We start from the raw sequence: 67,665 nt of genomic DNA on the forward strand, positions 1-67,665 counted from the left end.
ACTGAGGGAAAGGGGGAGGGGGAAATAATTGCTTAATGGATGTAGAGTCTCCTTCTGAGGTAATGAAAATGTTCTGGAACTAGACAGAGGCAATAACTTGCACAATTTTATGAATGCACTACATGCCACTGAACAGTTGATTTTATGTTGTGTGAATTTCACCTCAATTTAAAAAAATCAAATGTAAAAGTTGTAGCACATTGGCCCAGAGTAGGGATAACTGTCCGTTCTCTTTCCAGAGGACCTGTGACGAACAGCCTCCAGTGTCCTCCCAGCCCCCACCCCTTGGCAATGCCGTTCCAATAAGAATTAATTCACTCTTTCCATTAAAACAGCTGCAGTGGCTTCCCTGGTGGCACAGTGGTTAAGAATCCACCTGCCAGGGCTTCCCTGGTGGCGCAGTGGTTGAGAGTCCGCCTGCCGATGCAGGGGACACAGGTTCGTGACCCGGTCTGGGAAGATCCCACATGCCGCGGAGCGGCTGGGCCCGTGAGCCATGGCCGCTGAGCCTGCGCATCTGGAGCCTGTGCTCCACAACGGGAGAGGCCACAACAGTGAGAGGCCCGCGTACCGCAAAAAAAAAAAAAAAAAAAAAAAGATTAAGGAAGAAATATGATCCATAAAAGGAACAGGAAATTGTGAATCAAAATAGCAGCACTAGTCACCATCACCAAAAGGGGAAAACAACCCAAGAGTCCATCACAGATGAAGGGATAAATAAATGTGGTGTGTAAACGACGGAATAGTATTCAGCCTTGAAAAGGAAGGAAGCTCTGACACTTGCTACAACGTGGAGGAACCTCTTAGACATCATAGTAAGTGAAAGAAGCCAGACACTAAACAACAAAAACTGTATGATCCCACTCGCAGGAGGTGGGTTCCTAGAGTAGTCAAGTAAAAAATGGAGACAGAAGGAGAATAGTGGTTGTTAGGGCCTGGGGGGGTGGGATGCAGAGTTGTTTAATGGGGACAGTTTCTGTTTGGGTTGATAAAAGGTTTTGGAAGTAGTGACAAGTGCACATTATGAATGTCATTAATGCCACTGGGTCGCGGCCCCGCCTCGGTGTCTCAGAACCCCCCCACACTGTGTCCCCACCAGGTGCACGGGAGGGTCCAGGGCTTCACTGACAACCGCTCAGCGCCTGGGAAACTGAGGAGTGGAGTGCAGAGGGCGAAGGGAAGCAGAGACGCCCCGCACAAGGGCTGCAACCTGCCTGGACTCGGCTTCACCCCACGGCCGAGGAGTGACCTGCCCCCTTCCCTGCGCGCCCCCCCGCCCCCGCGCTGGCTGCCCTCCCCCCACCGCGCCTCCCCAGCCGCCCCAGCGCATCCCCGCCCCCCCTCCCGCGGCCCCCCCCGGGTTATTAATGCCCAGGCCGGGCGCAGGGCCGCGGCGCATTCCCAGCTGGCGGCCGGGCAGGTGGCGGCGGCGACAGGGGTCTGGGCGCGGAGAGAGGCTCTCCCGGCGGGACAGGCGGGCGGGCTCCCCTCCACCACGCGCCGCTGGGAGCCCGCACGCCCCTCGGCGCTCCCGTCCGGGACGGAACCCTCGGGAAGGTTCCCGGAGACGCGTGGCGGCAAGGAGGACGTCCCGAGCGCGACCCCGGGGCTCGGCGCACAGACCTGATGGCCCAGTGACTGAGGTGGGCATGGGCGCTGAGAGGGTGCGGGGCGGGGGCCGGGACCTGGTGCGCGGGGCGCCCTCCCCGCCGGCCCGCACTGTGCCAGGTAGGATCGCAAGGCCACTGAGCCCTCCTCGCGCCTCGGGGAGGGTGTGCAGCGCTTCGGGTGGCGAGCGATGAGGTGCGCGCCGCGGTCTCGGCGAGGGCTTCGCGTCCCTCCCGGGGGCGCCCTCGGCTCGGTTCGCTGCAGCCCCTGGGGGAGGGCTCCGGAACCCTGACCCCCGGGGGGCGGCCGCCGGGGAGGGAGCCTCCGGCCAGTAGGAAGGCCCCCAGCTGCCCTCGCCAGCCTCGAGGCTGGGCCGGGTCCCGCGGAGAGGGGGTCTGGGGCGGCATCTCTGCACCCAGGTTCCCTTCTGCACGGAGGGCTCAGACTACGTCGGGTGGACGCCCCGAGTTTATCTGTGTTAGTGTGAACGCTGGACCTGTAGAGGGGAAAAACCTGGAGCCAGTGTTTTCCCTGGATGTGGGGAGATGGGGCGACAGAGGGGCCTCTCCTCTCAGTTCGAGTATTTCCAGTTTTAGGTCTTTTTTTCTTATGACGGCAATTTTCACACAGCAAGGGTCATAGGCGTGCAACTCCGTTAGTTTTTACACGTGTCTACACCTGTGTAACCACCACCACTTGAGGACACAGCACAAGTCCATCCCTCAGAGTGCTCTCCAGCGCCCCCTACCAGTTGACACCCCGGCAACAGCTATCATAGAGATTTTGCCTGCTCCAGAACTTCAGGTAAATGGAATCACAGTGTACTCTTTGTGTCTGTTTTTTTGTTTTGTTTTGTTTTTCTCAACGTAGCATATTTGAGTTTCATCAAGTTGTTGACTGTAGGGTAATTCCATCTTCTTCATCATCTCAGAGCATTTTTATGGAGGGGTCACAGTTTCTTTATCCACACTACTATTCATGGACAGTTGGGTGGTTTCCAGCTCCTGCCTGCTGTGAACATTCTCACTCTTGCTTTTTGTGGACATTTGCACTCATTTCTCTTGGACACAAACCTAAGAGTGGAACTGCTGGATGAGAGGACATGCATGTGTCCAACTTTACTTTTTTTTTTTGATGGTGCCAGATTGTTTTCCACAGGGGCTGCACCATTCTATGGCCCCTCCAGCAGTTCGGGAGTCTGGTTCCTCCACATCCTCCCAGCACTTGGGATCTGCCTTTTTGATTCCAGCCATCCTGGTGGGGGTGCAGAGGTTTTTACCCTAATCTCCTGGATGACTAATGATGTTGAGCATCCTTTCATGTGCTTCTTAGCCATTTGGACATCCTCTTTTGAGAATTTCCTATTCAAATCTTGTCTTTTTTTTTTTTTTTCCAAATGAGTCATTAGTCTTTATTGATTTGTAGTTCTTTCATATATTTTGATTACTAGTTCTTTGTCTGATATATGTCTTCTTTTTTTTTTTTTGTGGTACGCGGGCATCTCACTGTTGTGGCCTTTCCCGTTGTGGAGCACAGGCTCCGGACAGGCAGGCTCAGCAGCCATGGCTCACGGGCCCAGCCGCTCCGCGGCATGTGGGATCTTCCCGGACCGGGGCACGAACCTGTGTCCCCTGCATCGGCAGGCGGACTCTCAACCACTGTACCACCAGGGAAGCCCTGATATATGTCTTCTGATAATCGTTTCCTAGTCCATGGTTTACATTTTTTACTCTCTCAGTGAAGTTCTTAATTGTAATGAAATCCACTTGATGGGTCTTTTATTGCAAGTGTTTCTTGCTCTTTTTTTTTTTTTTTTCGAGAAATCTTTGCCTACCCAAGGTCATGCAGATATTCTCCTTTCTTCCAGAACTTGATTAATTAACTGATTTACTCTGTTACATACAGGTGCACAGTCCATCTTGAATTATTTTCACGTGTGGTGGGAGGTAGGCATTAAGGCTCATTTTCCCCACGTAGATAAAGAGAGATTACAAGGGCTTTCCCCTCTTTACCAAACATATTTTCCTATTTGAACTTTAAAGTCAGCAGGTACTACTTTTGCAATCCGGACAAAATTTTTTTTTTTAAACATACAGGAGAAATAAATTGGGAGAAAGGACGCAGGGGTCAGCACGGTCACCCTGCCCTTCACAGATGAGGAAGTGAGGAGGCCTAGGGAGGACTCCTGGTTCCATCCACTGCTGACCCCACCCCTGCAGTCTGCCTGCTGCGCTCTGGTTTTCAGAAAAGTCCAGCCAGCCCAGAGGCCTTTGGACTTGCATTGAGGCCCAGGGTGGGGGTGCTGCTGGGGCACGCACGGGGAGCAGCTGGTCTAGGTGGTCCCCCTACATAGCTGGGGAAGCGAGGCAGAGTGTTAGAATGAAGAGTCCCCAAGGGGGTGTTGCAGTTGGCGAACCCCATCCCTCTGCAGGCCTCCCTAGCCCAGTGGGAACTGTGTCCTCTCACGGCCTCCTGGGAGTGGGAGGGGGTGCCTGACCTGCATCTTTAATGGGCATCCTCTCCCACAGGACGAGCTTGTCATCCACAGATGCCCCTTCTCTGCCTAAAGGAGCGGCAGGCCCCAGCCCCAAGCCCAGTGTGAGGCAGCAGAGACGGTGCTGAGTCCAGAGCCGTTGAGCAGGTTCCCTGTGCTGGCTACGACAGGCAGCACCATGCCCGAGCCGCCTGGCGCCCCCAATGCCTCTCTCAACAGCTCGTGGGCCAGCCCAGCGGAGCCCAGCTCCCTGGAGGACCTGGTGGCCACGGGCACCATTGGGGTGGTGCTCTCGGCCATGGGCGTGGTTGGCGTGGTGGGCAACTTGTACACGCTGGCTGTCATGTGCCGCTTCCTGCACACCTCGGCCTCCATGTACGTCTACGTCATCAACCTGGCGCTGGCGGACTTGCTCTACCTGCTCAGCATCCCCTTCATCGTGGCCACCTACGTCACCAAGGCGTGGCACTTCGGCGACGTGGGCTGCCGTGTCCTCTTCAGCCTGGACTTCCTGACCATGCACGCCAGCATCTTCACCCTGACCCTCATGAGCAGTGAGCGCTACACTGCCGTGGTGAGGCCACTGGACATGGTGCAGCGTTCCAAGGGCTACCGCAAGGTCCTGGCGCTGGGCACGTGGCTGCTGGCGCTGTTGCTGGCACTGCCCATGATGCTGGCCATCCGGCTGGTCCGCAGGGGCCACAAGAGCCTCTGCCTGCCGGCCTGGGGCCAGCGCGCCCACCGCACCTACCTGACACTGCTCTTCGGGACCAGCATCGTGGGGCCCGGCGTGGTCATCGGGCTGCTCTACGTCCGCCTGGCCCGGGCCTACTGGCAGTCGCAGCGGGCTTCCTTCACGCAGACGCGGCGGCTACCCAACCCCAGGGTGCTCTACCTCATCCTGGGAATCGTGCTGCTCTTCTGGGCCTGCTTCCTGCCCTTCTGGCTGTGGCAGCTCCTCACCCAGTACCGCGGGACCCCGCCGCTCACGCCCCGCTCCGCCCGCATCGTCAACTACCTGACCACCTGCCTCACCTACAGCAACAGCTGCGTAAACCCGTTCCTCTACACGCTGCTCACTAAGAACTACCGCGACTACCGCCAGCGCTCGCTCCAAGGCAGGGGCGCCCACCGGCCCGGGGGTACCCACAGCTTCCCGCAGGCCCGCACCGGCTGCCAGCGCAGCTCAGGCCACTCACTGTCCTCCAGCAGCCAGCAGGCCAGCGAGACCATCGCGCTGTCCCAGGCCGCCCCTAGGGGGCTCTGCACCTGAGCGTCCCCAGCCTCCACGTGGGCGCTGGAGTGGGGGTGGGGAGTGGCCCCCAGAGCCCAGGTCACTCCTGGACTCCCCCACTGCCTGCCTCCCTTCCTCAGTCCTCTTCCAGAAAGTTCCCTGCTCTCCCTCCCCCATCACTCACTTCAGCTCCATCAGCCCAGCCACCTTCCCGTAATGCCCCCCTGCCCCGTCCATCTGTGAGGGTCTGTAGGAGGCTCAGGCCCAGGACCAGCTTCTGAAGACGGTGGTGAGTGGAGTCTTCACTGCCCCCAGCAGACGTGAGCGCCTACATGACGCGTGGCAGGGCACACACTAGCAGGCGACAGCGTGTAGGCACACAGGCTGCCTGCATGGGACCCTCCTCCTGGCTGGTGCATGGCCCTCTCCCCATCCCTCCCGGCTCCCATGTGGCTCCATCCCTCACAGCTTCAGCACCTGGAACAATAAACTCTGAGCTCTTCGAGCCTTGTCCTGCCGCAGCAGTGTGGGTGGGATGTCAACGGAGGCAGGACCCCTAGGACGTCCCCCCGCACTTGGATGAGCCTGTCCACCTGGCTGGGGAGGAGACACGTCCAGCCATTCAGCCTTCCTGACATGGTGGGCGGGCGCCATCAGGCCTGAGCCGGGCCCTGGATGTGGGGCCTGAGACCCTGGGGCAGGGCAGGGAGCCACCAGCCTCAAGCTGCTCAGGGAGGAGGGGCAGCTGGGGCATCACTCCAGGGCAGGAACTCGGCACCTAAACTGAAACCATGAGCCAGAATTCCTCTTCCTTCAGCAGCTCACCTGCCTCTCCCTCCCCAGACCTGGGGGGGGGGTGGGGGTCAGGTGGGGGGTGGATCATACAACACACGTAGGGGTTTATCTCATGCCTCTTGTGTGCAGCATCCCAGCTGGGCCTCCTGTGGACGTCAAGGCCACTGGACCCCGCCTGCAGAGAGCCCGCCCACAGGGAGAGATGTTGGACCTCTCCCCACCCCTACCCAACCATCCAGCGGCCTGTACACTCCACACTGTGGCCCCAGCTCACATCCCACAGCTGGGCCTCACCTTGGCTACACATCAGACTCACCACCGGCCAGGCCCTCCTGGACCCCTTTCAAGACCCTAACAGGATCCTAATGTGTGGGCAGGTGGAGATCTACACCCCCCTCCCCACTGGCCCCTAAGTATGGGGTCCGAGGCCACCAGTGCAACTTGGGACCCCAAATGTTTTTGGAAGTAAACAGCCCAAAGTTCGTACCTTGATCAAGACCCTGGGTCTCTGCTTCCCAAATCCTGATTCCAGGATGTGTTGAGAAGCCCCCAAACTTAGAAAACTGAGACCCCCAGAAATGGCCCTGTGGCCCCCATTCATCTGTATGTGTGAAGGTGCTCTGTGTGCTGTTTCTCGGAGTGATGCTGAAAAAGTTACATTTTTGGCTCCAAACTTAAGACCTGAGTACCCTGGTTAATGCTCCCAGGTGGGCTGGGCGAGCCTCCACCGCCAGGCCTGGGACAGCGGCCGGGGCTGTCCTCCCATCTTCCGCTTGGAAGTGCCCAGCCTCTGGGGAGCCTCATGATGACACCCTGAGTGTTTCAGAGTGTTTAAAAATGTTAGGCAGGCTCTCACGCCTGTGTACCCACACACACAGCCACAAGGAGACTCCTGCTGGCCTACTGTGGCTTGGCCGACCTCCCTGGGTCCACCACCCACAGCCTCTCCCTCTCCCCTCACCCCGGGCCCCCGGGACCAACCAGTAAGGGACGGGTGATTTATGGAGGCCTAGTCTGGCTCAAGACCCGCAGTTACCAGCCCATCAGGAATGGTGCCCAGCCCTTGGCAAGCTGGACAGCAGAGGGTCCTGGGGTGAGGGGCCAACCGGGGCATGTCTAGAACCGGCTCTAGCAGGTGAGGGCTCCTGTTCAAATGCTACAGCTTTACTGGGGACAGTCTCACACCATCAAACTCACCCGCTTAAAGTGCAAGTAATGATTTTCAGTGAAAAGACAAGAGTTGTGCAACCATCCTCACAATCCAGTCTCAAGACGTCTGTCAGGCAGGGAGCTCCAGAGAAACTGACCAGTGAGGACAGACATAAATAATGGAAGCTTCTATGAAGGAACTGGTTCAGCGATTAAGGGGCTGGCACGTCTGAGGTCCATCGATGGGATGGTGGGCTGGAAACTCAGGCAGGAGAAGATGCTGCAGCCTTGGGGTAGAATTCTTTCTTTCCCGGAAACCTCCAGTTTTGCTGGAAGGCCTCCCACCGCGTGGAGGAGCCTCACCCACCACATTCCGGGAACAGACGCCCGGCTGCACAGCTTGGGCAGAGCTGAATATGCCCCGTTGGATGAACACGTGTCGGTTTGGGGCATTTGAGCTGCTGCCACATTTTCTCCAAATGAACAGGGCCGCCGTGGACGCCCGTGTGCGCGTCTGTGTGGAGGCGTTGCTGCTCTGGAACCTCTGGACTGTTCCCGGAGGACTGTGCATCTGCCGCTCCTTCCAGCTGCCCTGCGTGAGGGCTCCTGTCCTCATGTCCTCCTGGCCTCTCCGTCCTGCCCACGCTGCCCTCCCTCGGGGCAGGCACTGTTTTATGACGAAAGAGCAGCTGTTCTGGGTAAACTCGGATTAAGAACGGGCAGCTCCGATGGTGACCGTCTCTCAGAGTCACGCGCCTGTGGGGCCAGGGCCATAGGCCTTGCTCAGATGGGCAGGGGCGGGGAGGGCAGTGCTGCCCGCAGGCTGTGGGGGGCAGGGTCACCCCCCTTCCCATCCTCATCACCTTGGCCTCCAACGGGAGTGAGTGCAGGCTTCCTCACCTCCAGTTCTGTCCCAGCCACCTGGGGCTTCCCCACCTGGCAACATGTACTGAGGGAGGGGCAGCCGGCAGGGCCCCTCGAGACAAAGGGACATCCTCACGGCCATGTTCACTCTGGATCGTCTTGCTTCTATAGGTCATCGGAACCCTTTCGGCCAGCTTCCCCTGTCCCCAGAAAGGCACTGACCAGGTCACCACCACCCCCTGTGACCTGGGGAAGGCACCGACCAGGCCTCCCGTCCCCTGTCTCCAGGAAGGCACTGACCAGGCGTGTCCACAGGTCTGGCTGCTCTCACATCCTGCTGGGAGGCTGGGGCTGCTCCGCATGCTGACTCTTTTCCAACAGTTCAAAGGCAGGGAGGAGGGCTCAGAACCCGGGGTTCACTCTGCAGATTCCCTCATGGTATCCGACGCTTAAGGCCACAGGGCTTTGCTGGAGATCTGGCAGTGTGGATGCCGTGGGGGGCAGGTCATCGGGAACAGAGCCAGGGAAGCCCCGGGTGGATGTTCACCCCCGGGCGCTGGGGCCCTTTGACCTTAACTCCCACACTCCCCAACACAGTTGGAGCCTGAGATGCTCTTGGGCCTGTGGTGAGGGGCCTGGTCCTGCAGGGCCCCCCTGGGGTGGGCACAGGTGCTGTCGGCACCAGCGTGGGCTGCTCCGCTGCCTGCATCCCGTCCCTTCCCTGCCTGCCCCAGAATCTCAGGCCCCCACAGGTGCCAGCGTGGGCGTGGGCCTCTGCCTGGGCATCCTTCTCCCATTGTCAGGGCCCCCAGTCCCCCAACAGCCTGCACTGGACGCCCTGGATGATAGCATCTGCTCATCCTGAGCAGGGGACCACCAGAGCTGTGCACAGAGCTACTTTACACATAACCAGGGAGGGAGGGGGACACAGGCCACCACTCGAGAAAATCGTGACAGTATCCCTGTCCACTCTGCAAGCATCAGCTCCAGACCGAGCTCCTGAAACCTGGAGGCCTCACCTGGGGCTACCGCCTTCCTGGCCTGAGGAGTCAGTCGGGGGAGTGGAGAAGGGAGGAGGAAGGAGAAAAGGGGAGGGATGGGGGGGAGAAAGGAGGGGGAGGGGTGGGAAATGACGGGAGGACCAGGAAGAGCAGCCGGCGCTCCTGCTACAGCCCTGGATGCCAGGAGCTGAGTGCGCCTTCTGTCTGAGTCCAGCCCTGGCCTCCAAGGCAGTGGTGGCCAGTAGTGGGGACGGGAGGGCTGTCGGCTGTCTGACGGATGAGCACTCGGGCTGAGGGTCACTCAGTGTGATGGACGAGGTCTCGACATTTCAATGCCATCCACCCAACACCCAGACTTGCAGGTGAAGAGGCAAAATGCCAAGGCCAGACTCAGCCCACGGTGCTCCTTACGGCTTTCTTTTGAGGCACTGTTGCCCTCACTTCAGTCCCGACCACTGCCCCAGGGCCACCCCCACACTGCACTGGGGGAACCAATTTCTTTTCATAGACGGCTACTGGGATCCCTTTGTGAGATGCTGTGCTCAGATGGAAGGTTTTTGTGAATTTGGACTTGGTTCCAGGGTGGGGGGTCTCCCTTGAAGCTGGGTTAATGGAGTGCGGGCTGGGCAGGGAGGCCTTTGCTGGGGGTGGGGCATGAAGCTCCTCTGGAAGACCTTGGGCACAGAGCCATGGGGACTGGGTGCCCAGCTGCATCGGGAGGGAGCATGTCCCTGGCCCCAACCCCACCCCCTGCACCCTCTTGCCTGAGTTTCTCCAGCCCATTCCCTTCGGTTCCTATAGCAAAAACAAGGAGTGGGGACAGGGGTCGTGCAGGCTGTGGGGCCTGTGACCAGGCGGCCAGCACCCAGTGGAGAATGAATGAATGAATGGACAAACTGTCCCTCCACCAGGGACCCGCTGACCCCTCTTATTCTGTCTACCGTCTTCCTGGAGGTGGTGGAGGGGGTTGGTGGAAGGTGGGGAAGGAGCCAGAGGCGGGTGAGTTCACAGCCGAGTTCACAGCCAAGCTCACAGAAGGCGCAGGGATCCAGAAGCCTAGTGGCGGAGGATCAGATGATGGATGATGGACTTACCAGGTGCAGCGCATTCCTGCTTCGCAGGCCACTCAGTTTCCAAGAGGCTCAGGCTTGGCCGGGATTTGGCTGCTGACCTGTGGGTTTTTACAGGCCCAGGAGAGTGGCCTGGCCCAGTCCAGAGACCTGTGCCTTGAGCCCCTCCCTGCCACCTTCTGTGGGTCCCCAGGGGTGGAGGCAGGGAGAGCCCAGTTCCACAAGGAGATGCACCAGCGCACAGAGTGCGTGTCACCAGGCTGCATGCCCAGGGCTGCTGCACTTTGTGTAAATTACTCATCAACAAAGATACACACACAGTCCAAAGTTTCCTCTACTAGTTTTTCCAGGAAGTCATTCTTTGGGAATTGAGTTGCACCTACAACCAGTAGACACATCACTTTTACCTGCCTAGGGAGCTCTCTGCTCTTGTAGACTGTCCTCACCAAATGGAGCTCTGGGGGGCAGTGCCTGGGGCCATGGGTGACACAGTGACAGTGGGCCTGCCTGGTAGGGTGGCCTAGTTCAGGGGTGCAGAGACCTGAACTCTTACCTGGTTCCACACCTGAACACGCCCAGCTGACTGGTCTTCCTGATCCAGGTCACCTGGAGGGCCAGCCTTCTTGCTCTGGAGAAAGCCCTCAGCTCATCGGCACCTTCACTCACACACCCAGCATGCAAGAGAAAGGAGGGGGCTCAGTCAGCAGAAGGTGGGAGCCCCCCATCCCAGGCAGGGGGTGGGGATGACCAGAATCCAGCCTGGGTCCCATACATCTGCAAACCACCAAACCGGGAATCTGAGAGCCACAGGGCCCACTTGCAAGAGCAGGGTTTTTTCCATTGGAATTCCAGACAGATGACGCTCTGAGCAGGAAGCCCGAGAGGCTGCCAATGGCCAGCAGCCAGGTGCTCCAGACTCCTGCCTTTTCCAGGCCGGCCGAGGGCCCAGCCCCACACAGGGGGTGGGGGCCAGTTCTCCTGGGACCCCGTGAGGGCCCAGAGGAGAGCCCCATCCCCTGAGCTGCCCAGAGCGGGCTCCCAGGCTGGATGGCTCTGTCCTGCCACCTTTCCCCTCCTGGAGCTGTGGAGACCAAGGCCTGCAGGCCTGAGTGGTGAGCAGGGTCAGAGCCAGGAGGCAGCTGGGGCGGTAGGCGGACTGGGGACTCCGGGCCAGTGTTCCAGCCCCTCTCTGCCCTTCTTCCATGTGCAAATTCCCTGGCCCTCAGGTGGCCCCCTTGGCGAGCTCACCACTGGGTCATCTTTTATACAAAATTCTCTTATTCCTGTTTCACAGCTGAGGAACCAGGCCACATGGGACCCGGGACCCGCAGGAGCTGGGAGCATCCACCTGCCTTTGCCCTTTGTGGCTCGAGGTATCCCGCAGCGTGATTGAAAGCCCAGAGCCTGGTCTCACCCCAAAACTATGTGTCAGTGTGAAATACCGAGGCTGCCCGGGTTCAGAGTTGGCTGCCCTGCACCAAGATTACTCCCCAGGGCCGGGGCGAGTCAGGGCTGGGACTGGGTTCTGATGGGGCGGGGGGGACCTCCATTTCTGCCCTCAGCCTCCCAGCGCCCCCACCCCTCTCCTCGTCCTGGTCCCTCCCCCCAGCCCACGGTGGCTGGGCAGAGCTGGGATGGACCCTGTGTGCCCCACAGTGCGCCAGGCTGGGCAGCAGGCAGCTGGAAGCCAGGAGCCTTCTCCACCAGAGATGTGGCCGGGAGGTGGTCCTGGTGCACGAGTGATTACAGGGAGGGGGGAGGTGTGCAGGATCAACGTGAGCCCACGTGCCCACCTGTGATGGGTGCAGGAAGGCTGCCTGAGCTGGCAGCGAGGTTGGGGTGCTAGCTGGGGTCTCGTGGGCAGGTCCTGACCTGGCTGAGGGGTCTGGATTCCCCCTCTGAGGGGTGTGTGCCTGATGCCATGCCCCAGGAGGCAAGACCCACACACCCTGGATGTGAGGCCTCAGCGAGGGCTCCAAGGGGCCAGCGGGGCGTGGAGGGCAGGGGTCCCCAGGGAACAGCAACTCCACCCCCGCCCTGCATTGGCCTCATAAAGACACGGGCACAGGAGAGCACCCACTGCGTGGCCCCCACCTCACTGCCACGTCCACCTCACCCCACGAGCCCTGCTAAGCCCCTTGCAGCCCCTAAAGGTAAGGGCAGGGGGAGGGGGAGATTTGGCTACATGGGGTGGGCAGGGAGAGCTTGTGGGGGGCTGGGGACTCTGGGAGGGGGCAGCAGGTATAAGCACGTGGCCCACTTTTTCCTGGGGAGGACGTCTTGGTCCAGGACCCACCCTGGGTGTACAGAGAACCTGGACGGTGCCCACCCACCTCCCCCCTTCTCTCCCCTCCCTCCTCCTGTCACTGGAATTTTCCGGGAATGGGGCCTTTCCTAAGAGACCCTCCCAAGCTGTCTGTTCTTTAGCAAGGGGCATGGGAGGAGACAGGTGAATGCCCCCAGGCCTGGGAAACCCAGGGACAACTGGTGGGGACAGGGGGCTCAAGCTGGGCACCTGGCCAGGTGTGCGCTGCAGCAAGATTCCAAGCCTCCACCTCGTGTGTTCACTGGGATGGGGGGTGGTAGCCATGACCCACATGCTGCAGGGTGGGAGAGGTGCCCTGCATTGGGGCAGGCAAGGCCCAGCCCTCCCAGAGCCCCCACTGGGCTTCTCGGGAATGGGGGCTCACCTGCACCCCCAGCTCCATTGGGATCTGCTTGGCCTCAAGGGTGCTGAGATGGAAGGAACATAGAGGTGATGCCAAGAATCCTGGCTCTCTGGGCACCGATGCTGAAAAGAAATACGGAGACAGAGTTTTGGAGGAACGGGAAAGATAGCTTTTCTTATTCTTTGCCTGGCAAAGGGGGAACACAGCAGGCTAGCGCCTTGAGAACTGTGCCTCCCTTTTCCTGGGAAGGGAGAGAGTTTTATATTCCAGGGCTCATGGTCTATGGATAGGTGATAAGTCTCAAAGCAATGAAGGTCTTGTATTTTTTTTTTTTTTCTTCTGCAAATTTTCAGCCAAAAGCTGGCGTCAGGCAGCTCAGCGACCCAGTCTGGTGTCCCCGAAGTTGTCACTGTGACCTTCCTTTTGAGATGCAGAATCCTACAAGGAAGTGTAGGGGAGAAGGACGCCAGGTGCAGAGTATAATTCCTATGGAATCAGAAAGTAATTAGCTTTGTGAAGGACAAGTCTAGCCACAAGTGTTAGTAGTAACAGCTAAAGAATAACTGAGATTGCTTAACTCTTTCAGGCCTGTTTGGCTGGTACGTGCCCAAGGCCGTTTACTCATTTCTATTTTTTTATTTTTTTTAATTTTTTGCTGCAACAAAGGTGGGGCCTCAGATCTGCAGAGGACAGAGCACAGCCATCAGTGCTGGTCCAGAGCCTCCCCTGCCACTCTGCAGGGCATGGTGTGCTGGCCAGCAGGGGAGGTTCAGGCCCCCGAGGGTGAACAGGGGTACAGAGGGGCTACTAGGGGCCGAGTTAGTAGACAGGAGCCTGCAGGGCCCATTCCTGGGGCAGAATGGGGGCGTTAAACTCAAGATCAAGATAAGAAACTGGTATTAATGTGTCAGTACATCCAAGGAGACCCCGAGATGGGTTGGATGTGGACTTAGGATGTTTCCCTCTTCCCTGGGGCCACCGGGAGCCTCAGGCCTGAAGTTCGATTGACATCTGGGTCACTGGTGTTCTCCCGTGCTTGGCCTCAATCTGCTTTGTCATTTTGTCTGTCTTACTGCTTTGTACTTTGTCAACACTTCTCAGATTGTACACACGCTGGGGGATAAACTCTTGCTGCTCCCACCTGCCCCCACCTGCCTCCCCCCGACACACCCCGGCTAAGCACTGCCAGGCCCCTGAGTTTGGTGTGACTGGCTTGGTTTCTGGAATACGCTGCATCATTCAGGACTCACATTGCTGGGGTCTTGGGGCCTTGGCCCCCAGTCTCAGGGATAAGCAGAAGTGTCCCCAAACTCTTCCTCCCTGTGAAAACCTCTAGAAGGTGTGAGAGGCTCTGAGACGCTGTGACTTCAGAAGGCAAATGAGCCAGTACCCGGCGGCCGGGGCAGAGATGCCGCCAATTAGGGGGCTGGTGGCTGGGACCACTTCCCTGGACTGCATGAGAAATACCTGCGCCCGAGGCCCCACAGCACAAGCCCAAGAGATGCCCGGGAGTCAGTGCTGCCTGGGGGCTGAGGGCTGGTGGGGACCGGGGCAGCTCGGTCCCCAGTTCTCTTGTGAAGACCATGTTGGAGGAGAGAACACGGACGCGAAGTGGCTCCAGGATTAGAAGATCAGGACTGAGAAGCAGCATGGATCCCATTCGAGGTGGCTCCAGTTGTAACTCGAAGGGGAACAAACAGGCTGGTGTTCTGCTCTGGGGCCAGCCCTGAGACAGGCTGGGCAGCTGCGGAGATTTCTATAAACAGCAACCTCCATGCCGTCCCGCCAGCGGCATCTCTGTGGCCCCTGCGACAACCACCCGAAGCCACGGCGCCCTGCTCTGCGGCCCCTGCCCACCGGCCCCGCCCTAATCACGGGGATGCCACAGCCACATCCTTCCCGCCTTCTCACGCTCACGCCCGGTCCCGCTGTCTGTCGCTGCCGAGCACCTTCCGAGCCTCCCGGAACCCCAAGGCAAGGCGAGAGGTCAGCCACACCTGCCCACCCGGTGAGAAAGCAGAGGCCCTGCACAGCGGAGGTGCCCAGCCTCAAGGTGGACACAGGGACCCCACCCTCCCTGCACTGGCCGAGCCCAACTCCCACACAAATGGTGGGGCCACACCTGCCCTGCATGCCCTCCCTGGACGCCCTCCCTGGCACGTTGTGATCTTCTGCCATTTCCTCCTGCGCGGGGCAGGTGAGGTAACTCGCAGCTGGCTCGGACCCCGTCCCACTGGGTCAGCTCCTGACCTGATGTTTCAGCTTCCGCTCTCACGGAGGCTCAGCCGTGCTCAGACCTGGCCCTGGCGGCCAGCTCACCAGGAGAGACAGAGCGGCAACCCCTTCTTTCCAGCAGTGAGACCAATGCTCGTGTTCTTTGATTCAGACTAAACACTTTTATTAGGAAATAAATCACTCAGCAGAGGATGTGCCAGGAACGTCCTCTTCTCCCTGGAACACACCACATCTGCTCTCAGTCAGGACCGTCCCGTAGGACGGAGATGCCCATGCGGCCCCAGGTGAGCGCTTCTGGAGGTCACCGGCATGGGCTACGCATCTTCTCTTATTTTAAAAGAAGGACATTCTTTTTTTTTTTTTTTTTTGCCACGCAGAGTGACTTGTGGGATCTTAGTTCCCCGACCAGGGATTGAACCCATGACCTCAGCAGTGAAAGTGCAGAATCCTAACCACTGGACCGCCAGGGAATTTCTAAAAAGAAGGACATTCTTGCTTTTGCCCAAATATCTTTATTTCTTTGTCCAAGTACCTCTGTGATGATTATGAACAGGAAAAGTAGCAAAGAATGTCAATTAAAACCAATAACTTACTTATTTCCAAAGCACTTTAACCACAACTAAACCATCAGACCCCCCCGCTCCTTAGATGTAGTGAGTGGCCAAGTGGGCTGTGGAATACCCGAGAACGTCTGCCCATCCTCACGCCGAGGGTAAGGCGTCATTCAGATAACGTGAAGGTTACGGAACAAAGTGAGGCCTGCACGGGGCTTTCCTGTCGGAATTCGCATCTCAACCTGAGACCAGAGCAACAAACCTTTGAAAAGCCAAGACAGGAGAAGCCAGAGGACAACCTGGATGGGAGGGGGTAGCTTTTCCTGCACAGGACTGAGGCCGGCTGGTCCAGCCTAGAGACAGTGTCCCCAGAGCATCGCCAACCCTAAGGTCAGCCCTGCCCGCCACCCAGAGCGTGGGCTTCATCCTTCCCAGATCTGCCCAAAGTCCTTTAAAAACAGGAACCACGATCCAGGCCATCATGTGGGTGGTGGCCCTGCCTTTCTGGAAACTGCAACCATGACCCAAAAGGGAGCAGATCCCAAGCCACTGTCTGCACGTGGAAGCTCGGCCCCTACAGCCCTGAGACACGCATATCATCACCACGGTGCAGAAGGGACACCCGGCAAACCAAGGGGCGGACCCAGGGGTCCTGGCTTCCAGACCCTCATGGAGCCTCCTCAGGTGCCACGCAAATGGCTCATCCCAGGGTCCAGGAATGCTGCCCCTTTCTGTATGAGCCCAAGCAGCCCTGTGACTGCAGAGTGTGGGGAGCATGTGGGGCTGCGGTGGCCGTGTCCACAGGTCCATGCTGGGTGGGCGAAGGGGAAAGTGTTGAGGCTCCTGGGTCAGGGTGGCCGGGAGAGTCCTGCTCCCAGAGCCATTTCTGGGGATCCCTTTGCACTCACAGCGGGTGATCAGCTGTTCTCCCAGAAGATGCCCAAACCCCAGGCCAGTTGCTTTGTGGGGCGGCCCTGGGACCTTGCCCGACCCTGGCAGAAGCCAACTGATGGACATGCTGCCCTTATCTTGGGGCCGCGCTACCCAGGCTTCCCCCATGACCAGTTTATTTACTATTCCTGGCTCCCCTGTTACTTTTATGTAAAACGCATGGACAGCTCCAGGACGAGAAGAGGGTTGCTAAGACCTGAACCTGAGCAGACGGACCCTCAGCTTGGCAGAAGGCCCCAGGCGAGCTGCGGATGGCCACGCTGGGAACACCCTCGGACCTTGTGTCAGGGACCCTGTCTGGTGATGGGGCAGAGCCCAGCCTGGCATGAACATGGTGCCAGGGTGACTCTCAGTGGCCAGCAGTGTTGGGGGCTCTGCCCAGAGTCGCCAGAACATCAGATGTTCGCCTCCACCCAGAATCCAGCAGTATCAGCCCTCCAGCTGCTGTTCCCAGAGCCGCCTGCCCCCAGAACCTTCTCCAAGGTGCCATAATGCTGATTCTGGTTCCCCGAGTGGAGGCTGCTGGCCCCACTCAGCTTCATCCACACTTAAGTCAGTCTCCAGTGGCCGGGTAATGACACTCTGTCTGCTGACAAACGGGGATTCCACCCCGGGCACGGGATCCCTTCCTGAGAAAAGGAGGGCATGTTGGCCCTGCCAGCTCCCGGGCCCCACATCAGCATAGCAAAGCCAACGCTGATGCCTGTGAGGGGAAACTGGTTCCCTCCATTTACTCACAGTTGAAAAATGATCAAATGTTAGCAAATCAAAATTCAGGATGATTCGTAAGGCACCTTGTTCAGTGGAAATGGGCTGAGCGAGAGGGAAGGGGTGTGTGGCCAGCATGGCTGCTTCCCTGCAGGGCTGCTGGACAGGCCTCCCGGGGCTATGTGAATGTTGGGTCCGCGATGCCATGGTCAGGGTCGCAGGTGAAGGCGATGGTGATGGCGTAGCGGGTGCCCCAGTGAACCTTCTCCACCCGGTGCAGGTTCTCAGACCCCGAGGTGAAGAAGGACACCCGACCTAGGAGAGAGGAGAGCAGAGCATGACTTCAAGGCCATATGTGTGGCCGGGCCTCAGAGGACCTGTGTTTAGGCCAATGCAGCAACACGACCAACCGGGCAGGCTGGAGAAACAGCTGATGCAGGAAGGCGGGGGTTGGAGACAAACCAGCAGGAGAGCCCTCGCACAGGACGAAGGGCACCCCAAGCACCCAGCCCAGCCTCCGCGGGCTCTTTGTGGGGCAACCTGGACTTGGGGTGAGGCCCTGCTGCCACCCCCAGGGGCCTCTACAAGCCATGTGACCTCCTCAGGCCCACCTTATGATCTTCTTTCTTTTTTTTTTTTTTTATGATCTTATTTCTAATCACACATGAAACAAAACCAAACCCTGCGAGGTGATGACAATGTTTTGGCAACGGATCAGGGAAGGCGTGTCGAGACAGACACCCAGCGCCTGTAGCTCCCTCCAGGGCAGCTAAAGACAGGACTCGGGAGGCGGCTTCCGAGCGTCCTGGAGCAGGGGTCCTCCACCCACCTGTGTTCAGAGAACCCCGTGTTTATGGGCTTCCATATTTAACTGGTCTCATACACCCACCATAGATTTTTTAGGACAAACGAGTTGACCGTTACAGAATCGTGTGGGAGGAGCCCCGGGATCCTGTAGGCGCCGCGTCACCGCCACACGGCCCTGCCCCAAATGTCCCATGACAACTTCATTTCTCTTCAAAAGGTCACTGCCAGGAACTCAACTGCTAAATCTTTGAGAGAGGAGAAAAGTCTACCCCAGAGTCTGCTGCTTTCTGGTTGTAAACAGAGAACCGTGCTCTGCCCGGAAACAAGGGAGCAAAAGAAATCGTGTGACACACGGAAACCTCTGCATGGGGGCCCGGGGACACCAAGAACTCAGACCCTCCTCTGCACCAGCCAGGCCGCCCCTGACCTGAAGGAAACACTCTTTCCCAGAGCAATCTGGAGTCACGCCACTTTCTGAGGCTCACGTTGCTAAAGGACGTTTTGTCCTCAGTCTTTCCACTTTTAGTCACACCTGAGACCTCAGACACGTAGCCAGGCCCGTCTGCCCATCCACGCCATCTGTGCACGCCTCTGTCGCCACCCCACTGCAGACACAGTTATCAAATGTCGCCGACTTACAGCAAGAGTGGGGGTCTCTGGGCGCCCCCCCCACACCCCAGCATTTCTGCACACTTTGCAAACAGAGGCACCAAAGAACAGAGAAGAAAAGGACTGAGGAAAAGTGAAGCTCCTCGTGGCCTGTGGGACAATAGGAAACCGTCCACCATTCATGTTGGAGCCTCGGAGAGAGGAGGGGTTCATACTGGGGCAGGAAAAGGCGATCTGAAGAAATAATGACCAACACTTTCCCTAATGTGACGAAACTTTGACTTTTAATCCAATAAGCTTAGCAGGATAAATACTCCAAGTGGGATAAATACAAACAACTCCACACTGAGGCACATCATAGTCAAACTGATGAAACCAGAGATTAGAGAACATCCTGGAGGTGGCAGAGCAAAGAGGCAGCTACTATGGGGCAGTGACAGCGGTGACAGCAACAGGGGAGCCAGAGGAAAGGGATGATGCTTTTAAAGAAAAAGGAAAAAAACCCACCAATCCAGAATTTCACATCCAGTGAAAATATCTTTTAGAAAAAAGGGTGAAATAAGGACATTTTCAGAAAAACCATCACCAGCAGACCTGCACTCCAAGAAATGCTGAGGCGGAAGGGGAATGTACCTGTTGGAAACCTGGATGCACAGGAGGGGACGGAGGGCTCTGGAAAGTAAGTGGGAAAACTGAAAACATTCAGCATATTTTCCTGTTAATTTCCATAAGAGAGAATGAACTCTTCTAGGGAAAATGATAACCTCTTTGGCACAGCCTGTCAGAGCAGCTGCATCACGCTCCCCGCCAAACGCCAGGCTCCCGGTGACGTCTGTGCGGATGGGACAGAGTTAGTGACTCTCGTCCTGTTGACCCGGAACGGCAATCTGCTGACCCAACCCAACGTCAACGTGATAGCTTGTTGAGGAAAGGCCCGCAAGGGCTCACAATCTTGCCTAAGACCTTCTTTCCTTTTTAATGCACCAGTAGTTAAGCCCCACACCTATTCTGACAGCTCCCAAGTCCAGAGTGATCAACACAATGACGGGCACGACACAAACACCAGGAAGAACCCGAGGGCAGGCCGCCAGTCATCAGAACCAGGAGGACACTGTTGGCATGAAATCACCACCCGCGCAGTGACCAGCAGGCCAGCGCTGGTAACTCACCCCACAAGGCGTAACACTCACACGGAGGCGACGGCCCACCCAACCCCAGAAACGTGAAACTTTCGGCATTCATGAACAGTGCTTTCTGGCTTTTTATTTTCTTCAGTAAACAGCTATTAGATTATCACCCACTTCTTTAAAGCAGGATTTAGCTCGGCAACTTAGTAACCAAAAATACAGTCATCTCCGTTTTTGGAACCCACCTGCATTTCTCCTCTTAGTCCACAAGCATTCCTGGACACCTCCCAGAAGCACGTGACATGTGACCCCCAGCCTTAGCACCAGCAGCTTCTCTGGCTCTTGGTCCATTAAAGCCTTGGAGCTGCAGGGCGTTCTGAGCCCCTCCTGCCCACTGACCTGCGCCTGGGTCTGCCCCCCTCCAGCACTCACCCCCTGAGGGAAGAGAGCCAGTCCTGAGCTGTTTAACTTCCTTTCTACACCTCCTGATGTCCAAGCCACTTCTGCGTGGATTCAGCGCTACTGCAAGGAGCATTTGGACTCAGTGGCTTGCAGGACCGCCTCATGGCTGACGGGAACATTCTAAACCAACACAGGTGGACAGCCTCATTGGTTTGAGCTGCCTGCTGCCAGGCGGAAGCGGACACAGCTACACACCCAGTAAGCAGGGTGACGCAGTGGGGTCGGGTGAGCCACGGCAGCAGGTGAGTGGTGCTGCACAGTCGAGGTGCCCAGGCCGGAGCCAAATGGCCTGGCTCTGTCTCTGAGTCTCATCTGGGGCTGGGCCGGGGCCTGGGCTGCCCCTCAGGAAGCCCCTGGGGGATCCCCGCCCCTCCCCACCCCAAAACCTGGGGAGGAGAGGGGACGCTTCCTCGCTCCACACATGCTCACTGAGCAGCACTGAGTGTCCGAGCTGGGCTGGGGGCAGCGGGAGCTCTGGGACCACCAGGTCGGGTGTGGTTTACCAACATTAGGTGAGGATCACTGCCTCATCCGTCTGTCTTAAGCTTCTGAGTCACTACAGGGGATGGAGTGGGGGCTGGCTCTGGGAACTCACTCCGCAGTGACTCAGTGACCGTGGCCACGCCCACTTCCTCCTCTGACGAATGTGCTCCATGGACACACTGGACACACCGTAAACGCTGCATCCCGGGAAACGCCCGCCCATGAGTCCTACCTGCTCTCGGCTCCACCGTCTTGTTGGCCCCCTCCTCCATGAACACAAACCGCCCACCACCGAAGTCATCCAGGTAGTCGGAGAGGTACAGCAGCGATGTGTAGTCGAAGGAGCCGTAGGTCACCTGCGGGGCAGAGCGTGAGGGCGTGTCACCGTCTGCTTGTGGGAGGACACGCTCCTCAGGGAGGGACAGACCCAGGCCTCGCTCTGCCTCCCAACTACAGAAAACCCTCTGCTGAGCACAGGCGTGCGGTCCTGCCTGGTTCCCGCACAGTCAGAGGCGCAGCCCACGCCAAGAAGCCCACACGCGTGAGCCCCAGGGCCGCCACGCCACCCACCCACCCACCAATAGGACCCTCCCGCGTCAGCACAGGGAGCAAAGGTGGTGCTTCCGCTCCTTCTCCAGATGTGGGCACCCCAAGCTTTCTTTTAAATTGTGGTAGAATACACAAACCATACAATTGACCACTTTACCCATCGTTGAGTGCACAGCTCAGGGGCACTAAGCACATTCACACTGCTGTGCACCCACCCCCACCGACCATCGCCAGAACTCTTCAACCTCCCAAACTGAAACTCTGTTCCCATTAAACACTAACTCCCCACCACCACCACCCAGTGCCCACGCTACACTGTCTGTCCTTTCCTGTCTGGTCCTCTTTGCGTGGACATTCTTTTGGAAGATGGCATGGGCGGTGGAAAGCAGGGGATGGGGGGTGAAATCTGTGCTCTGGGCTCATAGGAGCGTGGACCCTCTGGGCCTGGATATAATGTAAACAGGAGGCACTATCATTTGTTTCCCAAGGACCCCTTGAAGTCCGGGACGGGAGGTGGCCGGATAGTTGTCCCATCTGTGGATCTTCAGGACTTACTATAGGTAAGGGGTGCCACATGAAGAGCTTGATTTCAATGTGAGATAGAGGAGTTTGCTGTCTGTAATATGTGAAGCAGGTGTTGTTTCCAAGGACATAAGAACTCATACAAATTAGCACCTACTTATTAGAGGGAATCAGTGAGATAGGCTATTTTTTTTTTTCCACGCAAAGATAGTGACTTGCATGTACAAGGAATTTTAATCACATGATAACAGCTCCCAGCCTGAGGAATCATTCAATTAGTAAGACTGGGATAAGAGATAAGGAAGAATGAAAGAGTCCGAGGACAGCAGCCCAAAGTCATCCTACCAGTGCCCTATCGCACAGCCCAAGGCTCCTGTGTTTAGGAATAGATTCTTAAATGATTTTACTGACGCCTGTAGGCACCATGGGAGCGGTACACAGAAGCCCCAGGTCAATATCCATAACACATTTGATCAAGGCTCAAAAAGTCCAAAAGCCCCGCTCCCCCTGCAACCAGCTAGACCACCATCACCGTGACAGTGGTCATCTCCTGAGAGAGGGTGGGCTGACCAGGAGGGAGAGGCAGCAAGCCTGCCAAGGTGACTGAGTCCCTGTCACCTTCTCATGAACTCAGTACCATGCCATCTGTGGGACTGGACTTTCTACACAGACCTGAGCTCCCTCCACCTCCCCCACCAAGACCCCACTTAGGGGCCCCTTATCCAGCATCAGGGCACCAAACAAACATCAAAGTGACCTAAACCTGAGAACAGCCCAGGGCAGTGCTTCTGAATCGCTTCAGCAGTGAACCTCATGTCCACTACCTGTATAAAACATAAAAGAGACCCGGGGGCGGGGGGTGTCCAGGAGCCTGACCCTCTCCTACCCACCCAGCTCAGATTCTGCAAAAGAACCACCCCAAACCCACATGAACACAGTGACCTGGGAAGGAGGCAGGTAATGGCAGGTGATGGGATGGCAGAGGCCAGCGGGGCCTGAGCTGTCCTGAGCTAGAGGCTGGAGAGCTTCAAGGGAAGGAGCAGATGCATGGGGTCCCCTTGTGCGAGTACGTCTTTTTGCTGTGTCCATGCGTGAGTGACCCCTTGGCTGTTATAGCCACCCTGGTCCTGTAGACCCTGTCCCAAGGTCTCCTGGCTCTGAGATGTCTGAGGCTACCCCACTGGTCACTGTTGACTCGTTTTCTCTGCCTGAAGAATTTCTTCCTTATCTTTCTTCCTTTGAAGCTGGATCACCAAACCAGGCTACATTCAGTGTTGTCTTTCCTGAACCCACACTTCCTGGTACATGGAGGGCTGCTCTTCCTTCGTTGCAGGGAAATTCTCCGGACTCCGTCCCACGCATGAGGCTCCTTGCTGTGCGAACCTGTCTGTCCTCCACACACGTCGTCTTTGCCCTCAACCCCATAAAACCCTGTTTTTCCCTCTGCAATATCTACGATGATCTTATACTGAAGGTCTCGGTCCTGGTCCCCTAATGAAATAATGCACCTGGGCAATGGTTATCAATGGGTCAATGGCTGCTAGAGCCATGAAGTGAGGGTGGACAGGAGGCTTGATCGTGGATGGATCAGACCGAACCCACTGATCAACCTTAAGCCCATGGGAAGAGAACGAGCAGACACTGTACTCCCCCTTAGGGTGAAGCCCACACTTCCAACCCGAGTTCCATCGAGCCCTCCAAGCTGCACTGGCTCAGACAAGCCACTGGCCACATAAAGCTACTTCAATTTAAGTTAATTTAATTAAATACTGGGTTCCTCAATCTCACTAACCACACTTACGTGCTCCCCTCCTCCACTGAGCTCAGACAGTCGAGATGAAATAAACACATGCGTATCTGACTGAACTTCAGGCAGAAGCCCAACCTGCGAGCTTCTGCCCAAACCCTCTGCTTACTTTTCACTTCGCTTCCTGTGTTCCAGGGTCAAGCAACACAGAGATTATCTGGGTCACCTGAGCACACCCGCGGCTGGGGTGACCGCCAACAGCCCTCAGACGTTTCCGTGGCCAACCGTCCCCTGGCGCCACGCTGCGTGTGCTGGCTGAGTGGGGCGGGGCAGTGGCTGCAATGCAGGCGGGAGAGGGCTTCAGCTGTGGCTGACCAGGACCGCAGATTGATTAGGCGCCACTGTGTCTAGGGAACAGCAAGAGATCAAGAAAGGGGAATTTGCAGAATCTGGAGTGGTCGAGAAATCTTCCCAAGGAAAGGTGAAAAGTGGGAAGAAGGGGGCCTCCTGGGCAGGGTGCGGGACGCAGGCCCGAGGAGAGACCACACGACAGAAAGGCCAGGTCAGTCAAGGCCGGGTCAGGTTATATCCGACGAAGCTCACAGCTCAGGTGGAGACAGCTCTGCGTGTGGGAACAAGTAGCAAAGGATGGTCCCCATCAGGCCCTCACTGTTCTGTAATGTGCTTGTCACAGTCTTCTGTCACCTCATCACGCGAGAAACAAATCTTATCTCCTCGACCTCATCAGTGAGAGAGGAAACTTCTAAAACCCTGACCACGTGAACAGACAGCACCCAGCTTGGGCCGTGGTGGACAAGCCCCAGGTTCGCTCACCTTGTCCACGTGCGCGTGCCAGTACTCGTCATGAGCCGTGCAGGCCGCCGTGCTGTTGATGCGGGAGAAGAAGGTGGGCTTCGTCAGGTGCAACAAGGACGCGCTGATGCCAAATGCCTGGGCGATTGCCAGCTGGACCTTCTGCCGCAGGTCCCTGCCGAGACGACACAGGTGTCAGCCACACAGGAAAGAATTCTCCCCGGGCCCATAGGGCCCGCACCATGTGACACTGAAACGGAGCAGGACCCTCTGGTCCTTGCCCCCAACCCCCATGTTCTCAGCCTGCCTTTTGTCTGTGGAAACACTTTAGCCAAAGAATAAGTTTAATCAGAGAAGTGAGAAAATGCAGAAACAAAGGAAAATAGTCAAACGAGACCAAATAATAATAGTTTAGTCATTAAGCAAAGTCAAGGACCTTTAGTTCCCCCTCAAGGGCTATAGATAATATTCTGAGCCATATCCTGTGAGCTGTTTTGCAGATACTGAAGCCCCCACCAGGCTGAAGGAGGATGACTACATGATGACCGAATTGAAGCCACGACATAAGCTACTCCACTTCACACAATTCCGAGAACTGGCCTCAGAGAAATGGGAACAAACTCTGGAACTAAAGATTAACTGTACTTAACCAAGATGACGCTGGTCAGACCACATTACTGGTTTCAAGCTGACTGTCAGAACTGACTATGCTGTTCTGCTCCCTCTCTCTGCCTATACAACCCTGAAACTCCCCTTTAAAAGCCCCTGTCCCCTGAGCAGCAATCAGGAGTTGGTTCTCAGACAGGAGTCCACCCTCTCCCCCGGTTGCTGGCCCCTGAAATAAAGCAACCTTTCCTTCCCCACCAACACTTGTCTCTCAAGAATTGGCTTTCGAGCAGCGAGCAGCTGGACCTGGGTTCGGTAACACTACAGAAAGACAAGGGCTGGCAAAGGTGAAAGGTGAACAGATGCACACACAGGTCCGCACACGTGGGACAGGGTATCACGTACACACCCAGGAACCTGAGGGCCAGTTCTCTGCAGGACTGACCCCAGCACTCCCAGCCCTGCCACCACCGTCCCCCTTCCTGACCTGGGCATTCCTTCCCTCACCGGTACAACTGGAAGTCCTCTTCTGAGAAGATAGTTTGTATTTTATCCCCAAAGTATCTGTGAAAAAATGAGTATTGACAAATGTGATGTTTTATTAATGTTTCCTTATTTCCTTTAAATTCAGCCTTTCCTCCAGTTAACCAGCAAGTCCCTGAAAACCAGCTGGTCCTTATGATCTTGGAGCTGCTCCTTCTACAGTGATAACTGTGTGATAAAAGGGAGGAGGGTGGGAGGGAGGGACCTGGCAGGTGGGGTGACATTTATCAAGGTTGGGGGAATCTCTTGCTTCTCCTGGCCCTCGGGGAGGATCAAAGCTTCTCAGGAGGCAGCTCTCAGGAGCCTGGCCTGCCGCTCACCTCTCCCACCTCTCCCTCCAGCCCCACCCCTTGGTCCATTCCTAACTAAGCTGTTCCCTGAAGCTAGCTGGCAAGGATCCCGCCCTTCGGAAGAGCTGCACCTTCCAGTCCTCATCTGGCCTCGGCCCGATGGCAAACGTCGCAATTTACCCAAGACTTGAAGCCGCTCTGATCCATACACGCAAGCCTCACTCAGGTGTCTCCAGCTAAGAAACGAGCAGAGACCCCACCCCACCCCCGACCCCGGGGTTCTCACCTGTACAGGTTCACAAAGTGCTTCCCGACAGACAAGGCCCCCGAGTGCAGGTCCAGGATAGACGCCTGGAAAAGACGTTGGCAGGGCGGCGTGAGGGCTGCCTGGCAGGCGACTGAGCTCTAAAAGCCACCAACGTTAAACACGTGTTCCTGAGACCCATCTTTGCACACCTGGGTCAGGGCGACGATGCACATGGGCTGGGTGTCAAGACGTTTGGACAAAGGTGTGTGACGGCGGATATTTCTCTCCTGCCCTAAGAATGGAGACTCTCTGGTCTAAAATTCTGAAAACAGTCCACAGATACAGTTCCTCCATGGGTCTAAGAACAAGCCCTTCCCCCGGCTTTGCTGTGGTATAACCAACACACAACGACCTGCTCCTGGTTAAAGTGTTCAGTTTGGTAAGTTTTGATGCTGGCATGCACCAGTGAAACCACCATCACTACCAGGATAGGAAACACATCCATCACCTCAAATTTCCTTGCACCCTTTGCAACCCCTCCCTCCTGCCCCTCCCCAGGTGCCTTCTGCCACAGCAGCTGGTTACTTTCTAGAACCTGAGGCCCTGGAGTCATGAAGCTGCACTTCGCTCTTGGCCTGGCTCCTTTCACTCAGTGTTGCCTCCCTGTGACTCCCTCACGTCGGTGCAGTACCCGCTGCCCACTGTCTCATGGCCAAGGGGCACCCATCATTTGGGGAGGAGTCACTTGTTGGTCCATTCACCTGGAGATGGACACATGGGCTGTTTCCAGCTTAGGGCTGTTGTAAATGAAGTGGCTGTGACACTGGGACAGCATTTCATCGTGGGAGATGCTCTTATTCTCCTGGGTAAATGCCCAGGAGTGGAATCGCTGGGTCATAACCCTTTAATGAACAGCCAGTGTTTTCCATCCCTGCCCACCCTGCCTCCGGGGGGCCTTCCCACGTCTTGAGAGGGGAGTGGGCGCCAGCACGGACCACCTCTACCCTGTCTGGGTGTCTTTTCTCATGGATGCAGCGATCAGCCCAGGGGTTCGTCTGAACACAATTTGGGCTTTAAAAACGTTAACTGCACTTAAAGGTATCAAACCTGGATGATTCATTGCAAGACAACTTCCCGAGTAAATGCTGAGCGCCGGGCAAAAGATGAGTCCACGCACGAATAGGTTTTTAATAAATATTCCCCTGAACTGAACCAAAATAAAAGGAGAAGCTTAATTTTCAGATCTCAAGAGGAAAGAGCCTGCAGAATAAAAGACTCATGAAGATAATCACCAAACTATGCAGAGGAGAGTGGATCTTCCTACGGGCCCACATGCCAGGCGAGGAGATCCCCATTTGGGACCACACGAGAACTCCGGCCAACGTAAGGTGCTCGCAGGGGTGCACTCCTAAGCCCGCCCAGGAAGCGGATGAGATGCAGAGCTGAATTGGCCTGTCCAAGCTCCCCATGGTTGCCGTAAACAGTAGGCTTAAAACAGCAGGAATTCATCCTCTCAAGCTCTGGAGGCCAGAAGGCCGAGATCAAGGTGTCGACAGGGCCCCGCTCCTTCCAAAGGCGCCAGGGGAGGATCCTTCCTTGAATCTTTGGACTTCTGGTGGTCCCAGGGGTCCCTTGGTTTGTGCCACATCACTCCACCTCTGCCTCCATCTTCACACGGCCTCCTCTTCAATCTCAAATCTCCCTCTGCCTTCCTCTTCCAAGGACTCTTGTCATTGGATTTAGGGTCCATCCTGGTAATCCAGGAAGATCTCATCTTGAGACCCGTAACTTAATGACATCTGCAAAGACCCTTTTCCCAGGCAAGGTCCCATTTACAGTTCTGGGTGGATGCATCTTTCAGGGGCCACTGTTAGACCCCCTGCAGTCTCGCCTGGTGGATGACAGTCCCCATGCAGCACCTGTGGGAGCCTCCTCCACCTTGCATGGTCCTCACTGTTTCCCACCAGCTCCTCCTGCGTGTGCTGGCTCTCCCATTCCCAGGGCCGTCACCCTCCTCAGTCGGCCCCTGCTCGTCACCTGCTCTGTTCACTCACTGCCTACGACCTCCCCCCACTGCCCCCAACCAGGATGCCTGACACAAAGATGTGATCCGAGGCAGCCCTCCTGTGAAGGGAGGGGGTACTTCATTTCCAGGAGCAGGGCCTGAACACCCGGTGCCCTCGCCTTCCCCTCGGAGGGAGAGCAAAGTTAAAGGGGTAAAAAGAAAACCGAAGCAGGAACGGCACACAACTCACCCCTCCGTCCGATCCTCCCAGGGACAGCCCCTTCTCAGCTATGCTGTGGGGAAGACCGTCTTAAATCAGAATTCAGTTAACAGCATCATCTATGATACATCTAGACACATATCAACCAGCACAACTAGCACAACGTTAACAGACTGCTTAATGTTGATGACAAAAATCACATTTGGACCAAAGGACTTGACTTTCAAGCTAAGTGAGTAAATGTTAATATTTTGTCACCATCTCCTTAACCACGTATGACATAGCTTGGGGACAAGTGGGCTTAGTTTCCATCTTTAGCTCAGAGACCTGGTGCTGAGTTGAATGGGTTCCTCTGGACTGGAAGGTCCCTCTCCTGTCATCACAGGCTGCGGGGGCAGCCTTTGTAATCACCAGCTCAGGAGGCAGTGGCCACATGGTGGCCTGTGCTGGAGCTCACAGGACCACCCACGTCACCAAAGATGCAGGGGCTTCTGGTGCCTTTGACAGATGCTTCATGGCCGCCCGGGAAACTGACTGGGGGCTGGATCCATCCCTCACACCAGGGACCCTCCCCACCCAACCAGCCTCTACAATGTTATCTAGAAACAGGAGGAACATCTCCCCTCAAGACACAGCTCGGCATGCGGACCAGACGCTGCTCCACTGGGCACATGCTTGGGTCTGAACTCCTTGTTGGAAAATCAGAGCTTCAAGATCTTGTTTTTAAAAGACAATAAGGAAGAATCCAGTGCCAACTACTTCTGAGTAAGACTTCCTGCCCTGTCATGAGTCACGGCTAGGAGGCAGGAGGGCTATCCCAACCAGTTTTGGAGAGGAGACGAAAATAGTCTAGTGACCGCCTGGGGCTGCTGGGTGAACACACTGTCTTTACACAGGCACCTGCTGGGCCCCTCAATGGCTGACGGGACAGCATCCCCTCAACCTCCCCACTGGGCCAGAACTGCTGCCTCTGGAGAGGGCCCAGGCCTCTGGAAGGTTCCGTCAGCAACCACATCACTGATGACAACAGCCTTTCCTCCTGGAAATCAGAAAAGCCCCTCTTTGCCTTGGAAGTGCAAAGGGGAATTGTTAGGGAATTCTAATGAATTTCTTTAAATCATCCTTTTAGTAGTAATTCCCTGTGCTTCACCCACAGCCCCACTCTCCTGCTCGTTCAGGACAGAAACTCAGAGACACGTGTACCTGCGAATCCTCCGGGCTTCGTCCCTGGTGATGATGGCATCGCTGACGCCCCGGCCACACTTCCTCGGGGAGCAGCCTGGAGAGAGTTGAGCTGGGATGAGACGCCAACCCCGCTGAACCCCGACTAAAGAGCTGCCCGCTGCTGTCAAGGACTCACCTGTGGGCGGCCCTCTCCAGGGACAACGGAATTTTGTGGGATGGGGCCTTGCCTTCCATGGGATTAGGGGGGCAGGTTTGGCAAATAAAATATAGGCCACTCGGTCAGATGTGAATTTCAGAGAAGCAACGGTGACTTTCCAGTACAAGCAGAGCCCCTGCAGCGCACACATCTCACCGGAAGGGGGTAGGTCCTGGCAGCGCCACACCAGGTGGGTCACTCCTGAAGCAGCTGACACTCTACCCACCCTTGAGAAAACAGCCCAGAGGCGGCATCCACGGTATTCTAGAACCATCACTGACCACAGATCCAGACCCATTGGCTAGTGCCTCCTGGATGACCAAAGCTGTGCTTGCAACTGTAGTCACTGTCCTTCTGCAGGGCCTGGCAAAGCTGCCCCAAGGTGGTCACCACACACTCTACCCTGCTTCCTCCTGCCTCTGCACCCAGGACTGAGCTGCTTAGAGGGAGGAGGATGGGGGAGCTTGGATGGGGCCAGGGTCGGGGTGAAAGTGGCCAGGGTCGGGAGCACAGGGCCAGGGTGGACACGGCCAGGGTCAGGGTGGACAGGACCAGGGTTAAAGTGGCCAGGGTTGCCACTGGGTTGGGGTGGACAAGGCCAGGGTCAGGGTGGAAAGGGCCAGGGTCAGGTAGATGGGGCCAGGATGAGGCAGAGCACCAGAGATGGACAAGCTTAGCAAGCCCCTGGTATCCTGGCGCCAAGGGCAGGCTGGCTGCCTTGCACTGGGTGGGCCCTAGGATATGTCCTGGCCGATGAGACACTCTCATGGCCACCCCCTGGCCTTGGGACACTCTCAGGACACACTGGGCTGGCTGACCTTTAGCTTTCATCCTCCTTTCTCTCTTCCTGCCTGGAACATGCCTGGAGGTGGAGCGATTGTCCTGGGACCATGTGAGCCACATGCTGAGTGGCAGAGATGGGGCGCTCGGCCTGGGGCGCTTACAGGGAGCCAGGCTGGCCTGGGGTGCCTTTTTCTGGGTCTCATCATGTGGGAAAAATAAACTTCTACGTGGGGGTCATTAGGGGAGGGGTGCCTCAGTTCCACAGAGCTAAATACAATATATTAATATAGGTGTTTTTATTAAGACATAAAAATGCTTTTTATAAAAGTTGAAGGTAAAAGCAAAAACAACGATAACCAAAAGACAGCTTGGGGAGCGACATCATGTCAACAAATACATTTTAACACAAAAGAATTGTGAGAGGGGAAAAGATTGATAACAGGAACAGTTTCACCAGGAAGATGCAGGGGCAACAAAAGCACCAAGTGACATCGCCTCAAACACCTCTGGCGGCGAAGCGGCCACCAGACCCAGAGTCTCAGTGGGGACCCTGCCTCGCGGTTCCCAGTAACTGGGGACGGCGAGACAGAAGTTCAAGAAGACAATCCAGCAGCGACACAATAGGCTCAACGTGAATGAGCATCAAAAGCATAATTTGGTGAGAAAGTGAGTTGTGAGTGGCTGACAATGTCAGTGCACATACACGAGTGCACACGCTGCAAACACGCACACACACCACCCAGACACACAGGCCCAGGGCAGGCGGAGCCCCTGTCAGCTACAGGAGGAGAGAGGGGCGAGGGATGGGGAGTCCAGAGGCTTTAATGCACACTCCACCATTTTTTTTTTTTTGGTAAAATATATATAACCCCAAATTTACCATTTTAACCATTTTAAAGTGTACAGTTCAGAGGCGTTAACTATGATCACGTTGTTGTACAACCATCCCCATCATCATCTCCGGAACATTCTCATCTTCCCAACTGAAAACCCATACCCGTCTCCACTAACTCCCCCTCCACCTCATTCCAACAGTTTTTAACGTTGATAAATTATTAAATGGGTAGGAAAAATACGTTCTCAAAAGCTGTGACTTTAGAGTGAAAAAGCTGACCAAGACAGAGAGAGCATGCCCACAACAGAACCTATCCACTTTCCTGACCCCCTGAAGGGAAAGGCAGCCCCCATTCCCTGGGCGCGTCTTTGCCTCCCTTCGTCTAAACCCAGCTTGTGTGCATCACAATGGCGCCCCTTGGTGGAAGGATTTAGCAATATTTTCTTGGTTCAAGTCCAAAGCATTGCTCTGAAGAGAAAAATAAACTGAATTTTGTCTTTAAAACCCAGTCACTCTGGTTAGGTTTTTAAAACTGCTGCCCTCGAGCAGAGGAGTCAGGCGCTGGGATGGGGCACACGACATGGGGGAAGGGCCTCTGGTATCTACGTTCCCTGTTGCAACATCTTCTGCAGTTACAACACCCTAAGACAGAAAATGCCTTTTCTGGGTTCCACTTGCTCATTACTATCATCCCAGTTCTGTTACATCCTTCCAGGCAAACCGCCTCTTCCATCAGATGGCACCCACAGTGTGGGGGACCTCAGTGAAACACTGGCCACGGCCTGGGCAATGAGGCCTGGGCAGTGACCAGTGGGCCTGCCCCTGCACAGGCAGGGCCTGAAACACCCACACTTCCGGGTCCATGTGTGGGCTAACCAACCGGGGGGGGGGGACGGGGGGGCAGCAGCGGGGGGTGAGGAAGGTCACCTGCCCAACGCCACCCCCACACTACTTTCAACCTGATTCCCATCAATTCATTGTAGCAAAAAAAGACGCATTTTGAACACACTGAATTCCATGTTAACATGCTGCTCTTTCCCGGATCACCTCGGCATCATGTACCTTCAAACCTTCGGTGACTGTCATAGTCCTCGGAGCAGGGCACCTCAATGAACCTGCCTGGCAGGACCTCACTTCGATGAGCTAGGACCTCAGTGATGCTGTCATCACCCCCCAGACTGCCCCAGAGCAGGAGCGCAACGAACGTGGTGCAGGCCCCCAGGACGGCAACTCTCAGCCACTTCTTCCACACATCCCGAGGCGCCCGGACACTCTTGGTGCTGAGAACAGAAAACAGCTGTGGTCACCCAAATGCACCTGCATGTGCTGAAAATGCAGACCACAATGACCAGAGACCACAATGACCAGAGACCACACCCACCCTTAGTTATAGCCTTAAACTGTTCCCATGCTGGCTGCTGTCAGAGCTACTCTCAATCAATCCAGAGGCACTCGCCAGCATGGGAGGATGTGGTGGGGAACGTGCCCCTCACCCCATATGACCAGACAGGGCTCACTTGCTCCCAAGGGCAACAAGATGAACTGCCTGTTGGTGTTCCTCCCAGCCTGGCCAGGCCCATGGAGAACCTGTCTGCGAGGTCCTGGCAGAGTCTGTGGCACCGATCACGTTGCCTGCATCCAAAAATGACTGCCACAACCCCATGCATATGGTCCCAGTGCACATGCCTGTGCATGCGTGCGTGCACACACACACACAATGTGAAGTAAGTTAAGCATGAGTCAAGCCCACTTCACTAAAACCACCAGCCAGCCACAAAGAGAATACAAGTACAACAGAAATGATTCAGCAGTAAGACACTTTCTGTACCACCCGGGTTAACTGTGGGATTCACACTGCCTGTGCAGAAGTTGTAGGCGTGTCTGTGTGTGTGTGCACACGTGTGTCTATGTGTGTTTGGGTGGTATATAACCATGCATATGTGTGTCTGTGTACATGCATGTGTGTTTTCACGTGTGTGTAACTGAGTAGCCGTGCACTCTGTTATCTAAGAAAAATGTGAAGGGCTTGAAGCACTGGCAGAAATGAGAAAAGAGATCCAGGCATCCTTTCAGGAGGTGCACCTCATGTCTTCAAGTATATGATTAAAAGCAGATAGCCTGCCTTCTATTTTTCTATGTTTCTCCACACTGCAAATTGCTATATATATAACACACAAATTCCGATTAAATAAATCCCAAGGTGGGCACAGCTCACTCAGACTAGGTTGGGTGAATACATGATCATTTTAAACAGGGAGCATAGGTGCCCAGAACACAAAGACCCCCACCCCCACTCCTAGAACTGCTGTCTAGCCTCCAGCCCACCTGGTCTCCTCTAATTAGACCAGGGTGGACACCTCACTCCGGTGGCCCCATCATTTCTCTTCCCCAATTCCGAATGGGGCAGGGAGACTGCCCGCCCATCTCAGCAGCAGGGGCTGGAACCCCAACTGAAGGTGCAAAGCTGTAGGTGACACCTTCGCCTGGAAGAGCCCGGCTGCTGAGACAGAAAGGGACAGAGAGGAAGGGACAGAGACAAGAGGGGAAAAAACAGCCACCTGGGCCAGATTCGGATGCAACACTCCCCTGGAGGTCTCCTCAAAATAAGCACCCCTGTTCAGGGTAAGCTCGCTCAAGCTGCACCCCTAGAATCTTGCCAAAACAGAAGGGGATTTGGAGCAAGGTCCATGGCCCATGGGGCAAGCACAACGACAAGGTAATTTATCCTGGAATGATTAAAATACACCCCTGGCTCTTAAAGCTTCAGGCAGAATCCCCTCGAAGGCTACGTGATGAGATCACTTTTTCATTCATCAGGCCCCCCTGGTACACATGGGTGAGAGAGGTCAGAAAAGACTCCCGACGGCCTGCCCCGTCCTGGGCCGCCCCCCACCCAGCCCCGACCCTCCTGGCGCGGGCCTCGCGGGATTCTTCAGGCCACGCTCTCCAGACAGACCACACCCCTCTAGAGCCCGATTCGCCCAAGCATACACCACGCCCCTCGAGGCCAGGCCACACCCACACTGCAGGCCCGTCCCGGGAAAGGCCCCGCCCACGCTAGGTCCAGCCTTTCCTGGCCGGGCCACGCCCCCAGCCCCGCCACACCACGCCCCCGCCCCTCCAGACCAGGCCCCTCCCCCTCGACCAGGCCCCGCCCACGCCGCCGTCCGCGCGCTCCCGGAGCTGCCCAGTACCTGCTCGGGCGCCGGCGGTCAGCTGCCCGGTTGCCCTCGGGCGCCTTGGGAGCGCCCCTCCTCTGAGGTGCCATTGTCCAGGCCGCCGCGGAGCCGGGTCGAACGCGGGATCCGCCGCGAGCCCGGGACGAGCGCCGCGAGAGTTAGCGCGAGACCAGCGCGGCCGGGGACGCGGAGCGACGCGTTCCGCCGTCGACCTCCGGTCTGGTGGCCAGGCCTGAGCAATCGGAGGCCGAGCGCCGAGCGGGACGGAACGGGGACCTGAGGGCGTCCGCGGCGCACCCGCTGTTGCCTGCCCCCTCCTCCTCCCCTGCCCTCCGCGGAACCCGACGAGTCTCCAAGTCTTCGTCTGAAGTGTGTCCTCGCCCAACCGTGCGTGCTCTCCCGGCGTCTCCAAGCCCACCTCCCGGGGGTGTCCTCCTCCCGGGGCTCTCCAAGCCCTTTCCCCGCCCGGGGTCTCCAAGCCCTCCTCCCAGGGACTCCGCACCCTCTTCTGTGGGGTTTCCATGCCCCTCTCCCCCGGCCCATGCTACACTGGAGGGCACTGGGTCCAGTTGGTGCTCAGTACACATGTATCCGTTAGGCCCTGCTGCTTTGTTTACAACATTCAATTTCCCTAGAGAACCTTACGTCCAGTGGGCAAGAAGTAAGATCTTAACCAACGCTGTGGAGATACCTGATTCTGAAAGAGTGGAATTAGCAGTGAGGTGCATTCATGAGGATTAAGTCTGAAGAAGGTGAGTAATTTACTGATACAGGGGGAAAAGAAAACCTACTTAGACTCATTGAACAAGAAAAGAAATCTGCCCAACAGTCCCGAAACTGGGGAAATCGGATGCCATTTCCTGGTAACTTACCTGGAAGCCCGAGGAACTGGGACAATTGCAGACCTGCCAGGTTGTCTGGTAACAATGACAGTTGACCCAAGTCTTTGAAATAATCACGTTTCTATAGACTTCATGCAGGAGGGAATCAAAGCAAGGAACTACAGACTCACAAGATGGATTACTGAATTCTTCCTCTCCTTTTCCTTTAGATTTTGCAGCAACTTACATTGGTAAACAACTCTGAATGTGTCTGATGCAGGTAAGATGTTTGTGTTCATTCCTGCCCTAGGACTACAAGAATAATTGGAGAATTTCTCTCAGAACACGAGGAGGCACACACAGGACCAATGCAGACTTCTCAGCTCAAAATTTTTTCTTTTGGGACTTCCCTGGTGGTCCAGTGGTTAAGACTCTGCACTTCCAATGCATGGGGCGCAGGTTCGATCCTTGGTCGGGGAACTAAGGTCCCACATGCCGCACGGCGCAGCCAGGAAAATATTTAAAAAAAAAATTTTTTTTTCTTTTAATTCTATTCCCAGGAAAATAGATTTGGGTTTTTTTTTGGGGGGGGGGTTTAAATGTAAAACAATTCAACTTTAAAACATTGCAGTTTTTCAGAATGCTTTGTCTTAAACTCATCCACTTATCAGTGGTAATTTACGTAATTGCTTTAAGAACTTTGTCATTGAGACTGTCTTGAATATAGTTTATTCTTAAAAAAATCAAACTGATTGGTTTCTGTATGCATTATGTTATTTCCTCTGCTATATTATGGATTCCTTAAGGTCAGGGATTTATGAATCCTTGCACAGAATGAGTAGTTTGAATTACTGAGCTGAATATATGACCAATGTACAAAGATTTTCTTTCATTTTTCAATCTAATCCTTTGTGTTTTATGATAGAAGAAATAAGATTTCACTGTTTCCCAGCTGCTTCAGTATCATCCAGATACTTTCTCTAGTTTAACATAAACTAGCCAACACTGATAAACTGTGGCTTACTTGTTTTTTGAATTATCAATGGCCTGTTTTAAATCATAGATAGTTTTCTCTGACCTAGAATAAATTTTTAGAGCTTCTTCCTCTGTACAACCAAGCTGACTCGAACTCTAGAAACATAATTGTTTTTAACGCTATTCAAAGTAGAATAAAATTGAGGATAAATTTCTACAAAAACATCATATTGTGGGGCCTGAAAAGTGTTTGAGATATTTGCCTGTTTTCACTGGCATAGTATACATAGGATAAGAGGGTCTTTAAAACAAGAAATTATTTTGCAGTCATTTGTGTTATTACAGATTATAGCCATCTTATAAGGAAACAGTGCTGTTCTATTTTAGGGACAAATCACAACTAAATGGCAAGGGTCCCTATGTTTGAACATGGAGACAGACATCCTTTTTTTTTTGATTTGGCTGCTCTGCGTGGCATGTGGAATCTTAGTTCCCCGGCCAGGGATCAAACCCATGCCCCTTGTAGTGGAAGCATGGAGTCTTATTTATTTAGTTAGTTAGTTAGTTAGTTAGTTATTTTGGCTGCGTTGGGTCTTCGTTGCCGTGCACGGGCTTTCCTTCTAGTTGTGGCGAGCAGGGGCTACTCTTTGTTGCAGTGCGCGGGGTTCTCATTGTGGTGGCTTCTCTTGTTGTGGAGCACAGGCTCTAGGTGCACGGGCTTCAGTAGTTGTGGCACACAGGCTCAGTAGTTGTGGCCCGTGGGCTCTAGAGCGCAGGCTCAATAGTTGGGACGCACGGGCTTAGTTGCTCCGTGGCATGTGGAATCTTCCCGGACCAGGGCTCGAACCCGCGTCCCCTGCATTGGCAGGTGGATTCTTAACCACTGCGCCACCAGGGAAGTCTGAAGCATGGAGTCTTAACCACTGGACTGCCAGGAGAGTCCCAAGACAGACATCTTGATTCGATTTCATGTCGGTGAAATGAGTTCCCTCCCAGTTCGTGTCAGAATTGAAACAGACATTGGAAGGACCAGGCCAGTTGAGCCTCTGGAGTCTATAACCCTGAATTTCTCCACTAGGAAGAAGTGTCCAGACAAGAGGTTTTTTTGTCACATGATTTCACAAAAAATAGTACGATGTCGGGTTGCTCACCATTTAAGATGCGACTAGTTCATCTGGACCTGAAAGGAGCCCCACCGAGGGTCTGCTACCTCTCAGAGGTGAGAGCTCCCTTTCTCCTCTAGAGAATCACTTTGCCTTGGGTTTGGTTATGAAGTTGTGAACAATCGATGTTCTGTAGACATGTGCTTGGAACACAACTGTGGGTTCTGTGTTGGGGCACGGTGGTGGCAACAGCATAGATTTTGAATTTCCCCCAAATCCCCTCACAAAGCAGACAGCAACCAGGATAGCAAAAGGAAAAACAGAAAGGACAAAAGACACACACAACCTCTTCATTGTGAGCTGAATCGTGTTTCCCAAAAAGATATGTTTAAATCCTAACCCGTCAGACCTTGCAATGTGACTCGATTTAAAGACACGGTCTTTGCAGATGTCGTTGACATAAGATGAAGTCATATGGAGATAGGGTGAGCCCTAATCCAATAAGTGGTGGCTTTATAAGGAGAGGAGAATTTAAACACAGAGACATACACAGAGGGAAGATGATCTGAGGACACAGGGAAGGTACCACATGAGGACAGAGGCAGAGATTAGAATCGATGCGTCCACAAGCCCAGGAGGACCAAGGGTGCTGGAAACTCCCAGAAGCTGGAAGAGGCAGGAAGGATTCCCCTTACAGCCTCAGAGGGGGAGCATGGCCCTGCTGACACCCTAGATTTGGGACTTCTGCCTCCAGAACTGTGAGAGAATAAATTCTGACTGTTTCAAGCCACCCAGTTTGTGGTGACTTCTTATGGCAGCCACAGAAAACGTATGTACTCTAAATCAAAAGTAGGCATCAGGGTATCCCCGTGAATTCCAAAATGCAAGGGGTGGGGCCAAACCACCTATAGCACAACACCCACGTGGGGTTAGCAGCCAGGCAGGGGGTGGTAGAGGAAAGAGAAAAGAGAATTCAGACGATGTCAAGACCAGAGGACCCAGAAAAGAGCCCAGCTAGTAAAGATCTGTCAGAAACTGGGCGAGTTATCCCTGGCTCCAGGTTGAGGGTGAGTGCCCAAGGCCTCAAAGCACTCCAGAATACCTTCCAGAACCTTCTTCCAGAAGGACAGAGCCCACACTAAGGACACAGTGTTGGGGGAAAAATCCACATTGAGCTGGGCAGGAACATTGAGGGTGAAGTGGAGAGAAGTTTCAAATACTGGGGGGACGGGATCCAGAGGGAGTGGAGACCACGTGCTGTGGCAGTAGCTGCACAAAGTCTATAACCGCTAATCCTTTATGTAACAGCAGCAGAGGGAGCCCTGGGCTGGCCCAGCTCCATCCCAAACAGAAGAACCTGCTCTCAAAAACACAAGAAAACACATCTCAGTTAAAAATGAGCCACAGAAAAGGAGTGTAGTTGTGCCACACAAAGACACTAAGAAAAAAAAGGACGTTGATCTGAGTAACAGTGAAGGTGCACCAGGAACGTGTGACCACAAAGCAGATGACATAGTTCCGCAGTATTTCAGAAAGAGAGCAGAGATACTAGGAAAGTGATACAGTTATGGAAGAACAGTGTAAGTCAGAAATAGAAAAGCCCAGAAATGTGACAGCCAGACAGAATGAGGTTGTGAAAAGATTGCCTCCAGACTCGGGAATGAATTAGAAAGAAAAAGAAAAAAAAAAGTCAGAAACGGAGACCAAACTAGGAAAAGAACAAAAGTGAATAGACGCCATGGGAAACAGTATCGGGAAATAAATGGCAGAGAAGAAAAAGCCAAGTGTAAAGAGAAAAAAGCATGGTGACAAATGGATAGATGTGGAAGACAGGCAAAGAAGATCCAGCTTATGTGTAGCTGGAGCCCCCATTTCGTTACCTGCTGCTGCTGACAGAGTCAGAGGTTTAGACAACAATTTCTTATTCCTCCTGTTTCCACAAGTTGGCTGGGTGGCACCCTTAGGCTGAGCTTAGCAGCCCCTTAGCCACCAACAGCACCAAGGATCCCTACCACCCCCAATAGAAGTGCCAAAGAGGCCACCCAGTGGTCAGATGGCCAAAAGGCTACAAGGGAAACCAGGAGCAAAAACGCTGAGGAAAACACGAAAATGCCATAACCATCATGTTCCATTTGTGTAAGTGACTGACCTGGGTTAGTTTACTCCTTTCCACAATCTGCCTCTTCTTGTAATTTGCAGTCAATTATTGATTACCCGTTTTACAATTATCCCAGCTAATTCTTAGTCCCAAGCTGATTTCCTCTTTCCATCCAGCATGCTTCAGAACATCCCCATATTCTTGGGGAAAGAAAACTTCTGACAGCAACATCAACAAGAATGCTACAAATCACATAAAACTCACAGTGGCCCTTGTCTGGAGGTGGGTTACTATTCTGAGTTTCTGCAGGAGCCCCCTCCCTTAACACCCACCCCTGGCCGTGATGCCAGGCTAGAAGAAAATCTCAGTCCTGTGTACAGTAGACACAATCCTAAAAGTACTGGAGAATAGGGATCCATGTTCTTTGAGATAAAGGTAGAGAAAGAAGTCGGGCAGAACCAGGGGAGGGACCCCATGAGCACAGCGGGACAGCCTCTTTCCTCCTTCATCTCCCTCCTCTAGGCTCCTTCCAGGTGCTCCAGTAACCCTCCAGAGCCCTGTAGGCTCCCCTTACCCCAGCACCCCCCAGTTCCGCCCCCTTGTATCAGATGAACACATCACTACATTAGAATTTGATTTGGCGTCACACGGAGTACGTGGGAAAATACAAAGATCAACTACAATCCGTGTCCATCAGCTGGAAGAATGAGTCCATGAGCTACACATGTGTCACTTTCTGTTCAAATAGTCATTTCTTCATCACATCCCCCTCTCCCCCAGATTTTCCCCCTGTTCCGTGCCCTGGGTGCCAACGGCCTCCTCATCGAGTATGAAGACATGTTTCCCTATGAGGGCCACCTGAGGCTGCTGAGGGCCAAGCACGCATACAGGTACCCGAGCCGCCAAGCAAGGCGATGCCTCTGCAGAGAAAATGGGGTGTGTGGGGTGGCAACCTGGAAGGGAGTGGAGGGCAGGCGAGAATTGAACGACAGCAGGACAGTCCTCTTCTGTCTTGTTAAATACATGTCTTTAGTCATAAAAATAAAGCATGTTCACCGAAGAGAATTTAGAAACATTTAAAAGAAAATAAGCATCAGCTATGATCCCCCACAAGGAAGCGCTGTGATCTGTTTCAGTCTTGTCTGGGTGTGAAGTGCGTGGAGGACACTTTGACAGGTGTCCATGCAGGGGAGGGAGGGCTGCTCTTTAAGGCGGGATCTTCACCAGGGAAGTGAGGATTAAAGGGGAGAGAATCAGAATCAGTGAAGTCGGATAGTGTGGTCATGGGTGCACCCCACTTGGCTTTAAAATTATGGGTATCCATGTAAATCGGTAATAAATAGCCCAAAAGAAAATGGGCAAAGAACATTCTGATCCCCCAAAAAGAAAGAAAAATAGCCAATAAGTATATGATAGTAATAAAATAACAGTGAAATGCCATTTTGGCTACCAAATTGGTGACGCTTTTAAAAAAATGCTAATGCTCTGTGTCCACGGGGGTGAGCAGGAGCAAGCCTCCCACTGGTGGGCTGTGAAGCAGCCCAGCCGCTCTGGAGGGCAGCTTGGCTCCATGTGGTAGAACTCCCAGCACGTACGTGTGGGCAGGAAACAGGAAAGGCATGAACCAGAGCATGGCGGAGGTATTCGTGTTTATTCCTACAATGAACACGTTTTGTTCCTTTGTTTTTGAAAGTGAAAAAGGTGCCAGGGTTCCGGTGAAGCTTGAAAAAGGTATATTTAAAGACAGAACTTTATATAATCAATTCATCTATAGAACTGGTTAACTTTAGAGATGGTTCAAACACATACAGAAGTTGAGATAAATTCACAAATGACAACTCATGGTGGAGCACGCAGTGGGCCTTTCCAGGTTGGCATCCTCAGTGGCCTCAGCAACGAAATGCTGGCCTGAAGGGACACTCCCACCTGAATCTTGAAACTCTTCGTTTTTCTTTCCTCTATTAAAGGGATCACCAGCCTTTTGTACAAAGGGCCAGACAGTAGATATTTTAGGTTGTGCAGCCCATCTGATCTTTGTTCCAACTATTAGTGGGGCAAAAGCAGCCACAGGTGATAATAATGAGTGGGCGTGGCTGTGTTCCAATAAAACCCTATTTGTGGACACTGAAGGATGAATTCCATACGATTTTCACATGTCACAAAATATTCTTGAGTTTTCTCAACAATTTTAAAACATAGAAACCATTCTTAGGTCACAGGCTGTACAGAAACAGGTGGTGTGTTTGTTCTCAGGCCCGTCTTTCCACCTTTGCTCTAAAATATGATTGCTTGTGTGGCCTAGTTTCTTGTAAAATGGCTTTAGCCTCTTGTCGAGTTTGGGTCAGAATAGCTGGTACTATTCTCACAAGAAGTAAACTGTTACTTGACATAACAGCATCGTTTTCCTAAACTCTAGCGTGGGAGTCTTCTCTGAAAACTTAATATCCGTTGGGCTTTTCAGAGTTAGCAACCCTGCTAGTTTCCGTGGTAGACTCCCCCAGGAACCTGACGAGGGGGGTTGGGGGGAGCCTGAATGGAAGGCTGTGTGAACCTCTCTGGGTGGTCTTGGTCTCTCTAGCCCCTCCGAAATCAAAGAGATCCTGCATCTGGCCACACTGAATGAGCTGGAGGTCATTCCCTTGGTGCAGACATTTGGGCACATGGAGGTAAGTGGGAGGAAGGAAAGTTACCTGGTACCCAGGTGTGGGGTTCAGGGGTGCGCGGATGGGGCCAGACACAGGCAGGGAGCAGCTCAGCACTGTACAGAGAAGCTCTGTGAACGGCTGAGGAGCTCGGAGCTCTAGGTGGGAGCACCCTCTGTCCAAGGAGGGGAGGGGAAGAGCTGGATGGGGGGCCTGATTCCCACAGAGCCCTGCAGACTGGGTTGTTTTCCTTTTTAACGTATATTCATCAAAGTATTATTGTGCAAGGTGAAATACAACATTAAGAAAATGTGCTTTCTAGAACTTCCCTCGTGGTCCAGTGGGTAGGACTCCACACTCCCGATGCAGGGAGGCCTGGTTCGATTGTGCTGCCAATGCGGGGGGCCCGGGGTTTGATCCCTGGTCGGGGAACTAGATCCCACATGCATGCTGCGCCTAAGAAGTCCGCATGCCACAACTAAAAACAGATCCTGCATGCCATAACTAAAGATCCTGCATGCCGCAGCTAAGGATCCCACGTGCCGCCACTAAGACCTGGCACAGCCAAAATAATAAATAAATATTTTTTAAAAAATACTTTATTAAAAAAAAAGAAAACGTGCTTTCTGTGTTCTCCTTTTTCACTTAATGTTGAAAGTATTCTCCCAAGCTCCTATGTGATCTTCAAAAATACTTTTCACGTCTGCCTCAGAAAGGGGAAGCAAATTAAACATAATACTGATTTAATGGCTCTCAGGCTCCGTTTAGATCTATCAGCAGTCCTTCCCCCACATCTTCACTTTCACTTCCAGTGATTGCCCTTTTCTTCCTGTTCAGGGATTCTCTCCCACCATCTGCCCTCCAGCTCTCCTGGTGGACTCTCCCTGCTGTGCTTTCTGGGCTCTGGTCCTGACACACTCGTTACCCACAACCCCCTCCTCCTAAACCCTATGGCCTCCTGGTCCCCGGCTCTGGCTGTGCCCGACATCTTCTCCGTGTGCTGTCCTGTAGCTGCACTGGACTTGACTGTCCCCATGGCACCTCTCGAGGGCCCTCTACTCACTTCACACTCCTTCTCTGGATAAAGCCATTTCCCCTCCTGCTTCCCTTTCCTGTCCTCAGTGACTCCCAGGACCCCCGTCTCTCGTGCAGACCCTGGGTTCTAGTCTACAGTTGTCTGCTTGGCGTCTCTGTTGTGAGGCCTCTTCCAGCCTCAGGGAGGGGCTGTACCATCCCCAACCCCCCACTCCAGCTGCATTTCCCGTCTACTGTCAGGTCCTACCCTTTGCTCCTCTGCCTCCTGAGTTAGCATTCCCTCCGTCCCACTGTCACCATCCTTGTCTAAGCTACTGCTGGACCGGCTGTAAAGTCCTCCAGTGGGTCTCCCAGCATCACTCCGCCCATCCCCACCCCGCGCCCTGCTCCCCACCACAGCTGGTCTGAGCGCCTCAAGTACAGCTCCATCGTACCACGCCCTCCTTCTCCTTAAGTGGCCTTGCTCTGCTCTTACGGTGGATTCGTCTCCTGGGGCTACCATAGCAAAGGACCACAAACCAGGCGGCTTAAACTACAGACATTTGTTCTCACTGTCTGGAGGACAGCGGTCCGAAGTCAAGTGTCAGCAGGGTTGGCGAAGACTCTACGTCTGGTCACTTGCATCAGAATACCCTCTTCAGCAGTGAAGCACAGTTCAAGGATTTTGCTCATTTCACTTTCTGAACTGTTGAGTTTTTAAAATTCTTTGTGTATTCTGGACAAAGTCTTTTGTTAGATACGTGATTTACAAACATTTTCTCCCAATCTGCAGTTTGTCCTTTCATTCTCTTAACAATGTATTTCAAAGAGCAAAAGTCTTTAACTTTGGTGAAGTCCAGTTTATCAGTTTTTCTCTTTGATGCATCATGCTTTTGATGTCATTTCTAAGAACTCTGCCAGTCACCAGGTGATGAAGATTTTTCCTGTTTTCCTCTGAAGTCTTACACTTGAACATTTTCCGTTTAGACTTATGATCGATTTGGGGTTAGTTTTTGTGTGAGGTGTGAGGTGGAGGTTCATTTTTCTTGCATGTAGTATGGCACTCCCTGACCAATGGTGCCAACACCATTTGTCAAAAAGACTGCTTTCTTTGAAATTTGGTATTGCCTTTGCACCTTTGTCAAAAATCAATTGACCACATTTATGAGAATCTATTTCTAGACCCTATTCTGTTCCATTGATCCATGTGTTATCCCTTTGTCTATACCACATTATCTTGATTGTTATAGCTTTATTGTAAGTCTTAAAATCAGGTAGTGAGATTCCTCCAACTTTATTCTTTTTCAGAATTATTCTAGCTATTCTAGTTCCTTTGCCTCTTCATATGTATTTTAGATTCAGTTTCCCTATGTATCTACTGGAAACCTTGCTGGGATTTTGATTGGGATTGTGTTAAATCTGTAAATCAGTTTTGGCAGAAAATTACCTCTTCACTGTGTTGAGATTTCCAAACCAGAACGTGGTATGTCAGCCATTAATTGTGTTATTCCCCTAAATGTGCCTTTTAGGTTATGATGTGTCCAGGTTTGGGTTTCTTTGCCTTTATCTTCCTTGGAGTTTGATGAGCTTCTTCACTTTTGTGAAGTTTGGGGCCATTTCTTCATGTTTTTTTCTGTCCCCTTCTCTTCTTTTGGGACTCCTTTGCTCATGCGTTGGTAGCTCGATGTTGCCCTATGGTCTCTGAGGCTCTGTTCATTTTCTTGCACCTTTCCTCGGTTACTCAGCTTGAATTTCTGTTGATCTTTTGTTCCAATCACTGACTCTCTCTTCTGACATTTCAGATCTGCTGCTGGGCCCATTGAATGTTTTTTTTTTTTTTCCCACACTGCGTGGCTTGCAAGATCTTAGTTCCTTGACCGTATATTCATCAAAGTATTATTGTGCAAGGTGAAATACAACATTAAGAAAATGTGCTTTCTAGCACATTGAACCTGGGCCCTCAGCAGTGAAAGTGCAGAGTCCTAACCCTGAACAACCAGGGAATTCCCCCTGAATGGATTTTTAATTTCCCTTATTGTAAATAGTTTCCTTTAATTCTTTTTTTTTTTTAAATTTTTAAAAAATTAATTCATTTATTTTGGCGTGTTGGGTCTTTGTTGCTGCACGCAGGCTTTCTCTAGTTGTGGTGAGCGGGGGCTGCTCTTCATTGCGGTGTGGGGGCTTCTCATTGCAGTGCCTTCTCGTTGCAGAGCATGGGCTCTAGAGCACAGGCTCGGTAGTTGTGGTGCATGGGCTTAGTTGCTCTGTGGCATGTGGGATCTTCCCGGACCAGGGATCGAACCCGTGTCCCCTGCATTGGCAGGCGGATTCTTAACCACAGCACTACCAGGGAAGCCCCTCCTTTAATTCTTGGAATATATTCATAATAGTTTCTTTGAAATAATTGTCTGATAAATCCAACATCTAGGCCCACTCAGCATCAGTTTCCATAGAATTGTTTTTTCTTTGAGTCTGGGTCCCACTTTCCAGTTATTTGCATGTCTCAATTTTTGGTTGAAAACTGGACATTTCAGATCATATGTTATAGCAAGTCTGACTTTTCCCCCCATGGGTAGTTGTAAGTTGCCTGGATTTAATGTCTCCCCGGCTGTGTGTGGCCACGGATGCCTCTGTTTTTGTATTCTTGTTTTCGGTTTTTGCCCTAGGGGTCACTCTTCGGTCTTCACAGCTGATGATTCCGCAGGGCTTGGGTGGTGGTTGTGCCCGAGCCCATAGGCCCCACCTTGTGGCACAGGGGTTGGGAGGCCACACTCAGGGTTCAGGCAGTTCTCAGTCTGCCGCGGCTTCTGCTTTCCACCCAGCCTGCTCGGGCCCCCAGGTGGGTGTGGCCCCAGCCAGCCGGTGCGTACGGAGAACATGTGTCACCTCTGTAGCCCTGTGGGGACCGCAGAATTCAGAACAGTTTGCCACTTTTACTGACAGGTCCCCAAAGGCCAGGTTTACCCACAGCCAGCCATTGTGGGGGGTGGGAGCACCTAGGCAGAAGCTGCAGAATCTGTTTTTACCCAGTTATGGCAACCTTTCATGAACACGCATTTCCCAATTTGTTGTTCACCTTTGGTTGGTTTCTGGAGCCCCAAAAGGTCGTTTTGGACAAATCATTCCTCTTTGTACTTGTTTTGGGGAGAGGATTTGCCAGCCTCTTCACTTGAGCAAGAAGTCCACCCGTGTGTAATTCTGTTGTGAAGGGAAGCTACCTTTTCCATTTTCTCATTCAGCCCAGTTAGAGTTGGAAGGGAGAAGGACTGTTGACCAAGCAGCCAGGTTACTCAGAGACCCGCCCACTTGGCACCCTGGCTCTGGTCCGCAGTGCAGCCCCGCCAGCCCCTCCGGGGACTCTAATAGACATGAGGCCATCAGGACGCAGAGGCAGGAGCCGGACTTCGGGGAGCTCGGGGACAAGCTCCTCCCCAGGGTCACCAGCTTTCCTGTTGTCTCCCCACAGTTTGTGCTGAAGCACGAGGCTCTCGCTCACCTCCGGGAAGTGGCACTTTTCCCCAACACCCTGAATCCCCACAAGGCGGAGTCCCTGGCACTGGTTGGAGCCATGATTGACCAGGTGATGGCGCTGCACCCGGGCGCCCGGTGGCTCCACATCGGCTGTGACGAGGTGGGTGCCTTGCCTTGCCAGCAGGCGGCTCCCCCAGCTCTGCAGCAGCCCCTTTTCTTCACCTCACGGTCACCTTCTCCCACCTCGTGGGTTCTTCTCTTAAATAGAAAAGTAGTTCCGAGGATAAAGAAGTGCTGGCCGAGGAGATGTCCCCAGTGAGGGCCTTGGTCCCAGCTGATGGGTGATCTCGTGCCGGCAAACCTGCCAAGCCAAGCAGGGTGCAATGGGGTGCAGGCACCCACGGGACAGCAGCAGAGCAGCCCCTGGTTACGGCACATTCATGTCCTCGGGGTCAGTGTGGCCATGAGTTTGAGCCGGTTACTTTCCTCCAATTGAAGAAGTACAGTTTTGGACTGTGGGAGAAAGGAAATTACCACTTTAGGGCCGTGGAGCACTGGCTGGAAAGGTGGTTCCCGGGGGTGCCCTCCTTGTCCTTGAGAAACACAGTGGCCAGGAAGATACCAAGCCACCGAGCACAGTGACCCAAAGGCCTCTGCTCGTCTGAGCTTAGGCATCTGAGCTGGGACGGTGGTTTGTAGACATTTTACCCCAGAGCTTGATCCTTTTATGCAAAAAAAAAATCTCTTTTTTGTAGTAAAATACACATAACATAAAATTTACCACTGTAACCACTTTAAAGTGAATGATCCAGTAACTTTTAAGCCATTCTCAGTGTTGTGCAGCCCTCCCCCCGGCTACTGCAGGACCTTTCATCTCCCTGCCCCCCGTCCTCCGCCCCTGCATCCATCAGTCTCCTTTCCATTTCTGCGTTGCCCCCCCAGCACCCCATAAATGGAGTCCTGCCCCGTGCGTGGGCTTTTCTCACTGGGCACCTTCTCCAGCGTGGCTGAGTGATGTTCCAGCATGTGGACGGGCCATGCTCTGTTTATCCATCTTGTGTTATTGGACATCTGGTTATTTCCACCTTCTGGCTGCTGTGGGGCTCCAGACTCAAGACTCCCTTGCCCAGCCTCAAGGGAGTCTTGAGTCGAGGTTCGGGTCTCGGTGCAGAAGGAAAGGGCACCCTTCACTGTCTCCTCCCCGTGGGCAGCTGCCCCAGGAGTCCCCCAGCGTGAACCCGCGGGTGAGGATGGGTGGTCCTGGGGCAAACCCACCTGTGTCTCATCCCAGGTCTACTACCTCGGAGAGGGTGAGGACTCAAGACAGTGGCTGCAGCAGGAGCCCAACACCAGAGCAGAGCTGTGTCTGTCCTACATGGAGGCGGTGGCCAGCCATGTGCAGGCTCGGCACCCGACCACGACGCCCCTGGTGTGGGACGACATGCTGCGGGACATCCCCGAGGACCAGCTCTCAGGTCGGCCAGGCATGGCCCTGGGGGGCCGGCCACGCTCCGCAGGGGGCTTCCTGGTGCCATGAGGGGAGGAAGCCGAGCTACTCTGAGCCCCCGACTGTCAAGGAGAGACCGTGTAGTAGATCCGTACCAAAGCTAACTCTAGACCGTCCTGTTAGGACCGTTTCTCACATGAAAATGCCATTCCCCTAAAAGGCCTCCTGGAGTCTTTCCAGGAGTACTGTTGTGAGAGATCTGACCCAGAGAGCAGCACGAGGCCCCGAGGGGCGCTGGCCATAAAAAGCTGGGGGTGCAGGGGGGCAAGGGCCCCTGGTGGCACTTGAGAGCTTCCAGTGCTTCTAGGGGCCTCAGCCCCACACACCTGCACAGCCAGCCCTGCAGGGGCCTCTACTGAGGTTCACACTGGCTGGTGGAGGGAAGCAGTGGCCCCCCAGCCCTCCGGGGCCCAGCCTGCCTGAGGCTCTGGGGTGAGACAGGGAGGTCGTGGCCCATGCTTCCGCAAGGCCCACCCAGGTGTCCTTGCTGCAGCCTCTACCACATGTGGCCACTTGGGTTTTAATTAATTATAATTAAGTCCACTTAGCGGTATGTCCCTGTTGCACCTGGGCCGGCCCCGCGTGCAGACAGTGTGTCCCCCTTGAGGGAGCTCTGGGACCGCTGGCCTGGGACTCACCCCTGGCAGCTCCAGCAGTGTCCAGTCACTTCCAAAGCCAGCTGGCCTTGTGGCTGCGGCATTTACAGCCCAAATCATAGCATAGTATTGAGTCTGTACTTAAATCCATTTTAACGCAATAAGGGAGAGTTAGAAGGACGCACCCTCACAGCCTCTCTCCACCCCCAGCATCGAGGGTGCCGCAGCTGGTGGAGCCTGTGCTCTGGGACTACGGGGCCGACCTGGACGTCCACAGCAAGGGTCAGTACCAGAGCAGAGCCCGGTGGTCCTGGGCTCCTCCCAGTTTTCCACCTGGACAAGTGTGTGTTTCGGGCTTCCCGGCTGCACCTCCTCAGGGTCTGCCACTCACACCTCTCACTTGCTCACCCAGCGCTCCTCATGGAGAAGTACCGGAAGAGCGGCTTCTCCTGGCTCTGGGCCGCCAGTGCCTTCAAGGGAGCCACGGGGGCAAGCCAGGCCCTGACCCCCATCGAGCACCACCTCAGAAACCACATGCAGTGGCTGCAGGTGGCGGGCAGTGTGCCAGCGGACACGCTGCAGGGCATCGTCCTGACTGGCTGGCAGAGGTGAGGCCATGCAGGCCCCAGGGACGTTCTCGGGGCCGGCCTTTCCCGGGAGGGTCCAAGCGGCTCCCGTCACCTAGGACACACTGCCCTCCTTGGCCCATCCAGTCTGGGCCTCAGTCCTTCCCGCCATTTGGTCAAGGGGAAGCAGCCGGCCCTCTGAGGAGGGTGTGGAAGGACCAGCTGCACAAAACAAGCCACTTGGGGTCAAGCCCCTCGCACCACACTCTGCAGAGGGGACGCTGCTTGGGGTGTTCAGGGCCCTAGGGCACTGGCCCTCCTGGCCCATGCCCTGTCTGAACCACCCGTCTCTGCCTGTTCACCCCATCCTGCGCCCCACCCGAGGTCATGCTGGGAGAAGCATGAGGTCAGACTTTGGCTTGTTTAGGATTTCATACCATTTGAAAAGTAGAGCTACAGTTAAACCCCTGGTCCCAGGCAAGTCCTGCCCTCAGGTCCCATCCTGAGGGGGAGGCCAGGTGGCCCTGACACCAAGAGCAGGAGGCCCTGAACCCACAGGAGGGAGCAGGAGGCAGGGCTGACCCACTGGACCTCAGCCCTCACTCATAAAGCTGAGTCAAAGGTTAACTTAGGGATTTCAGGGTGGCAACCACAGAGAACTAAGCCCAGGCAGGTCACTCTGGGTGGGGTTCCTGCAAAGCCATGGAACCTTCTGGAAGCAGCAGCCGCTCTGCAGAAGCTTCTAGATCCCTGTCCTGTCTCGTGGTGACTCGTGTTTGAGCATCTGCTGTGCTGAGCACCCCTCTCCCGCGGACTTAGGTATGACCACTTCTCTGTGCTGTGCGAGCTGCTGCCCGTGGGAATCCCGTCCCTGGCTGTCTGTCTGCAGGTGCTTCTACATGGTATGGTCCCCTGCTTCTCCCAGGAAGCCTAGTGCCCGGGGCCCCCAACTGCCACCTCCTTGGGGCTGGACTGTGGTCTTCCAACCAGTGTGGGGGAGGGGAACGCACCCATGGCCCCGGCTCAGCCACTCACCCACCCCACTGCAGCCCGGGTCTTCGAGCCTAAACCCAAGACACAGACCAGGAAGTTAGGGGGACATGCCCTGCAGGCACAGTGAACCCACAAGGAAATTCATCATGGATAGGGTGCAGGAGAGAGCCTGCCTTTGCTGCATAAATATCCTGAATGCCCAATGCTGGTGGGTGTGGCCCCAGAGAGGCAGCTCCCTCACCTCTGGTTCCCGAGGGAGCAGCCAGGTGTGGGCATAGATGCTTAGAGACAGAGGAGACCAGCAGGCAAGGTTGGTGACGAGGCCCTGGTTACATAAACCGCATGTTATACGGGACCAGGTGGGAATTTAAGTAGCAACGTATGTGGTGTTGGCACAGAAAAACATCGAGGTGGTTGAGGAAAGTGAGGACTGAAAAATAAACACACTTGGTATTGTGCTGAGCTACAGGGAGGTTTCCAGAAGGACAGATACTGGGACTCTGGCTTATCCTTTTTTGAAGTGTCAGTTCTGAACTCTTTGGGGAAAGGTACAGACAACAGAGCAGATGCCTGTGCTAATAGGAGCACATTGGCCTTGGCACCCCTTCCCCAGGAGGCAGGCAGCACAGAGCCCCCAGCGTGTTCTCACCTCCCCACCAGGCTGCAGTAGCCTTGGGCTAACCCATCCCTGAGGTCAGCACGTGCCCAGCTGGGCCTGGCCGGCGGTCCTTCTCAGTTGCTTTGCCCACCACCCACGCCCGAGGGCCAGGAGGTCCAGCCAGCACGGAGTCCAGGCCACCTCCTCCTCCAGAGGCCCCTCCAGCCTCCGTCTGTGGTTGGTTTTAGGCGGCTTTGCCGAAAACGTTAAAGCAAGAGTGGAGAACTTTCTTGGGACTTCGAGCTTGGAAGCAGCGGATTTTAGGAGGTAACACCCTCCCCCCCAGCCCTGCCCGTCCCCTCATATTTGGATGCATCCTCAGCACAGTGGCTCCCTGTGCAGTGAGAGGGCCGGCTCCTTCCCTGGCAGCGACATCTTGAACCTCATCACACAAGTCAGCCTCCATCTGTGCAGCTCCGTGGATGCACTGCTGGAGAGGGACAGGTGAGTGGGCGGGGGAGTGACCCCCCACCCGGCAGGGTGAGGGCCAGCCAATCCTGCAAGAAGACTTTCTGGGCAGAAAACACCTTTTTAAAATTTCCACCAGATTTTCAAAGGTCTTATTTTACAACCACTGAGCCTTACAAGCCACAGTATACCTATCTGTGTGTGTGGATTTGCCCCCAGGTATGTGACCGGCTGGTTCAGCCCCTACCATCGCAGGCGGAAGTTCATCCACCCCGTCATGATCCAGCACATCCAGCCCCAGGCGCACAGGTAGCCCATGCCCCTCCCAGCTGTGCCCATCCCCGAGGCTGCCCACCCTCTGCTGCATGCTGGCAGCTTTCTGGACAAGCTTTCTAGGTATTGCAGCCGTGGATTCCTAGGTGACGCAACTGCATCAGCTGTGCCTTTAGGCTTTAGAGAAGCTGGGGCGTTCCTGCCTGAGAGGGTGAGGGTCACCAGATGCCCTGAGCAGGGTCCAGGGCTCACCATAGAACCAGACTGCCTAGGGCTGATCCTGGCCCTGCGGCTGCATGTGTCACCATGGGGACAGGGTCCCAGCCAGCCTTCCCCAGTGCTCTCCTGGCTCTGAGAGAGGCCAACACAGACTGTCCCCGCTGAGTATAAGATGCAGTCAACTGTCAACAGGTTCATGCACCAAGAAAAACCCTGCCAGCCAGTTGTGAAGTGCCTTCTAGTTTCAGAGGCCAAACTGTGACAGTCATTCACTTATTCCCAACAACCCTATGAGGCTGGTGCTAACGGCCCTGTTCTATGGATGAGTAAACTGAGGTACGGGATGTACTGACCCGTGGGGTTCTGGAGGCCATGAGGTATGCCCCAGGGCCCTCGCCAGGCAGGCTCACTGCCTCCTGGTCCTCAGTCTCCTGGCCAGGTGGAGCGTTCTCGTGGGGGAGCTGGAGGCTGCCCTGCAGCGTGTCTTCTACCCAGACGCAGTGGAGGAGTGGCTGGAGGAAAACGTGCGCCCCAGCCTGCGGCGGCTGCAGGCTCTGCTGCAGGATCTGGGTGAGGCAGCCGGCCCCAGGCCCGACTCGGGTCAGGACCCCTGAGGGGAGGGGGCCAAGCTCAGGCTGTCGGCCTTCCTGCACCCTCATCCAGCTGCACCCGGCCCCACGTGCGCCTCCTGAGCCCTGGGCAGCCGTGCCAGCAGACAGCGCCCACAGAAACAAGAGTAAACATGGAAGGAAAAGACACTCTGGGCCTATACAATGATCAGCATTAGAACTTTAATTCTTTCAAAATAAAAAGGAGTGGAAGCCAGAAATCTCAAAGGCTTAGTTACTGGCCCTCACGATGGTCTGGACACCCTCCTCGCCCCACCCAGCCCTGGGAGAGGGGAGCTGGCCAAACACCCTCCCTCCTCCAGCCCAGCGGTAAACACACAAGAAACCAACCATAGCTGTTTCACACCTTTTAAGAAAAGAGTATTTCAGGTTTAACCATTTAGAAACCTAACTTTGGCATGTTTCAATGACTGTGTGCCCAAATTAAGGGCTGGCTGGCGCCACCACTGGTAAGGGAGAGGATCTCATTTCTCTGGAGTTTCCTGGAAGTTGCTGTCTCTCACCCAGGCAGCCTCAGAACCCCTGGTCCATGCAGCTGTTCCCAGGTGCACAGCCTCCTGGGTCCCTCACTCAGAGGTGCTCTGGGCACATGCTGTACCTCGGAGGAGCCTAGGTTCAGAGAAAGCAGGAGAAAACTAATGGTGCAGTTGAGGGTCAGTGTGGCTGGCACCCAGACTCCACGAGGGTGGCTGCAGCTAGCTGCTCAGGCGCTGCTGAGGGGCAGCCATGAGCCCAGCGATTCTGGCCCCAAACACACAGGCCCAGCACCAGAGTTCAAGAGAAGCTGGGAATCTGGGTTCTGAGGGATGGGTCCAGGTTTTTAAGTGCTGCACAATGCTAGAAGAGGGAACTTCTGCCTATACTGGGGGCAGGGGCGGGAGGTTATCCTCTCTGTGAGAGCCCGGCTGCAATCCTGGTTGGACTCGAGATGAGCCACCTGAGTGGACAGCGGTCTGGGGGCTGTGGAAGCCTCAAGAGTGGCTGCAGCACACCAACCAGGCGTGCCCCTAAGCGTCCACCCTGAGCCCCGGCAGCTCCGCAGGCAAGCACCTCACTTCTGACCACTGAGGACATCTGGCTGTGGGGAGGGATGGGCATGGGGAGCAGGGCAGGAGATGGGATTCCTGGGGATGACGTGTGGCGGCAGCATCCTCAGAGCCTCGCCCAGCCGCTGGCCCTGCTGGAGTCTCACCGCAGCCCTCAGGACCTGGTCCTGGAGAACCTCTCGACCCAAAGAACTCAGCCCTGGCCCTGATACCCTGGGACCCTGGGTGTTCTTCCTTCCCATTTCACAGGCCTTGAGCCTCACACAGCTAGCATGTCTGACCTGTCCACACCAGGCCGCTGTCCCAGTGGGCTGTCTGATTCCAGGAAGAGACAGATCTGAGGCCTGTGCCCTCTCTGGACCGCTCGGAGCCTGCAGAGAAGGTCCCACTGTGGTTTTGCTCAGAGGACAGAAGCAAGCAGCAGGAACGGCTGAGGGTCCTGCCCCGGGGCTTCCAGGGACACAGCAGGGAGCTGAGGAGGAGGACTTGTAGGCGGCCCATCAGTCCTGCTGGGGCCCCACCAGAACCAAGGCAGGGGTTCCGTGGAGGTCAGCTCTGGTCCCCAGGGCCATCGACCTCACTGTCACTGCTCTGAGACAGCTCCATGGGACTTTCAAGGCAGTGCAGCTCCAGGAAAGTAGTGATGAGCTTGGCGATGGCTTCCACGTCACTGGTCCAGATGGGCACAGGGAGGAAGGGTGTGTTATTGTGACAGGTACTGGCCACCCCGCAGCAGCCACAAGACCATACCTGTCTCACCCCAGGTATCTGCCTCCGGTAACCCACTAGGACCCAGCACCTTCAGTCCTGATCCCCACCCCCACCGGACCCTAGCCCAGTCCTCTGTGCCCACTGGGGACCCCTGACGTCCCCATCCCCTCTCTGTCCCTGTGGGGACCCCTGACCTCCCCCTAGTGGGTGGTGCCAGGCCTGCTCCCCTGGCCTCACCTCCTCCCCCACGTTCCTGAGGCCTCTCTCTATGCCCTGCCGTGCTGGGCAGTTCCTGGGGAGGACCACCTGACTGGGGGCTAGGGGCAGCCCTGGCCAATCAAGTCACCCATCAGCTTACCTGCGGTGGCCCATGACAGCACTCTGCGTGAGGGGGTGGGAGAAGCCCGTGGCAAACCGAAGCACCACCACATAGCCCTTCCCGAAGTACCGGACCTTCTCCTCCTCCACGTTCACGTCCCGGATGTCACTGAGCAGGACCACCACTGTGGGCAGGGCCCTGTCAGTGGCCGTGTCCCCCACTCACCCTGCCCCTCCCACCTGGTGCTGGCACAGTTGCTTCGGGGCCACAATGCAGAGGATCACATCACGCTTGTCATGAAGCAGAGAGCACGTGTCACTCCATGTCTGAGGCTGGGCTCATGCCGAGACCCTGACCCTAGATGTCACAGGTCAGTGACCACAGTGCAGGGTTGTGTGGCTGCTGGTTAACGTCCAGTCTGGGTGAGAAGGAATGTCCAGCAGGCCCACTGTTGTCTTGAAAAGCCCACCCCTTCTCTCAGTCTAACACGTCAGGGGGCGGCTAAGCACAGTGCTGCCCAGCTTTCTGCTTCATTTTCCCCAACTGCGGGAAAATGCCGTCCTGGTTTCTAGTGGCCAGTCACTGAGCTGGGGGCTGCCCAGCAATTTCCTTTGGGCCAGGGCACGTCCGGGGTACACAGCGTCCACGAGGCAGAACACAACCCTGGTCACTGAGCGGCCAGCTTGGACCCAGCCCGTTTCCAGGCCTCAAGCCTGCTCCCTGCCATCACACACAGACGCTCGCCGCCCTCTGTCCATCCCAGAGTAACCCGTGTCCTGTTCACTCCCCACACCTCACCTTGATCATGGCCTGCTCTGCAGAGAGTCAGCAGCTTCCTATACAAGCTGAACGTCTTCAGCACGACCTTCCCGGTGCTCTTATTGAAGGTTGCTTCCTAGAACGCCAGCCACAAGGCAGTCACCTGGCTGCTAGCCTGTGAGCCAGCCCAACACACACAGACTTGCCGACTGCGTCCCCACCCTCACCAGAGCAGACACTCAAGGAGGCGGCCCCTCTTCCTTCCCATCCCAGTCAGAACCCCAAACCCCTGCAGCCTGATCTCTCCAGGGGCTGGGGTGTGAAAAGGAGGAGCCTCTCCGCACTCAAGAGAAGCGAGCACAGCGGACGAGGTCATCAAACAAGGGAATGGAGATCGGCAGTCAGCAATACTGGGGCCAGGCGACCCAAAGGACACGTGAAGAGGGACAAAAGGGAGGTGAGGGAAGTGGCCTTGCCCTTCTGTTCTAGGAGAACTTCTGGGAGAACAACAGCTTTAGAGGATTCCTTCACCTAGGGATGGTCACAGACAGGCAATGTCCAGAGGCCAAGTCCAGCTATCCGGAAACCACTAAGCTCAAGTTTCAGGATGGGGGGGCATTAGGCCCCTGGAGCCTTTCTTCCTGCTTTGATTCGCACTGTAGGGAAGCCCAGGAGCCCAAAAGCCTGGGCACCCTTCCTGTGCTGGCCTCACCTCCCAGTCCTCCAGGTTCTGCACGGCCACGAATAGACAGCCCGTGACATAGAAGAGCTTCCAGCCCAGACTATCTGGGGAGCAAACACAGGAGACAATCAGGCGAGGGAAGGCAGCAGAGGGGTGAAGGCCAACGTGCCCAGAGACGGTGCCCCCTCCCCAGCACAGCTGCTTCCCAGACCGAGGGCAGGAGTGGCACCTGGGGGCCTGGCTTGCTGCCCATGCCTGCAAGGACACCCAACCCTCACCATGGCCACCTAGCACTGCAGGCCCTGTCACTTGGGATAGGACGTGCTCCCCCAGTTCTGCCCTCACTCTCCCCTGGATGTCTACTCGTGATGGCAATCGCGGCACGGTGAGTAAGAGCAGAAAGGTGGGAACGCTTACAGGGAGCTGCTGAAAGCACGGATCATCCCTGCAACAGAACATGAGGCAGACACAGGAGTGCCTTTCTGAAAAATATTTTATGATATATGAAAATGCTGAAGATGTAAATGAAAAACATAAGCTGCGGGGGACACACCAGCACGTGGAAGTGGGCCGCATCCGCAAACAATTTAGAGGCAGAGGCAGTCCCCAAAGCCATGCCCTGGCAGATTACAAGTGATGGGTTTCCTTTTTTCCCTCTTCCAATCAGCTGAGGAAGTTCCTGGGGGGCAGGTGATGCATCTCACCTCCACTGTAGTAGGCAGCAGCCAGGCCAATCGACAAGATTCCTGCGAGGAGAAAGCAGGTACCTTCCCATTGGGCCACCACCAGCCCAGAGCCCAACTCCTCCCAGGACCCACAGACCCAGGTAAGCAGCCCCTTCCCATTGCCTGGGATGGCTGAGGGCAGGGAGCAGGGGGCAAGAAGACCACCAGGCTCAGAAGTGGGGGAAACAACTGGGAAGTCTGTTGAGAAGAATGTTCTACACCAGTCACAGTATTCACTGGACACATGTCTATGTGAGGTTGCAGAGCTGACGGGGGAACCAGAAAGAGGAACCTGATGTGGGTTTTACCCACTGACAGCACATTGTGTGGAACGAAGACAAGACTGAAGGTAAAGAATCACAACTCGGCACATGAGACAAATCAGGCAGAGTCCTGGGAAAGAAGGCCCAGAGCCAGGCCGCTGAAGGCACAGCAGCTTCTCCCCACACACCTAGGTTCCAATCAGCATGGTGCAGTTGCCCAGGGAGTGCAGGGCCCTCCAATGGGTACTGACAGGGATGGAGGCCAGGGCCCCCGCCGCCTTACTCCTCACTGTCTCCATCACGTGGGCCCTGACATAAATCAGATACCTGGGGCTGGGTGTATGACAACAAGCAAAAGGGGAAGTACGGGGACCTCAGAAGAGCATGCAGAGTATTAACGAAAGGATGTTAAATGGTGAAAAAAGACAAGACAGACACACATCATCTGTAAAAGCACACATAGAGGATAAAAGATGGAAAGGCACAATAGTTGCCACATCTTGGGGTAGCAGAACCACGGAAAAATTTAGTGTAATTTGCATCCTTTTTTAAAGTTAGATTTTTAACTTGAGGACAAATATGAACATCCTTACCAACCAGCAGGGACCAGGACCTGATGCCTGGAGCCCTCTTCAGATGGAGGCAGGAACTGGTGCGTGTCTCCACCTGCATATACATCCCTGGAACGTGCTGCCACAACTTGCAACAGGAGACTGGGGGGCTGGGGAAGGGCAGACAGACAGCTGGAGGCCTCGAGCCACTGCCAACAGACAAGAACCCAGCTCCTCTCCAGAACAGGAAGCCAGGCTGCCCACTAGCAAGGCCCACACAGGCTCAGGAACCAGTCAGCCCGTGCTGACTGCAGTCTCTGTGGTCAGGCAAATCACTTAATCCCCCAGAAACCTGTAAGGAAGTTTCTTCTCTGCTCTGTTGTAATGGTTGCACTGGGGCTTTGTCCCCTGCTCCGACTCACAAAGCGTCAACAAGCACTTGATCATCACCTGCTCCCTTCCTACCTGGAAACCTCAGTCTCTTGGAAACCGTTAGCCCCCAGCAGGCTTCAAACTTCCGGCACCCTACCGGAACCTACCAGAACACCCTCATTTCCCTGTGCTGGCCTCTGAAAAAGGGAACTGAAAGTCTCATCATGGTTTGAGTCTGTACTGGCACTGACCGAAAAAGCCAGCTCTGCGGTCTCCTACAGCTGCCGAGAAGGACAGTCTGCACCCAGTGGAGGGAGCGGAGGGTCCGGAGGGTCCAGAGCACTGGTTTAATGAACGAGTCAGCAAAGGGGATTGCTCTTCCACACGTGGAGAATTCTGCCCTGCACGCTGCAATACGCTCGAAATGCTGGCTCCAGGGACCCCGTTCTGGGTAGCTTTTCAGATATTCCCTGTGAAGTCAAGTCAAATTTCTGACAACAAATAGTGAATTCAGTTCACACAAACGAAGCCAGGATCCTGGGACATCACCGGCTCCTTCCCCTGACATGCCTCATCTGTCTCCACGCGCGACTCAGCCGCCCGCGGGGCGAGATCACGTCTGTCACCGGCACAAGCCACCCTGGACACGCCCCGCTGATCCCTGCGGCCACACCGGGCGCCCCGCCCGGCTCGCGCGCCGCCAGGCCTCCGGGGCATTGAGCCGGGCCGGGTCCCGAGACCGCGCTCCCAGCAGGACCCCGGCTGCAAGAGCCGCCCCCCAGCCCACCCCGCACCTCCCACCCGCGAGGGCGGCATGGCCTGTCCACCGCGGACACTAACCTGCAGGCGCGGACGCGGGGAAAGACCGAACCGCTAGGCTTCAGGACCCGCCGGCCTCCGACTTCCGGAGCTGGGGGCTAAGCCGGCTGACTTCCGGACCCGCAGGGGCTGATGGGACAGCTGACTTCCGGACTGGCGGTGGAGCGGGCGAGCGTTGACTTCTGAGGCCCCCATTCAGCCCTCGAGGTGGGAGAACGGGCGGGGCTACAACGGGAGGTCGCCTACGTAGCCCCAGAGGCGGCCGCGTGGTGTGGTGTGCGCGCCCGGGCGCTGAGCACAAAGCGTTTGGGGTCACAACCCTTAGGAAGTCCGCAGAGGAAGGTGAGGTGGGTTGTACTACGAAACATCCACTTAGGATGGTGAGAAAACGTGAAGTACGTAGTCAACCTCACAACAGATACGTACGAACATTATGGTAGATTCTGTAAAAACTTTAATAAGAAATATTAAAGTAGAACTAAGATATTTGTTCATGGACTGGAAAATTATTGTAAAAATGTAAATTCTTCCAATGTGATCTGCAGATTCAATTGCGAACCCAGTAAGAATATCAGCAAGTTAAAAAACTAAATCTGAACAATGCTGCAAGGCACAGTGGAGGAGGGTAGGGGAAAACCAGAGATCCTTGACCCCCAAAAAACTCAGTGTAGCTGGGGAAACTGAACGTTCACATGTTCGTGATGGCAGTTTTGCTGCGGCTCAGAAACTTGCCCCAGTGTCTGGGAAGGAGGATTGTAGTAGGAGAGACAGTTTTCTCCAGGAAAATCTTGAATGGCCGCTTCGGTGGCCTCCCTGCTCCACTCTCCACCAAAACACTCAGCACCTGTCCCCACAGCCCCCAGATGAGGCCCCAAGCAGGACCCTGACTTGCCTATTTTCCACCAGATGGAGAAGGACCCTACCTGGAACAGGAGAGCCTCCACAACACGGCCACTGCCTGCTTCAGTGACCTCCAAACTGGGATGGTCAAGACGATCTGTGGAGTGCTAGAAAAACATACTAGAGCTTGTATTCCTACTTATTTTATGTTTTTATATCTATTGTCATGTGTCTTATAATTTACATAAGATTAATACATAGTGCATATTACCTTATAAAGAAATATACATACATGGATATGTATAACCCTAGATGTTTTATCAATATAGGCACAATGTCAAATATTTGGAGATGACTTTTCTATTTTACCAGTCTCCATATACTCTCCGCCTGTGGTTCAGAATCACCTGGCGGGTTTGTTGAAACACAGACTGTTGGACCTGTTCCCAGCAGGATGGGGCCTGAAATGTACACGTGCTGCTGCTCTGGGAACCACACTCAGAGAACTTATGCGCTAAGCTGGAACAGAAGAAGGTTCAGCCTGAATGCGGCAGGTTTCCTCACCTGATGCCTCAGCTCACATTCCATCTTCTTGAAATGCCTTCTCTGGTAAGATCCCACACCATCTTGAAGGTCCATTTGAATTGGGTGGCACCTCCTTTAAGTCCCTCTTGCTTGGTGCAGCTGAAAGTGATCTTAATTGCTTAGGACTTAGGGAGCACTGAGTTGATACCCAGAAAATTCTACTTTGCATTACAGTGATTTGCATAATTTCACCTTTTTTACTAGAGTACAAGCCATTTAAAAATGAAGCCTAGACTAGCTTTCTACTAATGTTAAATGAGTGAACAAATGATGTCTGATTTGGTTAAAATCCTGCTGAATATCGATAAGAGCAAAAGTCTGGAAATAAATACAAAATCCATAAATAGGGGACTGAGTAAAATCTGCATATTTTGCCAGTTATCAATGCGTTATATCTCTTCCAAATTCAGACTTCATTGCCTGTTCTATGAAAATGCATCTGAGCCCTTATTTTGTTCTGTGCTCTCTGGCATGATATTAAGCTTTGTCAATAGAGGGTGCTGGAGACACTTGGAGGAAGAGTTTCCTTTCCTGGTTCTGGTTCTGTTGTGCTGGATCCACAGGCTTCTGCAGTACACAGGGCTTCTCCAGTGTCCAGCTTTTACAATACACACTGGCCAACTGCACACAGCATCCACCACCTTCCCCAGCAAGCCCTAAGTGGTTTTGTAGCAGAGTGCCTCCAGTGAGACTGATGTCAGGTCTGAAGTAAGAAATGTACAAGGAAATGTATTAAAAAGCAAAGAGACTGGGCTTCCCTGGTGGCACAGTGCTTAGGAATCTGCCTGCCAATGCAGGGGACACGGGTTCAATCCCTGGTCCTGGAGGATCCCACATGCTGCAGAGCAGCTAAGCCCGTGCGCCTCAACTGCAGAGCCGGCGCTCTACAGCCTGTGCTGTGCAGCAAGAGTAGCCACCGCAAGGAGAAGCCCATGCACCACAATGAAGAGTAGCCCCTGCTTGCCGCAACTAGAGAAAGCCCACGCACAGCAACGAAGACCCAACGCAGCCAAAAATAAATAAGTAAAATAAATAAATTTATCTTTTTAAAATGCAAAGAGACTATTAATGTCTTGTCAGAAGAATTCAACAGAATAATAAAATAGTGGATAAGAGGAATTTCTCATTATGGAAGTCCTGCTAATAAGTGAAGAAGAAATGATAGGAGTAAAACGTCACCCTGATGAGGCTTCCCTGATGGTGCAGTGGTTAAGAATACGCCTGCCAATGCAGGGGACACGGGTTCGAGCCCTGGTCCAGGAAGATCCCATATGCCGCGGAGTTAAGCCCATGCGCCACAACTGCTGAGCCTGTGCTCTAGAGCTCGTGTGAAACTACTGAAGCCCGCGCACCCTACAGCCCGTGCTCCACAACGAGAGAAGCCCGCGCAACGCAACAAAGAGTAGCCCCCTGCTCACAGCAAGTAGAGAAAGCCCGCACGCAGCAATGAAGACCCAACACAGCCAATAAATAATTTTTAAAACATCACCCTAATGAATCTAGGCAATCTCATCAATGGCTGCTAATTAACATCACAAGAAGGACAGACAATAGAACCCCCTGAAGAGATTTTACAACACTATCTATGTAGTCTTGACAAAAAATTTTTACCTGTGATCAAGCCACTAGAATGTTTTAACTACCCTTTGCTGAAAATTCAGAATAAGGGTATGCTAAAGAACTCCACATGGATGCAGTCAGCGATTGCTGAAAACCCTGCAGTCAACCTGATTTCTTTATGATACGCAAGGAGAGAGGGGGGTATGTGGATGGAACCTACAGATTTAAAAAACAAACCAAAAAAAACTCCCAAAACCTTAAGACTGGGAACTCCCTGTACTATATTTGTTAACTTCTAAGTGAGCCTTATTTTTTTTTTCTAGAAACAAAGATTCCTAAGAGAGACAAACACACAAACCAATTGAAATATAGACTAATAAAACATTGAACCTTATTTAGATCCTGATTGAAACTAGAAAAATGTGAGACCATTGGGGAAACCTGGACAGAAACCTGAACACTAACTACACATTTGATGAAACTAATTGTAACTTGCTTTTTTCACACATGATGATACTGTTTATGTTTTTAAAACATTAACGAAATATATACAAATAACAACCTAAAATTATTATTTTCTTCGAGCTGATAATTGAAGATGTTTTCTGAGAGGTGCTGACATAGATTTGAGTAATACAATGGGTTAATCTGGCAGCCAGTTAGGACCTCCTGAATTTAACTGATGGCATTTGTAAAAAAAAAAAAAAAAAGTGGTACGAGCCAAAAACTATTAAAAAAAAAAAAGGTTTTAATGGGGAAAATTTTAAGATCCTGGTGAGGTTCTGGGACATGGAATATACTTGAATGTTTTGCTGACCTCTGTGACCGCCCCCCCGCCAAGGTTAGGAGGAAGAAGGGTCCATTACTGAGATTCCTGTGAACTGCTGGTGTTTGATAGAGACACCCTCATGCTTTTCTTCCAGGTGTATTTCTCATTTCCGATGGTACGATGACCATGCACAGACTTCATAAAATGTTCACAGTGGACAGAGTTCAGCATCTCCACTTAGCCCTGTATCCCCCACCACCACCCCCGGTTTGCTAGAGGCAGCGGAAAGACGCAGGTCCAGCACCACCGCTTCACAGGTGCCTCGCGCTCCCGACGGCGACACGTGCTTCCGACTCGCCGCGCGTGCGCACTGCCGCCCCGCCGGGCCTACGTGACGCCTCTCGGGGCGAAAATGGCGGCGGGGCGGCGCCGTCTCGGCTGGCCCGGAGCGGAGCGCGCGTCTGGCGCCAAGCTGACGCGCCCGAGCACTCTAGGAACGATCTCGGGCCGTCCCTTCGGGACGGTGAGCTAGCTCGCCGAGAGCCGCCGTCAGACCCGCACGCCGCGGAAACCCACCGGGGAACCGGCAGCGGTCTCCGCGGGGGTCCCGCCCGCTCCGCCCCGCGTGCTCCTATTGGCTCCAGGGCCTGACCCGCCCCTTTCCCGCGGTCTCATTGGCCTAGGCAGAGCCCTGAAGCGTGGAGCCGCACCGCCCTCTACGCGTTCCTGTTGGTTCAGGCTTGTGGCTCGCTCGCTCCCGGAGCTTTCATTGGTCGAGCGGAGCGGCGAGGGGTGGGGCCGCGTCGGAGCGAAGACAACAAAGGGTGGCGGGCAGCGGGCGGCGGGTGGCGGTGACCGCGTCTCCTGGTGCTCCGCTCAGGCCGCGCACCCGGACCTGCCAGCCCCGCTCCAGATGAAGTGTGAGCACTGCACGCGGAAGGTGGGCTCCGCGCGCTCGGGCCGGGGCGGGGTCCGGGTCAGGGGCCGGGGCCGGGAGGAGCCTACGCTCGCAGAGCCTGGGGCCTCGGGGGCGTCGGGAGCCTGGCAGCTCCGAGCGCCTCTGCCTCCGCGTCGTCGCTGACAGAACCTCCGGGCGCCGGCCCGCAGCTCACGTTCTCGGGGGTGGAGGCCGCTGAGGGTGGGCCACCCGCGCGTCCGGTTCCCGCTCCCGTCTCCCGGAGGCGGCGTGACGTCGGGGCGCATGTCTATCCTTTCAAAGTACCTTCGAAGCCAAAAACCACCAGAAAAACCGACCAACCTTTGCTACCAGTCAGGGCACTCACAGCAGACACCATCCTTGGTGTGAATTAGCGATACGGTGATCAACAGTGTTTTTAGGGGGCTTTATGCTACCTAAAAACTTGAGTGCTTACAGTAACGAAAACGACACAGAAGTGCAGGAAGGAAACACGGGCTGGGCCTTCTGCTACCTGGGTAACCACGGTAACTGTGATAGCGTTACCCACTTACTTCTAGGCTGTGATGCACAGGGGGGTTTCTGTTTGTTTTTTCAAAATTGGATCGTATCATAAAAATTATTCCATCACTTGCTCTTTCTTTCAGTCAACGTTATATAGGAGATACCTTTTCATAGCATTACACACAACCTTTGTTGTATTCCAAGTATACACATGTCCAGGTAGTCTGGCATTAATTTATCTGTCATGAGAGGCCACATTGCTTCTAGTTTTCATTTGCTGCAAACAATGCAGGTATAAAGGTGTGTATGGGTGTGTTTGTATGTCCACAATTATAAGTGCTTTTATTTCTGTAGAAAAGATTTTGAGACATGTGATGAATTCATCAGCAAGTATGTATGTTTTTTTAAATTCACAGAGTCAGATTAAAAGTTGTTCTTTCATATGTTCCTTTGCCTTTTCAAGGAATGTAGTAAAAAAACAAAAACCGATGACCAAGAGAATGCATCAGTCGATGTACCAAGTCCAGCCCACGAGAATGGAGAGGCAAGTAGATTTTTCAGTTTTGTATCAGCCTGTAGTAAACAGCTGCTGCTGTTTTTCTCCTCTTTGGAGGCTCACATCACCAGGTACATCATTGCTGTAAGAAAGAAAGAAGCAAGAAATGCAGGGGCTAAAAAGCCCCTGCCAGGGGCCAAACGTGCAAGTCAGTCAGTTGGAGGCACACGATCTCCAAGGTAAGAGCACGAAACAGTGTCTCTTCGCAGAATACACCAAGCCAAGACATACCATGTTAGGGACAAAGAAAAATGTTGTCCTTGGCTGTTTATTAGAAATAGAGCTGTAATGTTTAAACCTTCTTTTTTTTTTTTTTTTTTTTTTTTTTTTAGTGAAAAGTTCTTTTCTGTTAGATGGGATTTTAGGTAGGTAATTTATAAAATAATTCAGATTTCCTGATTCTGTAAGTTTATTTTTCTAATGGTTTCTTTTCTCAGTTCTTGAGTTTTTAGGTTTTCCTTAGCCAGTAGTGACAGTTTACAATTACTAGGTGCATACCCTGAGCTGGGCGCTAGAGAAAGTGCTTTATACATGTGATCTCATTTCGTGCTCAGAATGAGCATTTCAAGTAAGCCCTACTGTTGTCCCCATTTTACAGAGAGGAGGATGCGGTACAGGGAGGTTAAGGTTATTTCTTCCCTTAAAAAGTACTGGTACCGGTTTTAGAAATGGAAAATTGGCAACATGGAAGAAGCAAGCAGCAGGTTTCCTCTTTAGTTTAGGAGTCCTAATACAACATTGAGTCAGACAGGCTTTGATCTGGTTCTGTCATGTACCAGTGCTGCTGTGTGCTCTGGTGACTGTAGGCCTTAGTGAGCAGCAGGGGATGAGACAAGCACCCAGGGCACTGAGGCAGAAGAGAGGCAGGGAGCACCTGGGGCCCTCCAGCCCCAGAGCACCTGGCCTGGGGCCTCCCACACCCACCCTCTGGCTACATCACCTTGGACAGACATCTAACCCTGGGAGCCCCAGTTTCCTTATCAGTGACATGGGGAGTTGGGTTACTTCTCTCCCAGGGCTGTGGTAGCCGGGAGATAATGTGTGTACATGGCTTAAGTGGGCGCCCTGCCAGCACAGTGGGCGGACCCCCTAATGGGAAGAGCCAGTCAGGAAAGTGGCTACTGGAGTGGGCCCTGAGGGGTGGTGAGAACTGAGGGTGGGGGATGTAGGGATGGGGTGAAAGCTCATCAGGCACAGGGAAGGTGTTAAGGGCAGGGAGATAGATTGGATGCATGTCTTAAGGCAGGTGGCTTAAGCTGACTAGAGTAGGGGAAGAATAGAAGGAAACTACTTGGGAGGCTGAGGGTGGTGAGGCCTGGGTGGGCCAGCCAGAGTGGCAGAAGCAGGAAAGGGGGTGCGGCACAGGGAGCTGAGTGCAGTTTGAGCTGCACGGACCCTGAGCTTTGCAGGATATCAGTCTGGAGCTTGGGAGGGAGAGAGCTCCCTGGAGGCTGCGATTGGAGAGGTTGAGTAGGGGCCTGATGCTGCTCTGAGAAGTGAGGCTGATTGGAGAGAAGGGCCGATGGATAGGCTTCTGCAGAGAATGCCTGTGTTTAAGAGGCAGCAGGAGAAAGAGGAAGGACCGCAACAGGTGGGAAGGAACCAGGCCTGGCCCTTGAAAGCCTGCAGAGGATGAGGATGACGGGGTGGCGTGTGGCTCATAGGCCGGGAGGGAGCCCTGCTGCCCGCGGCGGCTCAGAGTGTGGTCCTGGGCACCTCTGCAGGGGCAGTGGAGACAGAAGTCTCAGTGCCGCTCAACAGTACCTATTAGGCACCAGCTGTGTGCCAAGCCATGTGCTCCAGACCCTTGGAGCAGCAGCTCTGGCCCCACCTCGGGGCTTGTTAGAAGTGCAAACCCTTGGGTCCTGTCCATACCTCCTGAATGAGCATCTGCAACATAACAAGGTCCCGGAGTGAGCGCTGCACAGTGACACCGGGGCACATGGGGAGGACGGAGGTGACAGTGTGCACTCCTGTTCAGAGCTGCTGTGGACGGGAGGACCACACCACCCCCACCGCGAGCCCTCTCTCACCAAATGTTTGAAAGAAGAACCAATGTACAACCATCAGGGGCTGTTGAAATGGCTCTGGTAGGCTTCAGAATATTCATATGTTCATCCACCAAATATTTATTGAGTGCCTTCTGTATACAGGAGATGTCAGAGAACAGAAGGGTATGAGACAAGATTGCTCCCTCAGAGCTTGCATTTCAGGGAAAAGAGGCAACACGTAGCTGCCAGGGGGTGCTGTTCTGGCAGGTGTCTGCGAGGGTCCGAGGGGTGAGCCAGGCTCTCAGGGAGCATTTCCCTCAGGGAGACCCAGAGCAGGAAGGGCCAGAGTGGCTAGAGGTGAGAGCTGGGAGGAGTGACGGTGATGAGGGCCTCCATCGGAGGTGTGGCTTGTGTTCTGGTGGACCTCTGCCTAGGGAGGGAGCTGCAGGGAGCAAGTGGGCGCAGGAGCAGCCAGGAGAAGACGAAGCAGCCAAGGGTTATTGTCTTGGTGTCTAAGGGAGCAGAGTCACTGATATGTGAGTTTGAGCGTCACAGCTCTGTGACGTGAGGGCCCTGTTGCCCACGGGTCAGCAGTGAAATACGTTAGTGCTAAGCCTCTCAGGGAGGCCAGTCTGCGGGCTTCCACAGGAGGCTTCTGTGGGGAGCCGTGGGACTGGGCGAGCTCAACGGGGAGTGCAGAGCAGGCCAAGCCAGGAGCCCCAGTGGCAGCAGGGAGAGGCGTGGGGGCAGGAGAAGCCCAGAAGTGTAGCTCTCCTCCTGCCACATTTGATGGTGCTGGCCCGCTCCCCGCATATTGCCATCCGTGGGACCCTGGTACCATGGTGGCTGCAGCACCTGAAGCTCCAGGCCTGGCCTGGATGTCTCAGGGGTTTTGCACCAGTTTTCTGTATTATGCTTGCGCTGTTACTTTTTCTAAAGAAGCAAGTATTAAAGAGTTTGTGTTGAAGAATCAGGCCAGAGCATCATCTTTCTTTCGTAGAAAGGAGAATTCCATAAATTGGCTGATGCCAAGATATTTCTGAGTGACTGCCTGGCCTGTGACAGCTGTGTTTCTGCAGAGGAAGGAGTCCAGGTTTCCCAGCAGAACGCCAAGGACTTCTTCCGAGTTCTGAACCTTAACAAGGTACGGCATCCCAGGCGCTTTCTGGCGCCAGAGGTGGGTG

The 67,665-nt window shown here is 54.4% G+C and overlaps 5 protein-coding genes across 14 annotated transcripts in view; 3 read left to right on the forward strand and 2 right to left on the reverse strand.

The window, feature by feature from the left end:
• Nucleotides 1-4,139: 4,139 nt before the first annotated feature.
• On the forward strand, nt 4,140-5,732 carry UTS2R (urotensin 2 receptor). Its single transcript, XM_027080404.1, has one exon. It carries the CDS (start codon nt 4,281-4,283, stop codon nt 5,373-5,375), a length of 1,095 nt encoding a protein of 364 aa, XP_026936205.1. The 5' UTR covers nt 4,140-4,280; the 3' UTR covers nt 5,376-5,732.
• Nucleotides 5,733-15,611: 9,879 nt separating this feature from the next.
• OGFOD3 (2-oxoglutarate and iron dependent oxygenase domain containing 3) lies at nt 15,612-34,692 on the reverse strand. 2 transcript variants are annotated; one of them, XM_027081119.1, is made up of 9 exons: nt 34,556-34,692; nt 32,424-32,641; nt 29,566-29,641; nt 28,393-28,435; nt 26,177-26,241; nt 25,565-25,621; nt 24,473-24,626; nt 21,053-21,176; nt 15,612-17,647 (listed from the first exon to the last, which is right to left on the reverse strand). In XM_027081119.1, the coding sequence occupies exons 1-9, from the start codon at nt 34,627-34,629 to the stop codon at nt 17,511-17,513; spliced, it is 948 nt and encodes a 315-aa protein (XP_026936920.1). In that variant the 5' UTR covers nt 34,630-34,692; the 3' UTR covers nt 15,612-17,510. The 2 variants fall into 2 exon arrangements, with proteins under 2 accessions (XP_026936920.1, XP_026936919.1); XM_027081118.1 differs by lacking the exon at nt 15,612-17,647 and having other exon boundaries at nt 20,549-21,176; nt 34,556-34,659.
• HEXD (hexosaminidase D) lies at nt 34,670-52,709 on the forward strand. 3 transcript variants are annotated; one of them, XR_003427623.1, is made up of 16 exons: nt 34,671-34,927; nt 35,176-35,292; nt 35,592-35,641; nt 37,415-37,555; nt 40,318-40,427; nt 42,116-42,203; nt 46,660-46,824; nt 47,956-48,139; nt 48,978-49,049; nt 49,180-49,375; nt 50,153-50,235; nt 51,173-51,251; nt 51,327-51,428; nt 51,612-51,701; nt 52,077-52,220; nt 52,312-52,425. XR_003427623.1 is itself a non-coding variant. In XM_027081117.1 (15 exons), exons 3-15 carry the CDS (start codon nt 35,627-35,629, stop codon nt 52,456-52,458), a joined length of 1,404 nt encoding a protein of 467 aa, XP_026936918.1. In that variant the 5' UTR covers nt 34,670-34,927; nt 35,176-35,292; nt 35,592-35,626; the 3' UTR covers nt 52,459-52,709. The 3 variants fall into 3 exon arrangements, 2 of the variants coding, with proteins under 2 accessions (XP_026936918.1, XP_026936917.1); XM_027081117.1 differs by lacking the exon at nt 52,077-52,220 and having other exon boundaries at nt 34,670-34,927; nt 52,380-52,709; XM_027081116.1 differs by lacking the exon at nt 52,077-52,220 and having other exon boundaries at nt 34,672-34,927; nt 52,312-52,709.
• Nucleotides 52,710-52,858: 149 nt separating this feature from the next.
• On the reverse strand, nt 52,859-58,903 carry CYBC1 (cytochrome b-245 chaperone 1). Of its 4 annotated transcripts, XM_027081120.1 has the most exons (8): nt 58,782-58,902; nt 58,193-58,411; nt 57,612-57,739; nt 56,735-56,776; nt 56,061-56,134; nt 55,388-55,484; nt 54,629-54,773; nt 52,859-54,229 (listed from the first exon to the last, which is right to left on the reverse strand). In XM_027081120.1, the coding sequence occupies exons 3-8, from the start codon at nt 57,694-57,696 to the stop codon at nt 54,109-54,111; spliced, it is 564 nt and encodes a 187-aa protein (XP_026936921.1). In that variant the 5' UTR covers nt 57,697-57,739; nt 58,193-58,411; nt 58,782-58,902; the 3' UTR covers nt 52,859-54,108. The 4 variants fall into 4 exon arrangements, with proteins under 4 accessions (XP_026936921.1, XP_026936924.1, XP_026936923.1 ...); XM_027081123.1 differs by lacking the exon at nt 56,735-56,776 and having other exon boundaries at nt 58,782-58,903; XM_027081122.1 differs by lacking the exon at nt 58,193-58,411 and having other exon boundaries at nt 58,782-58,899.
• A 4,384-nt stretch (nt 58,904-63,287) lies between these two features.
• Nucleotides 63,288-67,665, forward strand: part of NARF (nuclear prelamin A recognition factor) — a 20,945-nt gene continuing 16,567 nt past the window's right edge. The window contains exons 1-3 of one of the 4 annotated variants that reach the window (XM_027081124.1): nt 63,288-63,454; nt 64,398-64,478; nt 67,482-67,625. In XM_027081124.1, coding sequence (XP_026936925.1) covers nt 63,428-63,454; nt 64,398-64,478; nt 67,482-67,625 — 252 coding nt within the window. In that variant the 5' untranslated portion in view covers nt 63,288-63,427. The remainder of the gene's footprint in view (nt 63,455-64,397; nt 64,479-67,481; nt 67,626-67,665) is intronic. The other 3 variants (XM_027081127.1, XM_027081125.1, XM_027081126.1) reach the window with 3 other exon arrangements.

The sequence above is a fragment of the Aethalodelphis obliquidens genome, unplaced genomic scaffold, assembly GCF_003676395.1.
Source record: "Aethalodelphis obliquidens isolate GAN/ISIS:26980383/991018 unplaced genomic scaffold, ASM367639v1 scaffold44, whole genome shotgun sequence".
In the NCBI taxonomy this organism is placed as follows: Eukaryota; Metazoa; Chordata; class Mammalia; order Artiodactyla; family Delphinidae; genus Aethalodelphis; species Aethalodelphis obliquidens.

Coding starts and splice junctions, on each gene's coding strand:
- OGFOD3 (XM_027081118.1), bottom strand. CDS start 34,629: ATGGCACCTCAGAGGAGGGGCGCTCCCAAGGCGCCCGAGGGCAACCGG. Junction 29,642..32,423: donor CAGTCACCGAAGGTTTGAAG/GTACATGATGCC, acceptor AACTCTCTCCAG/GCTGCTCCCCGAGGAAGTGT. Junction 21,177..24,472: donor GGCACGCGCACGTGGACAAG/GTGAGCGAACCT, acceptor TCTGCCCCGCAG/GTGACCTACGGCTCCTTCGA.
- UTS2R (XM_027080404.1), top strand. CDS start 4,281: ATGCCCGAGCCGCCTGGCGCCCCCAATGCCTCTCTCAACAGCTCGTGG.
- CYBC1 (XM_027081120.1), bottom strand. CDS start 57,696: ATGTATATGCAGGTGGAGACACGCACCAGTTCCTGCCTCCATCTGAAG. Junction 56,135..56,734: donor TGCTGCCTACTACAGTGGAG/GTGAGATGCATC, acceptor TTTGCTCCCCAG/ATAGTCTGGGCTGGAAGCTC. Junction 55,485..56,060: donor AGAACCTGGAGGACTGGGAG/GTGAGGCCAGCA, acceptor CTGGCGTTCTAG/GAAGCAACCTTCAATAAGAG.
- HEXD (XM_027081116.1), top strand. Junction 51,252..51,326: donor GAAGCAGCGGATTTTAGGAG/GTAACACCCTCC, acceptor CTCCCTGTGCAG/TGAGAGGGCCGGCTCCTTCC. Junction 51,429..51,611: donor GCACTGCTGGAGAGGGACAG/GTGAGTGGGCGG, acceptor ATTTGCCCCCAG/GTATGTGACCGGCTGGTTCA.